Here is a 72089-nt window from a genome sequence, read left to right as displayed (position 1 = left end):
CCCAAAAAGATACATCACTGCCAATGCTTTCATAGAGTTGGCAAGTCGACAGGTTGAACCTCAGGCAATTGAAGCTCGAGCATTCAGTCTTCATCCACCAGTAGGATAACTTTCTGCGACTCAGCTTAAAATTAGTTATATAATCTGCAGTAATCAAACAGTAAGCTAAAATCTGGTTAAGACTGAAGTCCAAAACCAAAAAACAAAACCAAAGGAAATCAAGTTGCTTTAATAAAATTCAAGGACAATTCCACAATAAATAATTCCAGTAAGCACTTTCATCTGTAATAAGACTTCTTCATACTGCAAGTTAACATTCAAAAACACACATTTAAATACTTTAAAAATCACATGACCCAAATCCAAATCATGAGCTCATTTTACCATTTTTCATAGGATTTCTTTTTAAAAATATAGACAAAATTCTACAGTATGAAACCATCTTCTGCTATTGTGTTAAAGTTACATATAAGTAGAGTTTTCAAGACATGCAAAATGCATTTTCTTACAAGAATTACATCTGCACAAACAATATCATCAATGCGCAAACTTAGAATATACTACTACAAGGACATGCAATCACTGCCACAAAGCAGGTACTGCTGTAAAGCACCTGCCAAATTAAAGATCACAAAGAAATGAGATACTTAGTCTTCGGGTGAAAATTCCAGAAGAGAAGTTAAGAAAGTTGTATATGATTTATTTCAAAGACAGTCAGTAGTTTGTTCCTGTTAACTACTATTGTAAGTATCCTGAAGTCTTAGAGGAAAAGGGCACCTCTTCACAAACTTTCATAACATTGACAACATTATTGCTTCTCAACATGGCATTCCTGACATAATCACCAACGTCTTCACTTCCTCTGGAGACTACACAGAGCAAACCACCCCCACATCCTCATGACATTCTGCAGGGCCATGATCAAAAGTATACTGACTAACAACAGCACAATCTGGTATGGAAACTGCTCATATGCAGATCACAAGGCATTAGAGAAGGTTGTAAAGCAGGCCAGGAAAATCACAGGATCAAACCTTCAGTCCTTACAGGACCTTTACTCTTGCAGATGCTATTGCAGGGCTGTGAAACTGATAAGGGGACAAGTATCATCCTTCACATAGACTGTTCTACCTCCTGTCTTCAGGGAAATGATACAGAAGCATCAGGTGTAGAACATCAAGATTCAGGAATAGTTTCTTTCCACAAGTGATTAGACTGTTGAACGACTAACCTTAACAATGTCAACACTCCCTCAGTTCTTGAGAACACCATAAATGCAGTACAATTGTCTTTACTGCCATAGAATTAAACAATTCTGTTTATCAAAGTTATGCAAACTGAACTAAGTTATTACTTCCATAAGTACAGGAACTGTGAATTATGCTATGCTGTTATCCCTTCTTAAAATGGTGGTGGGTAAGTTATCTATGTTTGTATTTATAAAGGGAGAGCCCGGTGAAGCTTTGAGTTTAAAGGTGTTTCGCTTTTAAATCTTTAAGCTTGAATAAATCTTAAATCCAGAGTTTTTGGTCCTTTTCTGATTTTTTCTTTATCTATGTTTGTATTTATATCTGTATTGTCTAGAATTTCTTCCATTATATGCTTCCTTCACCATCTTAACTGTTTTTCAATGCACACTAGCCTGAAGCAACGAAATTTCATCCAGTGATACATTGCATTTGTTGATCTGAATGACAATAAAGTTTACTTTGACTTTGACAAAGATAATGGTCTATAGTTTCAAAGCCAAAAATGTTGCACTTTTCACAATCTTCTTAGTTTAAACACACCAAATGTACACATAGAAATCTTCAGTCTAATGGTCACGTTAAGAGAATTATGTATGCAATGTAAAATATCATGAAAACAGGGTCTGCTAGCTTGCTTTTCTTGAATACAGAATGATTCCACTGCAACTAATATAACATTCACTCTCACAATTATTCACAAGGTAGAGAATGGGAACAAAGTTGTCAGCATTTTCTATACTACTTCAAACAGATAAAATACCAAATGTCCAATCTGTATAGCAAGACATCCAACATAAAAAGAGCAACTGCTACAACAGATGAGTTGAGATACTTCCTACGTTGAAATTGGGATACCCATATTTTTTTACTCAGAATCCAATTTTCACACACATGGAGAAATAGAATGTTAGTATAATTTGATAGATAAACACACCATAGTTCTACATTGTCAAGAAGAGAAAAGGTTTAACCTCAAGAAGCAATAGAAAGGCCTCAGATGCTCTGATATGACCCATGAACCAGACATTCATAGGTTCATAGGTGTGTACTAGGCTAATGGCCCTGGGGCCTTTAAAAGCCTAGCCATAGCATTACCCTAGCATTGTGCCACCTGAACTTAGTTCCCAGTGCTACTGCTGAGTAGAGCCACTGGAGTTATCCCTGGGGGGTGAATTTTTTATTCTCCATCCACTCATCGAGATTTCTGTTGAAGAGGGTCAGCGAGGTGCTCTGCTTGACATGTCTCAGAAGTCTGTTCCATAGCATGGGCAGTCCCTGGGTTATGAACCTGTCACTCTAGTACGTTCTGTTGATTGTGGTAATGAGGTTGAGGTCTCTGGAGCTTGTGGTGAGGAGGGATTGGGATTTCTTTAGATGTAGCATTTCTAACAGAGCTGGGTCAGACATGGGTTTGTAAGTCAAGCAGAGATCGCCTCTAAGTAGGCGATATGAGGCAGAGAATACTTGTAGTTTTTTGAGTCTGTCCATATAGGGCAAGTGTTTAAGGCCTAGGATCCTCTTTGTGAGGTACTTTTGCAGCCTCTCCAGTTGTTGCAGGTGTCTAGTGAGGTACATGGCAAATGGGGCATTGTACTCCATGATTTGCCTAATGAGGGAAGAGTAGAGGGAGACAATGACATCTTTCTTCCTGGATGCAAAACCCTTAGTAATGAGATGTGCCACATAGAAGGACTTTCTGACCACAGTGGCAATGTGGTGATCAAAAGAGAGGTTGCTGTCAACCTTTGTTCCCAGATCTCTTATAACACCTTCTGTGTTCAGTGGACTACCATCGATGTGGTAATTCATGGGAACCACATTTTTCCCAAATGAGGTGATGACACATTTTTATGGTTTCCTGGATACGGCCACCTCTCTAACCTCGTTTGTGAACAGCTTCTAATTGCTGCTTCAGTTCTTATCATCGTTTCATACAAAACCAATTAGAAAGGGAAGTAACCAAAAGTGACATATTTTTCAATCTAAATTGAACAACTTAGAAGATATAAACTCTGAAAATAAATACAGCAAATCTATGAGCTGCAGTAAAGTAAGGTCAAAACATAATTTTATATCAATAGTTTAATGATGAATTTTTATTGTTGAAGATTGGGTATATACATAAATGTTATAACACTGATACACATTTTGTCTACTGTTTATTGCTGTTCAGAAAAAAAGACATACATTTCAGTCTTAACAGTTTAACAACAATATGTCCAGATTTTTATCTGCAGCTTGTTTGTTGCAAACAAATGTAGTTGTTGCCTTTCTATATTAATTGGTACTTATAAATCCAAACAAATTACTACAGCAGGAATATGGCATCTAATGTAGAAATTAAAAACACGTGACAGAAATTATATCTTAGCATTTATTAGTTAAAAGGCAAGCTCATCTTTATATAGGGTTTGAATAATTAGTACTGAAAATATGCAGTGAAGGTTATATGCTGTATGATGGCAAGAGCTTCTTTAAAATATATAACTAAGTTAATAGTGAAATATCCTCTGGGGGGTGATCTTTAAGTCATAGTTAATGTCACTCAAATTAAGAAGCAATTCATATGTACTAAATATGTTTTTCTGTTTATAGTATTTGGCCCTTTTGTGATGTAATGTACCTGCTGCTAAATATAAGAAATTTGAAGGTAGTTATTTTATCTGAATCACTTTCAAATATGTTAGAATTTTGTATGCATTCTGTCTTATAATAATGTAGCCATTAATGAGTACTTATCCTTCATCAGAAAGGTCTGATAGTAGAGAAAAGATAACAAGCTTAAATAACACAAAGACAACCAGTATCGTTTTTGAACAATCAGTGTAAAGTAAACCAGATGGAATGTGGGTTACATGGCGTTATAATTCTGATTGCTTATATGCAGCCTTGTCAAATTGTAACTGATAATTTGGTTTTATTATGTTCATAGTCTAACATAGTTGTAGCTTATTGAACCCAGCACAACGTTACAATGGAAGATAGTGAGTCAATCTAGGTGTCAATTACAGAATGATGTTACAATGAGTAAGTCATTTACAGATATTTAGCCCAGAACCTTAAAAGAAATGTCTACCTCATTTAACAGCTCAATTGTACTTTATTTATTTTTTTATTTATTTATTTAAGCAAAATATAGGCATCACAAAAGAAAGTGAAACCAACCGTGTTTTATAAAACTTTATAATCCTTGCTTAACTCACTCACTCCGGAGCAGCTCAGAAAAAGCTGCCTGCTTAATTCTACCATAGGAACAACAGAGCAGCCTGAGCATTTGTAATACCATACAGAAAACAAATGTTCATAACTCTTTAACTATAAGACCTAGACAAAAAATGTAAACACAAAAGTTGTTCAGCAGACACTGACCTTTCCAACAGTGTAAATGTTGATAGTACATATCAAAGTCATTATTAAATATTTGGCAAGGAATGTTGATATTGTGCATATTTTTTACCTTTTTGGAAAAGTAAAGCACAATATCTTGGTCAATGTACCATGCAGACCCATACAATTTGAATTTAATTTGTTAGTATGAATGCCAGCTTTAAAATGATACCTTAACCATTATTGTCTGACTCTCCTTTCCTGAGATATTCACAGAAATATGATTAATATATTATTTTTCATAATTGATAAATAAACAAAGCATAATATCTCATCACCTGTAACAGACAGAGCCTACATACCAGTGTAGGAATTGTGCATCTGAATGTCAGCTTCAAAATTATGCATCATTTTTGTGATCACCATGCTCCCTTGCAAAGATATGGGCATAATAATGAGAAGTATTGTAAATGTATAATTTTCATAATCGTACAAGACCAAACAAACTGTGATATCTGTACATGTGTACAGTGCACAGACACAGTTCTTTTACCATGTTGTAAGGAGTAACACTGTCTTCAAAATGAGGCATTAGTTGGCACACTGACATGCTCCCTTGCAAAGTTATTTAGCAAAATATGAAAAAAAAATCATAATTTCCATAACCTAAGTCCGAAACAAACTTTGATATCTGCACATATGTACAACATACAGGCACCATTTTTTTACCATGTTTTAACAATCAATACTGTATTCAAAATGAGGTATTACTTGGCACATTCAGATGCTTCCTTGCAAAGTTATTTACCAAAATATGAAAAAATCATAATTTCCATAACCTACGTCCGAAACAAACTTTGATATCTGTACATGTGTACAACATACATGCACCATTCTTTTACCATTTTGCAACCAGCAATACTTCAAAATGAGGTATTACTTGGCACATTCAGATGTACTCTAGTGAAACAGTTGTCCTTTCTCAGCATCCTCATCAGCTCCTTACCACAGTTATTTGCCAAACTCAGATAAATATATTTTATACAACACATTTCATAACAGAGTTTTACTTACTATACTGGTCCTACTCGGTCATGGGTGTTTTCCATTCTTCTCACAAGCTGCATGTTACCAATCCTGCATAGCTCTCCTCATGCCACTGTGGAGGTCGTTCAAGAACAACACAATGCCCTCCTCAGTCAAGTGAATGCCATCCCTTCTGAACAGGTGAACAACTTCTGTGGTGATGCTGTCATAGCAGATTGTAGATCTACCGACCCTGTGCTTCAAGCCATGCATGAACCCATTCTGTAAACGTCTAGCCCTGTGAGCTGCCCGTTGACTGTTTGCTGTTTTCCATATCTGTCGATGAATTATATCAGACCACACAAAATGACAACGTGGCCACCAAGACTACAGATGTTCAAAAATTGCAAAGTGAAAGAAAACAGATGGTCTCTCCACGATGTTGAATAATCACCCAAAGATCATTAAAATCCACACTGCATTCTTTTATTAGACATAAAAAAGATGAGCGCTTTCGTGTAGACACCTCTACACTTCATCAGATAAAATTTAATAAAAAACGCACTGTTTAAATATGAGTTAAGGCAGCAAAATTAAACAATTACAATCGCAATTAATCAATTATAGCAACATTTAAAATGAAACCAACTTTTTGACTATCCTGAAGCTGTATATTAGCCAGCCTAGCACCATTATTAAAAGACAGAATCAGCTCATTAATTTAAAATCTATGTTCAGCCTAAATACTATAGTATTGACTGAACTGAATAAAGTAGAAATAAAGAGATGTGTATTCATCCATAATAATATCTAATTTTATAACAAGTGAAACATTATTATTGCATATCACTCACTAACTCTAAAATGATGAAACACCAAACAACTACATATAAATCCCTTCCATAAAATGTTTGTTGAACAATAAACAACTGCATGTATTAATAATAATCTGATACAAATTCAAAACTGCATTCGAATAATCAGATTAGCATGCGAACCGTGGAATAATACATGTTCCCCAAAATAAAATCCTTGACAAACATACTGTTTGTATGTAAAATAATGTATCATTATAGCACAAAGGAAACACATAGTGGTCTGGAACTGATGGCTCAACAAATCAGGGCCATGAGAATATGTTTGGCTCAAAAGACTAACCACAAATATAATCCATCATATGATGAGACAATCAAGGTATAAAAAACATGAAAAAACATGAAAGTGTATAGAAATATATGAAAATAATTAATGTGCAGCCGTCATGTGAGATACATACAAAAGGCCAAATGTTAATCAATGGAAAGAAGAATGTGATGCATCATGACAGAAACAATAACGTAAAAACAAAAAGCCAAGATTATATAAAAACTGAAAACAATTCCTGTGAATTAACCATAATGGTTCTATGAGTGTCACGAATCCAAAATAGAAAATTAGGAGGATAAATGAATGTGATGACAATGTGTACTGGGGTGGAAACATGAAGATGACAGTAGCATGGGCTCCACATGGTTGTGAAGCCAATAAATGGGGTATGGGACCTGAATCAAGGTCTTCTATTCTCCAATATTGGTGTGCTCTTTTTTTGTGCTCTTTTCTTATGTTCAAAAATTGCTGTGATTTGAAGCCGTAGCTTTACGAGTGGTTGACTGATGACATCATTCCCTCCAATGTGCAGCGCAAGAATGTCAGGCTCAGGGTAGATGGAACACTTCTCTTGCAACAACTGCAGTAGTCCTCTCCAATGCATACCTGCTCTTGCAATCCAGTATACCTTCACACTGGCTGTGGGAAAGCTCAAGTTGCACCGGTTTTCAGTTACGGGCCATGAGTGGCAATGTAGGAATGGCCACATACCCACACACTCACTTGTCGTTCTCCTGGTCGTGAAGCCATGTCAGTGTCACAAGGTGGACAAACCTGCAGAGGAAAGAAAATGCAAACAGATTACTACTGATATTTGACAGATGTATTGGAAGACTACATATATATATGTATATCATATGCATTACCTGGTTAGCCCATCCAAATCCTCCATCCTATCCACAGGGGCAGTATTCTTTGCATTAGGTACATAAGTGGTTTTTACGCTTCAGAGGTACACACCTACTACCCGTGAAAACACCAAATCACACACAATGACTGACAAGGGGGCACAGAAATGGCACATGTAAAGAGAAAAAGCAGGGTAAGGATGGCCACTTCATTAATATGCCAAGGACAGGCATGGGGCTCCAGATGTTGGTTATCTGAAGTGTCCCATAACTGTGCTGGCTGCCCACTCAGACTGCTGATACCACTATTGTCTCACAACCTCCTTCAGTGTCAGCAGTCTGCCTTACCTCTGCCTTTTCTCTTCATATGTGCCCATTCAGCAATGGACCTACGGGATGAGGGACTGAAGTAACTCATCAATTGCTGCCCTGACCTTCATACATTTACTACCCTCACCTACATACATTGACTACACCTGAAGGGAGGGAGACTGAGTGGAGAGCCACATCAAGGCAATATGTCAAAAGACCATGACTGACCTAGGCTGTGTCTTTTTGCATGTGTCCTTTCCCGAAGGGAAACACTGCATCACAGTGGCACCCCCAAAGCCATGTGGACCTATGACAGCAGCACTATGGGACTGAGCTGAAGAGTCTCCAAGTTCCCAACTGCGATCCAAGTGGATCATAAGATCCATGGTGGCTGTGGAACCCCCCCCCATGATGCACCTACCAACAGAAGAGCAGTTGGCACAAATCTCTGAGGAGGCACCTTCCTGACCTTGGTGCATAAGGGCTTGGCTGGTAACTGACTAGTGGGCACAGATGCATCACCCTATCTCACAAGAGAGGCCACTGTCATACTGATATTCGTGTGTATATGTATATATGTGCAAGTACATTATGTACATACATATATATCGATATACGCATATATGCACAGACACACAGACACACAGACACACAGACACATGCACACAAACGCGCACACACACACACACACACACACACACACACACACACATATATATACATATATATATATATATTTATATATATATATATATATATATATATATATATACACACACACACACACACACACACACACACACACACACACACACACACACACACACACACACACACACACAGGAAAAAAAAACATCAGAGATTTTGGAGGACAGCTAGTTGATGAAGAATGAGGGGGTGGCTTGACTACAAGCAGAGAAAAAACAAAATCTGCCTTGTGCATTCATCAAAGCAATAATGACTTCTACTTATGTGAATAACAGTTACAGCAGCTGAGACTTTCACCAGACAAGTGATAATGACTCACTGCTATATTGCAACTGCACTTATTGCTAATGTGATAATGACCTTTCTTTCAGCACTGCAAATTTATGCTGGCTCAAACAAAGGTGATAATTGCTGCACATAACCTGTTGACTATGCATTCATTATATTACATTGGTCAGCTGTTGTGTAACACAGACTCATTATCAGTAAAGAGAACACCTGAGTAATTCAGTAAAATAGTATAACACTTACATATTACTGAGCCCTTCCTCCCACCTAAATTCCACACACGAATGACAAAGCCAGGAAAAATGCACAAAAAATATGGTAGCTCCATGCTGGCAGTAGTCAACAAGTTCATAGGTAAGTACTAGACTATTTGCCCAAGCACATTTATAAGCCTAGCCAGAATGTGTTGGCTTTCGCCACCCTCTTAGATTAGTTCCCTTTGCCTCTGTCCAGCAGAGCCATTAGTTCCCTGCACCAATGTCCAGCAGAACCACTGCAGCGATCCCTGGGATAAAATTTCTGTTTCCCATTCACCCTTCAAGGTTTCTCATGAAGTGTGTTAGTGAGGGTGATAACCTTTATCTCACTCATGCAACTACTAATCACAAATAGAATAATACAAGCAGAAGTGATTTCTTGTCTGCTTATTTTACATTATACTATTTACTCAGTGGTGTATCTGATGTCTTATAAGCTTGTATATTACACTATAATTACATTTCTGTGCTGTATTCTAAGTAATGTAACCGTATGAAATTTTCAGACTTAATTTCTGTATTTCCCCCGTAACCCATCCAGTTGTTTGCATTGTGTATGCACAAACACCAAAATGACACAATAAACTATTTTGCCAGTGGTCACTTCAGCAGTCAGACCATGTATCCACAAGCACTACCCTGATATACAATGAATTATTTCCTCAAGCAACATCCTCATTACTACGTCTGGGTATACATGCACCTCAATGAAATGTTTCCCCCAAACAACCCTTGAGTAACATTTCCTAGTACGAGCAACCACCAGCATGAACACTTCACCCAAGCAACCCCTTCAGTAGAATGTTGAGGTATGCACAATCACCAAAATTGAACACTTTCCCAAACAAAACGTGTGTAACATTTCCTAGTATGTAGTCAAAGTAGTACAGCACTTATATCTTACTGAGCATTGGATATACCATGGAACACAGTGAAGACACTCAAACAGTGGAGAAAATATGGGACAACAGTGATGTTGCAAAGAACTGGACGTCCCTCCAAAATTTAAGAAAAGACAACACGATCACTGGTCAGGGAGGCTGCCAAAAGACCTACAGCAACACTGAAGGAGCTGCAGGAATTTCTGGAAAGTATTGGTTGTGTACTACATGTGACAACTATCTCCCATATTCTCCATATGTCTGGACTATAGGGTAGGTATGGTTGGAAGATAGAAGTCATTTCTTACACAGAAAAACATCCAGGCCAGGCTAAAATTTGCAAAACAAGACATCAGGTCTCCCAAAAGCATGTGGGAAAGTGTGTGTGGTCTGGTGAGACCAGGGTTGAATTTTTTTGGGCACATTCGACAAGATACGTTTGGCACAAAACCACCATTTTGCATCAACAAAAGAACAACATCTCCATGGTGAAGCATGGTGGTGGCAGTATAATGCTTTGGGGCTGCTTTTCTTCAGCTGGAACTGGGGCTTTAGTCAAGGTGGAGGGAATTATGAACAGTTCCACATACCAGTCTCTGCAAGGAAAACTGATATCAATTTGCAACTGTAGTAGTAAAGTAGTAAAGAAGTGTAGTAAAGGAAAGGCACTGGTGTAGATTCAGGAGTTATACTATTATGGGCAGACTCCAAAAGCAAAAAAATAATCCTTTCATTCTACAGACATCTGGTTGGACTACATCTTAAATGCTGTGTACAGTTCTTGAGACAACATAAAGAAAGAGATATCAGGTACCTTGAAGATGCATGAATCGTGCCATCCCAAATAGAACCAAAATGCTCTCATCCAAAAAAAGGAAGCCAATCTGGTGGTCCCCTGCCATAAACAAACTTTACAACAAAAGGAAGAAACTTTTGCAGAAAAGAGGAAAATCCCAGGATGCAAAAAACTCCCTTACTAGCCTCAGTAAGAAACTGAGATGCCTCATACAATCCTCCAAAGCTAGTTATGAAAATAAAATTGCCAAAGATTCCAAAGACAACCACAAAGCATTCTATAATTATGTCAAGAATCTAAATGGCAATGCTCAGATCTGCTCTGAGCTAAAACAGAATGGCATTAAATATACTGATCTGAAGGATATTGCCAATATCCTGGCAGATCGATTCAGTGCCAACTTCACCCCACTCTCACCCCCTAAATGGCCCATCTCAATACCGGAAGATTGCCAAATTCCAGTAATAACGGCCACACAGGTACAAAACGCACTCTCTAAAGCCAAGAATACAGCATCCATGGGACCAGATGACATCCCGGGCTGTGTACTACATGAACTACAATATGAACTGGCACCTCACCTAAGTGTCATGTTTAATCAAAGCCTCACCTCAGGTTTCGTGCCCACTGAGTGGCAGAGCTATAGTTATCCCAATCCACAAGGGGGGATCCACCTTGGATCCCGGAAACTACCGTCCCATCAGTCTGACAAGCCTTATCTGCAAGGCCATGGAGCGTATTATCATGGAACTTATAAACAAAGACATTGGCAACCTTCAAACACTGGACCCCACCCAGTTTGGGTTTGTGAAGGGCCGATCTTGTCTCCTGAACCTGATTGACTTCTTTGAATCAGTCTCCAGAGCCATGGACAAGGGTAAGGTGGTCCACACAGCCTATCTAGACCTTGCCAAGGCCTTTGACACCATCCCCACTCTGGAATCATAGATAAACTTACTAAGTTGGGCATTAATCCCTATGTCACCCAATGGGTTGCTAAATGGCTTACTGATAGAACCCACACTGTAAAAAGTAGCCGACTCCAAATCCAGCTCCAGACAAGTGACAAGTGGAGTACCTCAGGGTTCAGTCCTGGGGCCGCTCTTGTTTGGCATCTACTTCTCTGAAGTACAGGTCAACACTAAGGGACTCTGGCTAACAAAGTTTGCAGATGACTGCAAACTGGGAGCCATTATTGAATCCCCAAATGATGTGGATACTCTACAAAAGGGCCTTACAGAAACAGATGCTTGGTGCCAGAGCCATGGGCTCAAGCTCAATGCCAAGAAATGTATTGTTATCCCTTTGGGAAAAACATGTATCCATGAATTACCATATAGGTGGCAGTACACTAAACACAGAAAGTGTGATAAGAGACTTAGGGACACAGGTGGACAGTGGTCTCACCTTCGATAACCACATCACCACAACAGTCAGGAAATCCTTCTATGTGGCACACCTCATCACGAAGGGCTTTTCATCCAGAAAAAGGAGGTCATTGTCCCACTGTACTCATCCCTCATTAGACCCATTATAGAATACAATGCCCCATTTGGTATGTACCTCTCAAGACATCTGCAACAACTGGAAAGGCCTCAGAAATACCTCACTAAAAGAATCACAGGCCTAAAGCAGATGCCCTATGCTGACCGCCTTAAAAAACTCCAGCTATACTCTGTCGCATATCGTCTACTCAGAGGCGATCTCTGCTTAACATACAAGGCCATGTCAAACCCAGAGCTGTTGGACATGCTACACTTAAAGAAATCCCAATCCCTCAGAGCTACATGCTCCAGGGATCTAAACCTTGTCATCACAATAAACAAAACATGTTGGAGGGATAGGTTCCTGACCCAGAGACTCCCCAGACTCTGGAATAGATTGCCCATACATGTCAAGCAGAGTGCCTCTTTGGACCTCTTCAAGAGGAACCTTGACGATTGGATGGGAGAAAGGAAATTCACCCCAGGGATCACGTCAGTCACCCTGCTAGACAGGGGTCTATGAAAGTAAATAATGTGGGAAGAAATATTCAGGGAATTGTTATGGCTAGGCTTGTATAGGCCCTAGGGCTGATAGCCTAGTACTAACCTATGAACCTATGAACCTATGAACCAACGAACTTATGCTCCAGCCATCTGCAATGAGGCCATCATTCTTTGGTCTTCAGGCTGCATTTATCGTCAGTCACCTGAAACAGCCCAAACAATATGCATTACAGTACAGTTTCTAACCCCGCCCCCAAAACAGAAAGAAGACAGATAAAGCACATATGCTTAATTTCCACCCACCTGAACAACCCTACTTTGCAGAAATTCACTAAGGGTTGATGTCACTGAATAATCAAACACATTTTCATACCAGACTTGCATCTTTCAAGAAATGCATGCTAACACAAAACCTGATAGTCTAGCAATGTTTTGAGCTTATAAGAGTAAAAAACAAAATGCAACCCTATTTTGTGCCTTTATATCCCCCTACCATTTTAGGCTTTGTCCTTATTTAGCAACCATCATGTCAGTTATAGCCTTTACCCTTGATTATTCATGGTTTCAGACCTCTTAACTGACCATATTTTCACAGAATGCCCAGATGTTTACCTCATATTTTAATCTGTCCCTCATAAAATTGATAGTTGTCTGGCAAACCACTTAGATGATTTGAGAACTGAAATCACTAAATACATTTTCAGACTTCTTAGTACTATATGCTTTACATCCACAACTCTTCTATGAAAAAAAAAAGATTCACGTTTGAGTGTCAGCCTCGCAGTACAAAAAAAAAACACATCAGTATTTACCACTACAGCTGTTCTTGAAATTATCCACAATTTAAGATAGTTTTGCAGAATATTCCTTTAGTCTTCCTGACCGAGTCTCAAGGCAAGAAATCTAGAGTGCATCCTATGGGTTAGTTTTTTTTTTTTTATTATGAAAATTGGAATTATTGGTGTGGCTGTTTCTCATACCGATCGTTTTGAAGTCCTGGGAAGTGTGTGTGGTTGGTGAATAATTTTACCAGTGTCTACTGAATGATTTCTCCAGTACTGTTACAACTCTGGATAGTAAAACATACAAAATAATAGCAGCAACAACAACAGTACTGCTCAAGTTATCTACCAGCAACACCTAACATTGCATTACTTCAATAGTGAACTAAACAACAATTATTAAAGAATTACAGTCATCTGACCACAGCTTCAGGTTACCCAAGCTGTAAATCTGGTGTCAGACCTGAGAAAATGTGTCATTGTTGCAGTCGGGACCTTCCAAATCCTTTGTATGGGAAACTGAAAGACTCCCATGCAAAAAGGAACACAGACAATGAAAATTTTCTTAGCTCAAGTAATGGGGCAAAAAAGTACATCCATCATCAGTCAGAAAACAACAATTCTATCCATACGCTAACCTAGAAAACTTAACCGCCTTTCAAGTATTAACAGGAACAATCTTGAAACAAGACAAGCAATTACACAATCCCAAACAAGACAAGCAACTACTCAATATTTGTCTCCACTCAGTCACCAAATTGTACACAAAATATAAACCCACCTTTTAGGGTCTGAAAATCACGGGTACACTGTGAGACAAGAGATACCGTGCAGTATGAGATGACCAGCTTTAGTATGCACATTTAAATTTAATGAAACTGACTAGATCCTAGCAGTGCATGCTTCCGCAGGTGAGCAAATTTGGGACTGGTGTCTTTTTTTCCCTTATTTGTCTTGGGAGTGGGCGGCTGCGATTAAATAGCAGTTTAACCCTGGCAAATGCTGGATGTTGTACTTTGGTAGAAGCACGACATGCCAAGTTAAATCCGATCGTTCTGATTTGTTCTCGAAGTGACATTTCTACCATATTCTGGGTTGTGCATATAGGTTTGGGGGGGTTTCCAAATTAGATTATGAAAAAGAAGCCAGACCAACATTGTGAAGAAAGTTTAGGTGAAGTGCTGTTAACTTGAAGGGTCATATTTAAATTGTAGGAATATTTGTGCATTTTCTTTGTAAAAAAACTTTCCATAAGGACTAGCTGTAGTTTGATTATTCCGGTGGTGTTTCTTTACTTTGGTTTGGAGTAAACAGATCAAGATGTCACCATTTTTTCCGTTGTAGCTTGAAACGTCTTCCCTCACCAGACATGAAGTTTCGTTCCAATAGAACATCTGTAACACCTGCTGGTTTGGATATTCCTGGTGCATTGTCTTTACACACATTCCTGCTCTTATAGGTTCATAGGTTCATACTAGGCTATCTGCCCAAGGGCATTTATAAGCCTAGCCCATAGTTATGTGGCTTTCGCCACCCCTTTAGTTTGAATAAAACTATGCCTATTATTTTGCTGTGCCTCTGTCAAGCAGTGACACTGAAGTAATCCCTGGGGTATATCTGCGATCTCCCATCCATTGGTCAAGATTCCTCTTGAACAAGGCCAGCGAGGTGCTCTGCCTCACATGTACTGGGATTTTGTTCCACAGCATAGGGAGTCTCTGGGTGATGAATTTGTCCCTCCAGCACGTTCTATTAATAACCATGTCAAGGTTTAAGTCTCCCGCTCTTGTGGTTCTGAGGGATCTAGATTTTTTGAGGTGAAGCATATTCATCAAATCTGGGTTTGACATGGCCTTATATGTCAGGCACAGGTCACCTCTGAGCAAGCGGTATGAGACTGAATAGAGCTGGAGTTCTTTCAGTCGGGCAGCATAAGACATATTTTTGAGACCCTTTATCCTTTTGGTGAGGAACTTTTGGGGCCTTTCCAGCTGCTGCAGGTGTCAGGTCAGATACATTCCGAATGGGGCATTGTACTCAATCATAGGTCTAATGAGTGATGAGTACAGGGAGACGATGACCTCCCTTGATCTAGATGTGAATCCCTTCATGATCAGGTGGGCAATGTAGAATGTTTACTAACTACTTTAGCAACATGAGTGTCAAACGAAAGGCTACTGTCAACCTGGGTCCCCAGATCCCTGATGACTTCTTCTGTGCTCAGTGGATTGCCACCTATATGGTAGCTAGGGGTAACCTTGTTTTTCCCGAAGGGTATGACTATGCATTTCTTGGCGTTTAACTTTAGGCCATGGCTCTGTCACCGGTTATCCATTTCTGTGAGGCCCTTCTGAAGGATATCTGTGTCAGATGTGTTTTCGACTATGGCGCCCAGTTTGCAGTCGTCTGCAAACTTTGTCAGCCATAACCCTCCTGTGTTTGCTTGTACTTCAGAAAAGTAGATGCCGAACAAGAGTGGACCCAGGACTGAGCCCTGTGGGACACCACTTGTGACAGGCTTTGAGTCTGACATGGCTCCAGCAACTCTGACCCTGTGGGTTCTGTCACTTAGCCAGTTTGCAACCCATCTTGTGATGTATGGGTTTACATTCAAGCTGATGAGTTTTTCGATGATACCTGAGTGGGGTATTGTGTCAAAGGCCTTTGCCAGGTCGAGGTAGGCTGTATGGACTGCCTTTCCTCATCAATGGCCTTGGTGACTGTCTCAAAAAGTCATCCAAGTTTAAAAGGCATGATCTGCCTTTGACAAAGCCAAACTGGGTTGGATCCAAAGTCTGCAAGTTCCCTATGTCTTTATTTATGAGTTCCATTATGATCCTCTCCATGGCTTTGCAGATAAGGCTTGTCAAGCTAATGGGACGGTAATTACCAGGGTCGGTGGAGGCACCGCCCTTGTGAAGTGGGACCACAGTCACCGTGCGCCACTCCTTGGGTAATGATCCTGAGGTGAGGCTAAGATTAAACAGCTGTCCTAACTGCGGGTTTAATTCCTCATTGAGTTCGTGGAGCACACAGCCAGGGACACCATCCGTCCCATGGATGCTGTGTTTTTGCCTTGGAGGGCAGTTCTCACCTGGGCGTTGGAGATGTTTGGGGGCTACAATCCTCTGGTATAGATATCTCTCCTTTTGGGGAGGGGGAGAAGTTTGCACTGAACCTGTCAGCCAGTATGTTGGCAATGTGTGTAGGTTCAGTAATCTTCACATCATTTTGAACTAATTCTGAGCATATCTGGGAGCTTCCTCCTAGGTTTCTAACATAGCTAAAGAAGGCCTTATGATTGTCTTTTGAGTCCTTGGCGATTTTTCTCTCAAAATTTGCCTTGGATGATTTTATGAGAGCTCTTAGTTTTTTACTTATAATGATCAAAGGTGTCTTACCTTTCAATGATTTTGCTCTATCTTGTAGTTGCTTCCTCCTTTTGTTGTAGAGCTTGTTTATGGCTGGGGTCCACCAGACTGGACGTTTGCCTTTGGTACAAAGAGTCTTAGTTTTGTTTGGGATTGCCTGATCCATGCAGTCCTGTAGGTGCTGGTAGAAGGCATTTGTAAGTGATTCAGCGGTTTGAGTAATGTTTACCACTGGCTCAGGGGCATTAAAGGAGACCACGCTAGTTTTTAGAAGTGTGAAGTCGGCCTTTGAGAAGTTTTTCACTGTGGTCTTTTTTATTTCAGGTGGGGGCGGGATGAGGACCTCCAGCGAGATTAGTTTATGATCTGATCTCACCAGTGAGGGGTATACTTCCAGTGTTGAACATTGTGATCCCATGCTCGTGATGATGAGATCAAGTATGTTTTCTCCTCTTGTGGGGATGGTGACTAGTTGTTCCATGGCATTTGAGTTTATGAACTCCAGGAACCTTTGGGCTAGAGTGTTTGGGCTTGAGTAGTGTTCCCAGTCTATATTAGGGTAGTTGAAATCACCTAGTATGATGGTGTTTGGAGATACATTTATCCCTTCCAATGTTTTCAGGAAGGCCATGTGAGGTTCCTGAGTTTGAGAGGGTGGCCTGTAACATGCTACAAATTGCAGAGCAGTCTTGCCTATGGTTAATTGCACCTGGATGGTCTCCGATGCATCATGCGTTGCCACCAACCTTGAGGTGTGGGTGTCCTTTATGAATATGGACACCCCCCCTCCTTTCTTGGTGTTGTCTTGTTTTTATAAGTAGCTGAGTAGAATGACTGACCTAAAATCCCTTTCAGCCATTGCTTGGGGCACATGGGGTGATCGTACAATCTCGAGAGTCCATATTTTCTCCTCATACCGTTAATGTCAAATACTGAATGACAGATTTTGAGATCTTATTTTTCATGAAATGCATAGCAGTGCAACATTATTCTAGTAGCTTTGTTTTCGCATTTATTTTTGGTTCTTGAGAATTACTGCGCTAAGCGATTAGGGGTATGAACAAGAGAGTATTTAGTTTGGACTTTTTTTTGCAGTGAGGAATTAAATTGTGTTAATCCTTCTACTGCTGTTTGGGGAATGATATGGTGTATTAAGTGTACAAATAGTGTAGGTAAGTGTAGTAGGTAAAACTTATAGGAGACACCACCTGGTAGGTTAGCCTGTGCCTCTGAAAAAAAAAAAATGTCAAATGGGTCTTAACCTCATACTAATCAGAAGATTGTCAAGAATTCCAAGAGTACTGCACTCTCATTCATAATGTAATGTGAAAAAGGCAGCTGTACCGTAAGATTACATTAAACCGATAACTAGGGGGAAACGTTCAAGATATTAAAAATAGTACTTGCAATTACATATAGAAGGACACTTCAAAAGGAAACTCTAATGAGGGTGGAGGTGTTACGCAAGTGGTGGCTTGGATTGCAGGAATCCGATTGGCTGCCACCACTTGCTTGAGCAAACACTTTTGAAAGGAGATTTTCTCCTAAAAGTTTAATGTGAGCAGCATAGGAAAACATGCTGAATCATAACTATATTAGGCAAGTAGCAAGTTCAGTTATGATTTCAGCATATTTTACACTAAGCTGATCTACAAAATTAGATTAGAGTTTCATGCGTCTGTGGCAGGCACTCAGGGGTAACAGCTTGCAATTCCTATTGTCTCATAGCGTGCTTGGATGTAAGCAGAGGTGCTATGAGACGGTAGTCGGGGTTAATGAGTTAAGATTAATGGAAGTAAAAACCTACCCACCTAATTTTAAGTATAACATATTACATGTTTTAGTAGAGGACCTTGTTATTACGTGAGTGTCACATCACAGGTATAATCCCCCCGGATTCAGCAAGCCCTGCACAGTATGCAGGACTAGTGCAGGAGCTCCAGCAGGTAATATGCCTGCTGTGCGATCCAGGAATAAGCTGTAGGGATGTGCATGAGTGCTCCTGCACTAGTCCTGCATGGACTCAGCCCCTGTATGCAAATTACCCAAATTGCAGGAGAAATCCATGCAAATGAGGTGAATTTGTGATCCAGGAAGCTAGAAACTGACCGTGCAGGACTAGTGTAATCTGCAGAAATGTACTCTGCCAGTAACGGAGTACATTTCTGCAAACTACAAAACAGAGCCATGACAGCTCCAAATAAATTGTGGATATTATGTATAAAGCATGACAATGCCCAAGTATAAGGCCACTGGCATGGAAAACAATTGCAAAAATAAAAAAAAACAACTTTTATTTTTTTAGCCGATCTCGGCTGTTTAAGTGTAGGGCAGCAGTGCGCAAACGGGACTGGGTGAAAAATAGGAAAAATCACCTAAAATAAGCATTCTAACCAAAATCCCTATTTTGCCATTATACTCAATGGCAGGCAGAAGACAACATGACCAGTGAATAGTGGTTGCTAAAGGGAGGAGGCTCAGTGTGGGACCTGTAACTATGCATCAGCAGCCAATCCTATGCAAATGAGGGGAATGATACTGAATCCCAGATTTCCCCTGCATGCTAGTCAGCTCCCAACAGTGTAAGAGCAGGAGTAGCTTGGTGCAAGCCTAGGAGTTAGCTGACATAATAGTGGGGTGTGTCAGGCATACTGTAAGCGGATTGGAGACCTGTTGCTCGTGTTTGCTCTTAGCTTAGTAGAGCTAAGCAAGGGGGTGTGAAGCTGCCTAGCATTCTTTACATTGCCTAAACAGATGTGTGCTGTGCACCGGGTTTTAAAGGGAAAAAAAAGTAAACCAGGAAATAACAGCTCTGTGCACATTTGAGCACCGTGTTTGCGTGGCGCACCCCCGGGCTTAAACAGGAAGACAATGGGAAGGGAAAACAGCAGTAGGAAGTTAATTTAGGAGAACTAGCATAGCTGGCAGGTGAAATGTATCAGAATCAGTCAATTACACAGGCAGCAGACCAGCCCAGAACACAACTATAAACTATGCAAACACCTTTAACACCTTTCCCTCTGGTTTTTCTCACATACTCTACACCACCAGTGTATACTAGTGGGGAACTGTTAATAAACAAAAATTACAGAATGATAGGGGCTGCAGCAGCTCCCAGACATCAACATGTGGAAGAGGCTGAGGGTGGTGAGGATGAGTATGCTGTCAACCAACCCACAATGAGGAGACGGAGAAGGGTGTACAGACCCAGGGTAACCTACCAGGGGCTACATGAGCTGGAGATAGTGGAGCACTATAGGGTGGACAGGGACCTCCTACAACAAATTGTTGAGCTGTGCCGATCACATCTGACATACAGAACTAACAGAGGGGAACCCATCCCAGTGGATACCAAGGTATGTGTAGGCCTAGGAATACTAGCCACAGGTACCTCTCAAAGCCCAACTGGGGATATCATGGAGATCTCACAGGCATCATTATCCAGAGTATTCCACCAGTTTCTGGATGCCATGTCAGCACATCCCAGTGAGCACATATATTTCCTCAACACCCGTGAGGTGTTGGCCAGCAATATGCATCTCTTCCACCAAATAGCAGAATACCCTGAGGTGGTGTGTGCCATAGACTGCACTCCCATGTATGCATCAAAGCACCACCCGGTGAGGGGGTAGGGGCTACATCAACTGCAAAGGCTTTCCCTCCATCAAATGCCAGGTCATATGTGATGCCCAGGGCATTATAATGAATGTGTGTGCTGGCTGCCCTGGAAACTATCGCGATTCCCACATCTGGCATCTGACGCATCTGTACCACAGATTTGCCAATGGGGATATCCCTTACGGTCACCTAGTGGGGGATGCTGGTTACGCACTGGAGCCGTGGCTGATGACACCCATCAGAAATGCACACAGCTGAACAAGAATGCCATAATGAAGCATACGCACAGACCAGAATCATAATAGAGTGTGTGTGTTTGGGATGCTCAAGTCACGACTCAGGTGTCTGAACACACCCGGTGGAGCCTTGCAGTACTCACCAGCTACATGTACCCAAATTGTTATCATATGTGCCATACTATACAATATGATCCTGCGGAAACAGCTGCAGCAGGAACAGCATGGGGCAGGGCCACACAGCCCCCACCAATGCCAAGGCCTGCACAGGCACAGAGTGACTCAGAGGAGAAACAACTTGATCCTGCCCCAGTAGGCAGATGGAGGCATGCCCAGTATGCCATGGCCTTGGCAAGGAGACAACACATAGCACATACAATGACACACTAGGGACCCAGGGAATGACAACTCTCTCTGACTTGCACATAAGGTAAAAGGGATGCCAAACATGACACTACCTGTGCTCAACCATGTATAGGGAGTGTACTATGTGCATCCAACATAGGCAGCCGCCAGCACCATCCTCAATACTGGCACACTCACAAGGTAAGTCACTCTCCTTACCAATTGCTGATTTAAGTAGTATGTGTTGTTATTTGTATCTATGGTATGGATGTGAGCATGCAAGGGAATCGGGTGGCTGAATGGGATGCCAGCATATAGCAGACACCTATAGTGGCAGCATGAGATCTGTAATAAATACTGATGTCACCATAGTAGCCATTACTACACATGGTGACAAAACCCACTGCAGGAAATGTGCTGCCATATGACACACACATGTCAGTCAGGGAGATTCATATACCCAAAAACATTCTTAGCCAGCAGGACAGGTGTAGACAAACACAAACAAAGACTGTGCCAAGGCCTCTGAATGATGCTTATGCGTAACCTTCCCACCCAGGCCTACACAGACAGAGTACATCAGGTCAGGCAGTGGGATGTTAGTTCTGAAGGGTAGGAAGTCAGAAACTGATATATAGATCAATCAAACCTAAGAGCTGTAGTACACTGCTACTCCTCTAGTCAGCATGATAGGTTAAAATACAGAATGATATGGAGTACCTGACATACCAGTACAGACATAGCAAATGTGTACAAGTATCAGGTGTGCCACCCCAATCCTATGTAGAAATGTAGACACAGTCAGTAGTGCCCCCTCCAATCCTGTGTAGAAATGTACAAATAGTCATGTGTGCCCCTCCCACTCCTGTGTAGAAATGTAGTAACAGTCATGTGTGCCCCCCTCCCCCAATCCTGTGTAGTAATGTAGAAACAGTCAGGTGTGCCCCCCAACCCTCCATTGACACATAGTAACAGTCAGGTGTGCCCCCCCAATCCTATACAGAAATCTAGCACCAGTCTGGTGTGCCCCCCAATCCGATGTACACACGTTGTAACAGTCAGGTGCGCCCCCCCCAATCTAATGTAGATATGCAGTAACAGTCAGGTGTGCACCCCCTAATCCTGTGTAGCAATGTAGAAACAATCAGGTGTGCCCCCCATATCCTATGTAGACATGTAGTAACAGTTAGGTGTGCCCCCCCCAATCCTATGTAGGAATGTAGTAACATGTATGTGTAGGTATAATACCAGTGGAGCACAGATGCCCAGAAGTGGCCAAGGTAGCAGGATAGATTGTAGCATTTGTACAATATGCAGGTGTACGTATGTGTTAGGTTGGTGTGTGTTTCATATTGTGTGAGAGTGGTCAGTATGTATGCATGTTGAGGTATGACCTAGTGGCCATTGCCCACTACTGCTGATGACAGGGCTAAGCCCTCACAACTGCAGTGCCAAAGACAATTTCCACCAGTATAGCACATGCTAGCAGCAAGCTATTGTAAATGTATGGTTGTAATATGTGGCACCATCTGAAAGACTGACGTGGCATGGCTGTTGGGCTAGATATACAAGCACTACACAGGGGAAAGTACCCCAGACATATAGTATATAATGTGTAACTGTGAAATGGACACACCGATGGTATTGTAAATACAGGTATGCATCACATTATCTGGGCCTGTAGTAGCGAATACTGGTGATGTCTGCCCGAGCACTTACAGATCACAAAGGTGGTAGGACTGATGCATTGGGAAACAGCTGATGTACCTGCACATGCCAGTATAACTGGAATGCCACATGCATATCTCTGAGTCAGATGCAAGTAGTGTCCATAGCAAACATGCAACCAGCTCACCCAAACACCACCCACAGGTACCTCTCAGGTCGTATCCCTGCTGTTGGGAATGGGTACAATATGACCCTCACCTGTATATGGCAATAGGGAAAGAATGCAGCATGATGTGCAGGTGTCCCATGCAGGTGTGTCCCTAGCTGTAGGTAGCACCCTGCCAGCATCCACACCACCTGATCAATACTGTTAGAAAGTAATGGCATGAACACCTATCACACCTACCCTGTCACCCCGGGTGAATATACTGTATGGCAGTCTGGGACTGTAGGACTGACAGAATGCAATGGCCTGTTATGCCATGGACACCCAAATAATAACATAACACACTCCACATAAGCCATATGCAAGGCCATGTGGACAAACCACAGTAACATGTCCACCATGTCCTACTGCATGAACTATGGACCAACACCAAAACACAGCTGTCGTGAGGTGATAATCTATCAGGGAATGTATGCATAATGTATGGAAGAGAATAATAGGGGGGTGGGAGCATGGGCAGCATGGAATGTGCAAGGTCTGACACACAGCTGCGTGCACACACTATCCCTGGCTGCAAATACATAAATGGGTGTGTACAAACCTGCCCATACACCACAATAGGGGTAATGTCCTGACTCATGGCCCCTGCCACTGGGTAACCTGTGTGAATCTATACAGCTGTGAGGTATTGCCACAGCGAGATAAGGCCATATTGACATGTTGATGGATGTACAAGTATGGGATCCACTGCCAGCACTGTACCAAGGTGCTGAACCAGATACACAGACCCAGCAGCAAGTATCTGCAGCTCCCCCTCCAGAATGGCATAACTTACCATGAATATGTAGGCATCTGCCAACAATACCGAACACAGCTGCATTTACCCTTGTTCCCTAGAACATCACTGTGAGCAAGAATGTCCACCTGACAGTACTTGAGGACATAAAACATCACAGTGTATAACAGTACACATGAGTGAATATCTCTGCTAACACCAGTACCATGTAGCAGAAGCAGCACAGACACAGTCACCTACAGTACACACTATCACTTACACAGTTTGTCCCCATATTGACAAATGATCTACGGATACCATGCAGAAACAGTTTGCTACCTGTAGGTATACAACACAAAGGTCTGCACTGGAGTACAAACTACCTGGAATGAATCCACACATTCAATACAGACGGGAATACTGGGCATGCTCACACACTTATAGAAATGAAGGCAATTGCAGACAACAACATACTGAAAGGTCATACTGGGCATGCTCACACACTTAAACAAATGAAGCCCATGTCTGCAAACAACAGTGGACCATACATATCTGACAGTTGGAGATGTTAGGCATACACTCTTCAGTGTGCACCAGTCATGCTTTTCACACACATTGGATAGGAATACAAACATATATCCAAGGACAACACACTATAATAAGCCAAAAGTAGGCATACAGAGATGTGTGGAAGAGAGTGAATGTGACAAAGAGCCATCCATCATGAGGCATATCCCACCCAGCATGCAGCCAAATGGCTACAACCACATGATATGTAAATGTCTCTCACTGTAGAAATTAGCCACTGGTATCCATCAGCATTACAGACTATGTGGTGCAACTGCTAGCTGTGCACATAACTGTACAAGGCAGTAGTCATCTACCAGCTGTATACACATACCTGTGGAATATAACCCTGTGTGTGCCTGCATGTGGTTTGTCAACCTCTAGGTGAATGGGTTATGGCCCATGCACACACACTGCCCTCCCCATAGGCCGACTATGACAAGCCTGCTGATGTCATCAACTTTAAAATACACCTTTGGGAATGAAATAGCCCAGTAATCTCCATGGTGCATCCTAAAACTGTGTAATGCTGTAGTATAATAAACTACTTAGATAAGAGTTCTAATCCTGGACATGGCAACTGAATGTGTTTGTGTGTCTATGTCTGTGTAGGGAGAAATGCTTTTTAGGCTAGTCACACTCACTACAATTCAAATGTCCTACTTTGGCAAGGCTGTTGATGTAATTCACTGTGAAATACACCTTTGGGAAAGGTGTAGACCAGTAAACTTCATGGTGTGTCCTATAACTGTGCAATGCTGTAGTGTGATAAACTAGTTAGGTCGAGTTCTAATCCTAGACATGGCAACTGTGTGTGTTTCTATGTCTGTGTAGGGAGCAATGCTTTTTAGGCTAGTCATACTCACTATAATTCAAATTATCTACTTTGGCAAGGCTGCTGATGTCATTCACTGTGAAATACATTGTTGGGAACAGTATAGCCTAGTAATCTCTGTGGCATGTCCTATAACTGTGTAATCCTGCAGTGTGATAAACTAGTTAGGTAAGAGTCCTAATCCCAGACATGGCAAGTGCATGTTTCTATGTCTGTGTAGGGAGCAATGCTTTTTAGGCTAGTCACACTCACTACAATTCAAATGCCCTACTTTGGCAAGGCTGCTGATGTCATTCACTGTGAAATATACCATTGGGAAAGGTGTAGACTATTAGCTCCGTGGCGCATCCTATAACTGTGTACTGCTGTAGTGTGATAAACTAGTTAGGTAGGAGTTCTAATCTCAAACATGACAACTGTGTGTTTGTGTGTCTCTGTCTGTGTAGGGAGCAATGCTTTTTAGGCTAGTCACACTTACTACAATTCAAATGTCCTACTTTGGCAAGGCTGCTGATGAAATTCACTGTGAAATACACCTTTGGGAAAAGTGGAGCCCGGTAATATTCATGGCATGTCCTATAACTGTGTAATGCTGTAGTGTGATAAACTAGTTAAGCAGGAGTTCTAATCCCAGAGATGGCAACTGTGTGTGTGTGTATTTTTATGCCTGTGTAGGGAGCTGCTGATGTCATTCACTGTGAAATACACCTTTGGGAAAGATGCAGCCCAGTAATCTCCGTGTCGTGTCCTATAACAGTGTAGTGCTGTAGTATAATAAACTAGTTAGGTAGGAGTTCTAATCCCAGACATGGCAGGTGTGTGCGTGTCTGTGTTTGTCATTCGTATCCTGTGTGGAGTTGGCTGTGAGTGTGTAACAACTGGACTCATTGTGGAGAGGGTTTTGCAAATTTCTTATATGGTGGCCCTATTATATGTCACAATGTCCACCTTGCAATGATAACAGATGTGAAATAGCCGAGAGGCTGGGGTGTCAATCCATAACCCTACATGTGACATCAAGGCCTGGTGAACAAAGCTAGAAACCCTTGTATTACCCAGAGAACACTCTCAACCCATGTCTCATACACAAACACACTTGGCTAGGCAATAACCACTATGTCGGTAGTACCCTGCATATTGCCCACATATAGTAACCATGGTGTAATTGCAGTGGACTACAGAGGGCATGGCATCTTGTCCATCAGTACAATAGGAACGTACATGCAAACAGTGCACCTTCACTATCTTCCCCACTGGACACCTGCAACACCTGTGGTGCTATCAGATGTGACCCACAAAGGACATACCATGCCTTAAACACATACCCTGTATGGACAGATGCCACTGACACCAGGGAATACCTGTATCATGCTATCAATGTAGGTGCAGGGTCAACCTGCTGTCCATTACCAGTTCCCGCCACATGATGCCAGGATTGGCACATCTGATGATAACAATCTGTGTACACAACATGGGCCAGACACCCCAGGTACAGTTCCACATGTCACTGTACATGCATGTGGGACATCTGCACATCCCAGACACCATCCATGCCATGGACCATAGAACACATACATTGCAAGCAATGCTCAATAAAGGACACACACAACAGTTACCCAGGTGACTGGATGGTGAACACAATACCCACCTGTGTGGGACAATCGAGACACTACACCCTTGAGCCACACTGCAGACCATTGTCATATGGCCTGATCCCAAAGTATACGCATCACCTAGCCGTATAGCTTTCTGGCCCAGTCAACCACTACACACCAGTGAAGCAATGCACCCATGCATGTCAGTACTGGCACCCTGTATCTGTGTGTGTGGTGTATGATGCTCTTAACCACATTCACACTCACTACAACCCCCATTGGCATACTGAAGCATGCTGTCTGATGTCAGACACCTCCACATACCCTTTGCCCATATAACCTCGGGATAATCCTTGTGGTGCATGTGATACCTGCACAGTACTGTATTGTGGCAAACTAGGGAGGTGTATTCCTGACCCTGCCAAGTGTGTCAATGTGTGTGGGTCCCTGAGAGAGTGTGGCTTTGTTGACACTGACACCTGTTCATGCAGACAGGCACGTGTACTACACCTACCATATTGCTGCCATATCACTGTTGCAGATGTCACTCACCATCACATATATGTTTGGAGAGCTCCTCAACATGGAAGCTAAGTGGCGCATCCAATAACTGCATGGACATGTGATAGCAATACATAGTCAGTCAGGGTTTTGATACCCTGTACTGGTAGGTGTGTGACACAAACATGGTTAGGTTTTTCTCTCCCACCCCTTCCATGACTTATCTTTGCCTCTGTCTGCCTCTCTCAGACCCTCTCTGGTGGATGTGGAGACTTACACCTGCTTTGCTTAGGCAGCAGCATGTGTTTTGTAAGTGATGCTCATGATCAGCTGATGACCTCTGCATGAATTGCAGCCTTCCTCTAGATGATTGCATGTGGAACAGCTGTGATAACATTCCCATAGCCAATTGCGTGGACACACACTCCAATATATAGTAACATCATGTTGGTGTTGGGCCTTTTCATTCACTGTGAGTAGGACCTAGATCTGTTGCTTGGCAAACAGAATCACATATGGGTTGGGCATTTACCTCTAAAAACATACACTGTGGAACAGAAGGCCAACACACTGGAGGGGGATGTGCCTCACATGACTACAGAATGTAAGTGCTGCTATTTTGCATTTGGAGTAATGTTGGTTTAACAGGGTGTGTGTGTGTGGATATGGCTGGTCTACATGTTTTAATTCGTGTCATGACAGTGCTATATTTCTGTGGAACCCACATCTGCAGGGTCATCTGTAGACTGGGAAGTGTGTGGTGCCTTTTGTTTTTTTGTGTTACTCACAGAGCACCTATCTGTGAACTGCAGAAGCATAGTGTGAGGATTGCAGTCAGTACATCGTGACAGACATGAGACTTAGTGACTTCATATCCCTCACAGGATATATGTCACAGCAAACCCTGTTACAGCAGTAAATGTATGAGGTTATCACAGCAACATGTCAATATTGGCCCTGTGTTTGTACCTCCAGCCACAACTCTGTCAACCTGTGTACATATGTCATGCAGTAAGAGGTGCATATGTTCACCATAGCTTATTGACATAATATCTGATAACAAGCCAGTGGTATATCAGACTGTGACACATGTTATGTATAGTAGGGGTTATCTTTGAGGACATAACCTGGGCATTCTGTGGTTATGTGTACAGTACTGAGGTCTGTGTACTTATGGTGATTGTCAACAGTGTATGTATTGTGAATATGTACCTTGGCCTGTGTACAGACTGTGGTAGATGTCATTGTTCTTGGTCCTGTTCTATCTGATGTTACATGCTGCTCCATTGTATGTTACCCCATCGGCTTACATGTTTGTAGGGCCAAACACACACATGTCCCATATCACAGACAGGCATCGGACCACACTGTGTAGTGGCCCAGTATATGTAGGGTTAGTGTGTGAGTGGCACATATGAGGATGATGTTGATCAGATAGTCCGTCTACTGTAATATTATGCTAGCTACCAGATGTGGCTGTGGCTGTCTTCACATTGGTTGTGGTTATGCACTCTCACACAGGTGTCTGTTACTCTGTGCTGTGACATGCCTGTACATCCTACTACATATGCAGGCACAGGTGTAATCCCCCATAAAAAATGTAGGCCATTGTTGTGGCAGTCTGCCTGTAGCCTGCACAGTGCTTTGTTACATACCTAGCAGCTTAGTGTACTTACGCAGTGTGATGTTATGTCCAAATACTTGCCAGATGTACTGCTGCCAGGCCCCCATAACAGTCATGTATGTCAGACAAAGCAGTGGGATGCTGTACAGTTGTATGTCACTAACTAGTGGGTAGTATGTGGCCATGGCACCTCTGTATCAGTGGTTATTATGTGTCAGGACAGACAGGGGTGTGTGAACGCATAACCTATGGGGGCAAATGTATACCAGTACTTACGTGATATACCCATCTACATGGTTGTTAACATCCACATTTTCAGGCTTAGTCCACATGTCTTGCACTAAGGGGTTCTATGTATACCTCTGGACTGACAAGAGTGTGTCGGACTGTCCACACTTATTGGCCATATCTCTGCTGTAGTCCACAGTATCATTACTGTGCTAGCAGTGGTACTGTACTATGATGTCATATATATATATATATATATATATATATATATATATATATATATATATATATATATAATGACACTACATACCTGACATCCCCTTGCACTAAGAGGTTGGGGCTACTGAGGCTGTGGTAGGGCTCCACTCCATGTTCAGGACATATGGTAGACATATATGTATATATAATTATCCATATATCTATATAGATATATACACATATACATATCGACATACATAAATGGATATGTATATGTACATATATATATATATATATATATATATATATATATATATATATACATATAAACACTCAGATATATACATATACACAGCAATATATGTCTACACATATACAAATAGAGATACATATGCACATATATGTATGGATATCTACATATATATTTACAGTAATAGGTATATCAGAATAGATATGTATGCACATATAGTTATAGATATCTACATATATATCTACATAAATAGGCATATCTGTACACATAGGATGTGCATACATATATAGCTATATATACATATATATATATATATATATATATATATATATATATATATATATATATATATATATATACACACATATATATACACATATATATATATATATATATATATATATATATATATATATATGTTGCACTATACAGATGTGTATACAGACATGTGTATGAATATACATGTGTATGCACATGTAAACATATATCAACCTACTATATGTACATATCCATATTCCTGTCATGTGTAAACCTCATGGTTTTGTATACCCTCCCAGATGTATCTCACTGTATGTAGCTGCTATGTGTACATAATGGTAAAACAACATATGTGATGCAACAGTCATATTAATAACACTTACTACACAATTGTGGAAGTAAAGGCAATTGTGCAATACTAACCAATATGTGTATTGACAGATATATTGGAAAACAACAGCTGTCTTCACAGTGGTCATGGCGTAGTGGTTAAGTGTTGTGACAATAGTGTACAGAGTCCTGGGTTCAAGACTGGCAAGGGCTATTCATTTTGTTTCTGGGCAGAACAAGGTCTGTCAGATATAAAGTGGTTAAGGCAGTTTTGAGCAGCTTTAAGCACGTTTGCATGGGTTTGCATAAAGCTAAGTGGTGCTAAGTTACGGGTAAATGTATGGGCACTTACACAGTCTATGCTTTGCTTACCAGTGCACAAATCAGCTTAGCTGTTATATTGGAACAATGTTGATACCTGCTAAGCATGGCTTAGCCCTGGTAACCAGTTCACACCACCCAGTCTGATAACATAGCAGGGTAATGACATCTGTAATAAGTGTACATAATGCCATGTACAATACATGCGCCTATGTGCTATCATTAAGGTAGCAAGGGGTGTGAGTGACATGTGTGGGACACAGATGTGTATGAGGCCTGTACAGCACTTTTATCCATGTGAATGCATTACACATAGGGGTAATAGCCCAGGGTATGTGCTGTCACACTAGCATGTAGTGTATCATGGCGGTACTACTGTTGACAGTGCTTACCCAGGCAAGAGTAGAATGCTAACTGTAGAACTGACAACAGGCACAACTGGAGGCATAGCTGGACTCAGGCCTCCCTGTTGTATCCCTGGTGTGTGAGCTGTGTCACAGTATATAACCCCTACTGGGTAATGATCCGACATGTGGAATGTAACTGTAGACTACTGTCTGTACAGCACATGTTAGTGAGGGCTTCTGACATGTAGTTATGGTATACATATTGTTGTCAAACGTCTATCTGTCAACACATTCATCCTACTGCATAGCTATTTGCCAAGCTGATGACTGTCAGTCCCTGTACAGATATGCAGATGGCAGGTATCCAGCTGGTATATGTACAGGCAATGTAAGTTTGATTGACACTGACATGTCTGCCCAGCTGTGTAAGAACTGGCACATATAGGAGATAACACCCTGTATGCACTACATGCCACGCGCACCTCCACTACACTACCATATTCAACAGACCATGCTTTGGTACAGGTCTCCATCACAGACACTAACCATGTGTTGTAATGCATGTTGCATACATGTCAACTTGATCATCTCAGTGGCCATGTGCAGGAGGCACCTGGAGGATTTGCTGATGCATGTCACACTCACCCTGAGGATCACCACAGTAGTGTCTGTCGAAAGATTGCCTGCTGCCACATTGCAGGTGGCAAGAAACCACTGTACACACAACCCCTACAAAACCCATCTCTCCTTGGACAACAGCTAGGTACACAGCTATGACCACCAACAGTGATGCACCCCAGTACTGACACATGTGTACATGTGCATGACTGAATATAGCAGTGTCTGTGTGTTAGCACACCTGTACTTGGGAATTGTATGAGGGCCTTCACAACTACTGCAAAACCCATTGCCATAGTCAGTTGTGGCTGCTGCTGTATGGGACATTACATCTACCCTGTTAAGCTCCTCTCCATACCGGCTACACAAGCCTTGCAGTACCAGCACACCAGTGCTGTACAAATGGGTTGATAGGAATGGGATACCCATTGTGTTCTGTCAAGTGTGTGTATGTGTGCATGTCCGTATATCTGTAGGGTACAGCATTCCAAGGCTACATACTCCTATTACAATACCCATTGCCATACAGTAGTACAGATAGTGTTGTTGCTGCCCATAGGTGAGGCATGACAATGCAATACCCTACTATGTGTGTGGCATGTGCATTAGATGCATATCCCTGTAGTACCACTGTTGGGATATACAATGGGTTGTATTACAGTCATGGCCAATGTGTGATGATGGGTATGTCAGAGTGTCATCATGGGTTTCAGGGAGTACAATATCCACTGGGGGATGTGGGTGCTGTGTACACTGTCATTACATCAAGGTACACCCGGTATATGTCCCATGTATCGCATTATGGTTATCACTGTCACCATCAACTATACAGGTAACTGATATCACATTTCAGCTGAGTTATGCATGTGCTGTGTGCAGCCTACTTGTAACACATTGGACACAGGGTCAAGTTAGTTAGCAGTGAAAGGTCCAGGTCTCCTGGATGTTTGTCTGCCTGTTATGTGTCTGTTAATGTATATATGAAGGTATGCCATACTATGCACTGTCCAGATACATCCATTACATCCCCCCATTAGCATACTGTACATGCCTGGGGATGTTCTGCATGTAACATGTAATCTGGAACACACCTCACCCTAAACGCTGTGTGGTGTGTGCAATGAAAGCCACACACTTCGGTATCACTACATACCTAGGTAGAGGTCTAGTCCCAGTGTTGTCAAGTAAGAGTGTGCATGTATGTGGATGGGTCTACATCAGGTTGCAGATTATACACATCTCAGCGTGTCACCTGTCCATGTGGCACAGGCAATAACTGCTATACAAACCTGTGACGTGTTCAAATGTACCCCAGATATTTCACAGCCATGGTGTCACCACAGTGCCATACCTCATTGTGGAATATGACTGCAGACCATCCTCATGCTCTCACATGTACAATACAAATGAATATCATTACACAGACCACAATCAACCAGTGTTACTAACAGCTGTAATGCATAATTGCTGGACGGCTACACTATCTGACATATATGCATTACACTTTACTCCTTACATGTTACACTGCCGTACTGTGGTACACTGTAGTACAGTCACCATGTGCATCAGAACCATATTAGCCTGTCCCTGCATTGATGGTTTGGATGACAGGGATGTGGCACAGGTATCATCATATGCCCATGGTGTGTTGTTGGTTTGCCAGAGGCCGAGGGTGGGCCATACATTTGACACCATGTGTGTGGATGAGGGATGTACTGAGATGAACTGGGTGTGGTTATGTGGTATGTGTAGGTATGGGGTTGCCATAAGTGTGTTTGTATAGTGTGTGGGTATGCATGCACACAGTTCTGCTATTTGGTTGCCCTACACAGGTGTTTACGGACAGCTGCAGACCATACCTGTCAGGGTGTGCAGTTCACTGCCTCCGGCCGTAGACACGTGGACTGTGCCTGCCAGGGCTTTCATGAGCACCTCTAGGTATGGGCCTTGATGTGCTACTCTCACCTGATGATGACAAATGCCCACTGGAACCAGCCTCCTCCTGATACTGGCCAGGACCAAGCGCTTGTGGCCTGCTGTGGTGTGGACAGCTTCCTCCACATTGCTGGGGCTGGTACTGCCCCTATGGGAGCACCTTGGTGTCCTAGCACATCCACAATGACTGCCAGCTATTGGCACTGCTGGCCTACATCCAAGCAGCCATTGCTGCACTCCCAACACACGTTAAAGCATGGACAGACCACGGGTGGCTAAAAGGGAGATGTCAAATGTTGGCACTGTTTCGGCCCCTGACAACCCCACTTGTGCCTCAACAGTACTATCATCATCTTCGGTGTCTGTATGGACACCAACATCAGATTGCATACAGGAGGGACCCTGACCCACCTCACCACCTGTGGGGGAAAACAATAAATGCACTTTAAAACCTGTACAGCATTGCATAACAGTACACACACACACACACACACACACACACACACACACACACACACACACACACACACACACACACACACACACACACACACACACACACACACACACACACACACACACACACACACACACACAGAGCACCGTAATACCTACCTGTCTGTGACTTTACAAACAGTCCAACATATATTTCCATGTGTTCCCCATCCTGCATCACACTTGGTAACATACACATATTGATACCACTCATTAATATATCAGTCCTCTAAATGCCTAGACAAATGATCACAAGACCTGTTACTACATTACCTGCCTGACCTGTGTGTAGTGGTTTTAGATGGCCTCAGTGCTGTCATTTGGTGCTCACCCTGTGTATGTCCAGACATCATGAGCATGCCTCTATATGTGTGCTCTACTATGTTCACTCCACAATATCATGCACTGGAGTGTCATGTGTATTTATTGCTTAGTACATGCCAGATATGCTGCTCAGTCAGCCTATCATGTGACAACTGTAATATATGGATATACTCCTTGGTGTTGACTAGCACTTTCCCAATGCATCTGTAGTGCTGCATACATGGGTTGTCAGTCAGTTCCCTGCTGAATGCAATATTAAGGGTATACCTGGTGTTGAACTTCCATCTCAATGTTGGTTCCATGCTACAGACCTTATTATTCTATCAGCTGTCCTGTGATTACATACATGACAAGTATTCCTGCTGTGTAATGTGGCAGTCCATGTCCATGTACAGCACGATCCCAAAGGGAGGTACTGCGGTATGAACAACCCCACAATCCCACATGTGCATACATGGCCACACACATATGTACACACACACCCAACATGCATAAACCTCCCTCCACTTCACCAGAGTGACCCTACAGACAAACTAACTACCCACCAGGATGCACACACACACACACACACACACACACACACACACACACACACACACACACACACGCACACACACGCACACACACATACAGGTGAGGTTGCACAATGATAGTACACAATGTCCTCCTATTGCCCATCTGTCAACATACATATATGGCACACAACAGCATGCAGTGCAGCTATAGTCCTGCTAGCAACAGTATACATGTGTGTGATGCATGTGCTGTGTCACTAGGTGATACCCCTTCCCCTGGATACCACTAAACCCATGTACACAGTGTTGCTGTGCACCTGTTCTGCACCCTGCCATGTACTGAGCACCACACCTCACAGGTGTACAACCCATTGCTGAGTGTGTAGTACTGTATCAGTTATGCCAGCTTTAATGCTCACAGCCCCTATGTTTTTCAGCAACATATACCTGGGATGATATGTGGACAGATGTCATTTGTGAATGCCTGATGTCTGATTTACAGTTCTCAACATCAGCGGACCATGTATGACCAATCCAATACTATTACACTGGCTATGGAGGGTGTGCACACCCTTACTGATATGACACAAACATCCTTGCTATGCCATGGGACCACATCACCGCATATCTTAACAGTACATGAGCCCGACATGTGACATATGTTGTGTAAATTCACATGCAGTGTCTACAAAATGTGTTAGGTGTGCGGAGGCTGACTGCGATGCATACACTCTGTGTGGGCATATGTGTGCACACCCTTATCATGATGGTTTGTTGCACCTATTGTTATGTGTACTACAGTGGTCACTACTCCTGGCAGGGGTATACTAGCATGGGCCATCTGCATTTGCCAGTGTATGTTCAGTCTGCCCTACACATGTCCCCCTCATCTGCATGATTGCAAGGTTTACTCATGTGCACATCCCTTGGTGTTCACACACTGCTGTCACTATTGCTGTGGGGGTAGGGTTACATCTGCCACAGTTCCTGCACCTGACTATGTGCAGATAAAACCATGCTTAGCATCCTTAGGATCCTTGCTGCAGTGCAACAGTGGGTCATGCTGACACCCCCACCACCTTCAGCCTTTTTGCAGATGCTTGACAAGTAAGGCCTACACATGTGAGTCACTTTGCAGTGTCCCATACACTGAACACCACATGTTACACCCTAGTCCCAGCTGATAATGTGGACCACAGTAATACCTTATGCCATAGTGTAACTCTGCAACAGTTGCCATTATCCTACAGGTATATACACTGATGTTACACCATATATGGGTGTTGTTCCAAATATGTCCCTACTGTAGGCCATGTCTCCCACCATTATGTTACTCCCTGTGGACACATTCCACAATGACAGGATGTTAGTTATTTTGCAGGTGTCTGACATACCCTTACAATACCCCATCATGCATTTAACAGCAACAATACGTGCACATGTACAGCATGCATTCTGAGTAGGTGTGTTAGATGTGTGCATGGTATATACCATAGCCATTACATGCCTGGTGAATTGGCAAGCATCTACATAAACCATACTCACCAGCTACATGCTGCTGCCTTGGTGGTATACCAGAGGGGCCTACATAAGAGGGTGAGAGATGCAAAGTCAGTGGCCACACCTGTGGCATTGCTACAAGGTGGGTGCAGCATTACAATACATCAACAGTACATGTCCACAATACTACCACATATGCACATCTGTTTATCACTACTCTGCAGCAACAAACAATATCTATGACATGTCAGATATGCATGATCTACCTGTACATATGCAGATGTATATGCAACAGTGGTCTACTGATGTGCCCTGTGGCCTTACCTGCATCCTCCTCAGCTGGTGTGTGGGTAGCACCCACCTCCACAAAGGTGTCCGGCGGTTGGTGGCTATGTGGATGGGCAGGTGCCATGATGCTGGCTAGGAGTTCTTCCACATGTGTCGGGGGTGGATGGCATACCCCCCTGTGACAAGGTGATCCCCCCATGATGCCGATGGGTATTGCGAAGCAGGTCAGAACAATGATGCCGGACCTGCTCATAACTGCGGTTGTGCAGTCCAACATCAATGACCCTGTGGACTAGGTCATTCCACAGGGTGGTATGCTCCTGCTGATCATGGGTGTCCCGGCCAAACAAGACAGCATAGTGTTGTATGAGGTGGTTCACCAGAATGTCATTTTAAGCTGCTGAGTATGCCAGAAGCCTTCCATCATGCCTGAAAGACATAAAGATGGACCCAGGTGTGAGCATGTCATGCAGCAAGGTTACCACAGTTCTTAATACACATCACTGTCACCCCCCCACCATATCAGTGACAACAAACTGTACACACAACTCAGTAGATATGGCTATAGCTTAACTACCAGTGGGGCAGATATTGTACTGTACCATACATTGTGCAATGTGTTTGTAGCCATGTTCTCTGTGTGGAGACTATCATTGGTGGCCCGTTACAAACTATTCTCTGTATGGACACTAGCATTGGTGGCCTGTTACGGACTATTCACCTGCATGCCATTGTCAAGGCCGCAATGGTTCCATATATGCCTGTGGTATGCTTGCTATATGGTTGCTGCAGATCTGACATTCTGTGTTATTGGGGTTATCTATGCATGCTGTTGGACATGTTCTGGGATTGTGTAGACTATTACTACTGACATATGTTCTATAACAGTGACACAATAGCATGTATATGTACTATTGGCCAGCAGAACCACCTCTCCAAACTCATCTGCCCATGTTACCAGGTCACATCACATGTGTGACCCACCCTGGGGCCTCCTCATGTAGTGGTCCAGCAATACCTTCTGGTGGAACCAACTCAGGAGATGTTGTCCCCCCCCAGGGGCACACACAGACATGTTCTTATCCCCTGAGGTCAGGTCCAGGGTCTGTTTCATAACGGGCTCCACAGACACATGTGGGATGTGCTACATCACTTTGAGGCACCCAGTACACATTCACAGGGCCCATATTCTCCTCCTGCTCAGCCTCCAGGCCAGGCATGTTTGGGACAATGACTGCTGTTGTGAGTAGCAGTGGGTAGGAGGCTTGTTCCCATTGTGTCCATATTGGGGCCCATGGGGTGTCCACGTCACAGACCACACATACCATCCAGGGTGTTTACCCACCACATGTGCCACATACCACCCCTGTAGGCTGTCCTCTATATCTACCAACTCTGACCACCTCCACAACTATACTTGCCATACTATCCCTTATTCTCATTCCATACTTCACAGACAAGGGCAATGTGGTCCCAACAAGGGGTTCACATGTGACATACCTGTCCATGCTGCACACACTGACAGCTCTAGATAGCTGTGTGTATTGCTATGTGTGCTGTTTCTATGCACATAGCATGCAGCACTGTGGTGGTAATATAGGGGACATGTATTTACATACATATGTTTGTGTGTGAATATGTAGACATGTGCATATAGGTATATATCTATAAATGTGTAGATATATATGATGTTGCATATATGAGTTCATATATATGTCTACACATGGGTATCTGTATATTTGTAGACATACATGTATATATATAGGTTCATGCTAGGCTATCTGCCGTAGGGCATTTATAAGCCTAGCCAGAGTGTGTTTGGCTTTCACCACCCATTTTAAATTAATTTTGCTATGCCCTTTTTCGAGGTTAGTATACTGTGCCTCTGTCTAACAGTGACACAGAAGTGATACCCGGGGTAAACCTACGATCTCCCATCCACTCATCAAGATTCCTCTTGAAGAGACTCAATGAGGGACTCTGCCTAACCTGGAATGGGATTTTATTCCAGAATGAAGGGAGCCTCTGGGTTATGAATCTGTCCCTCCAGCATGTCCTTTTTATTTCAGTGCTGAAGTTCAAGTCTCTCGAGCGCGAAGCTCGATGGGATTTGGATTTTCTGAGGGGCAGCATGTCCATTAATTCCAGGGTGGGAGGAAATTGGTGGGAGGGTGGCCTAATGGTTAAGGTGTTTGCCTTACAAACACAAGGTGCAGGGTTTGAGTCTCACAAGGGATAATAGGCTAGGCTTACAATGGCTCGCAAGGGCAGTTAGCCTAGTACTAACCTATGAACCATTATTATGGTCCAGGTACTGCAGTCAATTACATGCATATGTACTTCACATACCTGTTCTGGGAATGAAATCTCTTCTGGATGGTTTGCTTGACATTTTTTTTCTTTTTTTTGTGCCTTTCAAGCACTCTCTCTCTCTCTCACTCTCTCTTTTACTCTCTCTCGGTCTCTCTCCAGTAACTGGATTGAGCTGCTTTAAATAGATTGCAGCATGGATTTTGTAGGCGATGCACATGATCAGGTGATGGCCTCTGCAACAATCAGTGTCCCCCACTTGCTACCTTTATGCAGCATGCTGTGTACTACTTCCAATTACCACTGCCATGGCAATCAACTTCTATAAATCCCTACATCATGTGGGTGTGGTCCCTTTACCTTTCATGTATGGTGAACATCCTTCCTGTCTGTGGGCAGCAGTGTCACTGACAGCAGGCATCAATAATTCTTACAGGAGAACCTGCACACTCAGGCCAGCTACATATTTGTAGGAGGTTCCAGAACTACAGACAGCCTGTGAGTAGTGTTGTTGTATTCTTTGTATAGCAGTGGTGGCACAGGGTTTGTGTGTACATATTAGTTTAACTTGGAATGCAGTCTATCTGCATAGCTCTCAAATGTGGGCCTATACACTTGATGGCCAGATTTGTACCTATTATGTTTTGTCTGTCCACCGCACAGGTCTTGTGTCAGATATAAAGCCGCAGTGGTGCAGCGGTAGCATTGGTGCCTCACAGCAAGATGTTCTCCTGTTCGATTCTCGGCTGGAGCGCCTTCTGTGTGGAGTCTGCATGTCCTCCCTACAGTTGAGTGGCGTTTGAAAGACATTCATGAATGGGCATGACTTCGTTGAAGGTTGGGCATCGAGCTGGCACCTCAGCATCATAAAAATCTACTGCCAATCATTAGCGGACCGGAGTTCCACTGTGGCAACCCCTAACCGAAAAAAGCCGAAAGAAGAAAAAGTGTGTGTGTTGAGTGCTATCAGTACATGGCTACATCCATTTCTGTTTCTGACTTCATATTCCTGACTAAGTACATACACTATGTTGCAGACAATCCTGGAACACCAGCAACTTGCTTAGTGTATGACAACAGTTTCTCACATATGGGCTTGTGTTCCAGCCTCTGTCCTCCACCTACATACCAGGCTTTGTACATATGACATGCTGTCAGGGGTTGTTATGTAGTGGGATGTGAGTATGTCATGCTGCCATTCCTGCCATCAGTCCACTGCTGTTGTGGCCCCCACACATATTGTGGGGTTGGGTCCATATATGTGTGGGCTTCAACTACACAATACATGTGTGCCCTTATGCACTCCAGAGGCCAGTGTATGTAACAGTGGTATATGGCCCTGTATTATTGAGTCTATGTCGGAGTGCACCATAACTAACCTAGACTGTTACTACATGTTGGTGTATCAGGGGTAAGGCATCTTAAGGTATCTGGAAGTACATTACCATACAATTCTCCTTGGGTAAATGCAGGCCTACTGCTTCCTGCCATACAGACTGTTCTGTCTGTCAGTGTGATTGTGATGGTGTCAGTTATGCCTTGTTATGTAACAGATACATCCCATTGTGTCAACTGAGGTCTTTAACCCCTAGGGATTGTGTACAGAGTGTAGGTAGAGGCTGCTGGATTATACATCTGCATTACTTACTGTTGCTTGATTGGTATCCTGTGGCCCAGTCTTCTTTACTATTGTACTACTTGAAGGCCTCGGCCTGGACAGCAACATATGTGAACCTTTCCAGACTACTGTATTAATATAACTGTTTCACAGTTGCATTACTCTGTTTATATGTATGTCAGTGTCTAAACAGCTATATGACATGGCATATACATCTGTAATAGTACACAGATAAAGCTTACCCATGTATGTAAACCTGTGTGTGGTGTTATATTCTTTGACCTCTCTGTGGGTTTATGTTGCAGGCAGCAGTTGTCATTTGTATGGGTGGCTCATACAGTGTCCAGTTGGTAAGGTGGCAACTGTAGGCATAGTGGCTGTTCCGTATTGTGTGCACCTTCTACATATGTATCTTCCTATACATATCTCTGTCTGTATATGTGTAGTTACATAGATGTATATATATATATATATATATATATATATATATATATATATGTGTGTGTATATGCAAATATGTGTCTGTGTATATGTATCTTATGAATGTTGATTGCTTCCACATTGTACATTCCCTATGGTAGCCAGACTGTACTGCATGATATGTTACTGATACCAGCCTGACATCATACAGGTGGGATGGAGTACTGTTAACATCTTGTGCCCATGTTGCGTCAGGTCCTGGTTATGGGATATGCAACAGTTGGCATTGTATTGCAGGGCAGATGTGTTTGGCTGTAGGGGGAGGCCGATATCTATACGTACAAGACATATGTTGTTTGGGCCCCCTCACCCCCATTAACGGTGCATGTGGACATATATGTTTTTGTTATGTTCCCTTTTATATCTGTAGATATATGTCTATATATGCCTATATAGATATATATTTATGCTTACAAATATATATTGCTGTATATATATATATATATATATATATATATATATATATATATATATATATATATATATATATATATATATATATATATATATATATATATATATATATGTTAATCTATATATATATATGTTATATCCATTTAGCTATAAATATATATACAAACACACACACATACAACTACATGTTTAAATACATATCCTGTACTGTTGAATGACTGGGCTGGATGATATATTTGTGAAAACATCAGGGTTATGTTTATCTGACATGGCTTAGTGGTAAATCACTTTGGTTATGGTATTCAGGGTCCTCGGTTCAAACTTTGCAAAGGCTGTTTATTTTGTTGCTGGGCAGAACAAGGGCCATTGGATACAGAATGATTAAGGCACTTTTAAGCAGTTGTAAGTGGATTTGCATGGGTTTGCACAGAGGTAAGCACTGCTAACTTCCGGTTACTGTTTCTTATACTCAGTAAGCTTCAAAATTGCTTAACCTGTGTAGGCATTGCTTACCTCCATGCAAACAGGCTTAAACCCGGTTACTGCTGCCTAAAAGTGCTTACTCCTGCTTACCCCTCCACTAATTTCTTTAAAAGAAAAGAAAAAAGGGTTGATAGGAAAGTGGTGAAAAAGGGGCACAAAGAAGGAAAGACAGTGGGGAAAATAGCTAGTGTTGTGCAGGAGGGTATTGGGAAGTCCCATAGGTGCCCATTTCTTCTACAGCAACAACTGTGCATATACACTGAATTTGGAGGTAGATTTGGACACTCAAACCCCTGAGAGAGGGGTGAAGACAACAATAATATGTTGTGATGCCAATTAGACCAGATTACATGTGTCCAGTGGACACGTGTGCAAAATGGACAGCTATGTATGGGGTGATTTTTTTTTTTGGGGGGGAACACATTGCCTTTTTTTTTTCAGGTGAGAGTAGGATGTTGGGGAGGGATAGTAGGTATATTTGGGGAGGTAGGTTGGGTAGGTTAACAGACAAGACGAACAAGATGCATACATGGGCAGTATATGACACATGGGGGGTAAACACCTTGATGGGGAGGGGTGTTGGGAAATCAGAAGCCCATGAGCCCCCTAGTGGGAACAGTGGGACTGAGATCCCCACCCATGGGCAGTCACCATTGCAACTTCACAGCCTCCAAGGTGGCTTTGCTGGGGGCTGAGTCTGAGAGCCAGGCTGACCCTCTAGTCAAAACAGGCAGCCCTCAAGTTGGAGTAGAAGATATCCAAACTACTAATTGAGCTCTCTATGCACCATGACCCAGACCTGGCGATGGGTGACAGGTTCCTTTCCATGCCAGCTCTCGGGGGGGGGGTTGAGCCCCATCCCCTGAGGCGGTTCCACCCAAAGCGGGTGCAGGACCAAAGGATGAGGAGGTCCCGGGTTGGGTCCCAGATGTGGTGGTGCCTGGTGCCGCTGCTTGCTGAGGTGGGACAGGTGGGTCTGCTGGGACCCACATTCCCATACGTGCTATGGTGTTTATGGTGTATCCACATATGTTCATAGGTTCATAGGTTCGTACTAGGCTATCTGCCCTAAGGCATTTATAAGCCTAGCCAGAGTGTATGTGGCTTACACCACCCCTTAGGATGAGACTACTATGCCCTTTTAGGGTTTAGTTTACTATGCCTCTGTCTAGTAGTGACACAGTGATGACCCCCTGGGGTAAACCTACGATCTCCCATCCACTCGTCGAGATTTCTCTTGAATAGAGTCAGTGAGGGGCTCTGCCTAATATGGACTGGGATTCTGTTCCAGAGTGTAGGGAGCCTCTGGGTTATGAATCTGTCCCTCCAGCACGTCCTATTTATTTCTGTGTTGATGTTTAAGTCACTTGTTCTCGTGGCTCTGATGGATTTGGATTTTCTGAGGTGGAGCATGTCCATTAATTCAGGATTGGACATGGCCTTGTACGTCAGGCACAGATCACCTCTGAGTATGTGGGTTAGTAATAGTCTACACATTCCAGGATTAGGTATAACAGCATGCATAGATATTCCCATTAACCCAGACACCAGATATGGAACAGTTGCATAGCAAACGGAACACATGCATATTTGGGACCACAGTGGTAATAACAACAGCATGCAGGTACATTGATGGCACCATGCCACCAATGTTGGAGTATTTCAACATAGCACATGCATAAAACCAGATTTATATAATTATCAAACAATAGGACATATGTCTCAACATTACAGTGGAGTCATCACATACCAGTTGAGGTGGTCATTTAGTGTATTGTTGGAGATGTGGTGCTGGGGGGGGGGGGATGCCAATTAACAACTTGCATATTCCTGTAGTTCACATTACTTTCCTAGTCAGTGCTGTTATCTGTACCTTACAAGTATTACTAAACTACCCAATTGCCTTAATTTGGACAGCAATATGGCTGTCAACATCTATATACATGGACTGGTTTTACCTTCACTATACAACTCTTACCTGGTACACCTGTGGAGGAATTGTTCATTAATACTAACAGTTTCTAAACATGCTCCCAGATTCCAGGTTGATGTTATGCACATACCTGTCCATCTCTTTTTGCACACACTCTGGACATGTCTTCACCACATGCAGGTGAACCAGGATATATGTAGACTATTGCCCTCTTCAATATTTAGTGACTTACAACACTCTTATGCAGGATTTCCTACACAGTTATATTATGTATGGGTGACTGTGACCAGTGATACATTATTATTCAGAGCAACTGCAACACTTACAAGTCCATACAATACCAGAGTAAACAGTACCAGTACAGGGTATCAAGCTTTTATTTCTGGGCACAGTGTTCATATCCGATGTACCTGTGGGAGCAATGTTTGTTAGCACTACCTGACTGTTGCCACACAAAGTACCAGATTTCACATTAGTATTATGCAGATACATCTCTCTCTGTTACTGTACACACTTTGGTCACAGCTTGACAACATGGGGGTGTAGATGGGACATACGTAGCTTATTACTCTCATAACATTTTGGGGAGTTGCTAGATTGACAGGTTTGTTCTTATAGATGTGTGGCAATCAGTTGTATTTCCTGTTTTCTGCCTAAACATCTGGGATCATCTCACCGATTTTCCAGGGGGACAGAGTGACAGGCAGCAGATATGGGCTGATTTACTGGACATTCTGGACATATCTGTACAGTTGTGGGGTATGATTCCGTATGCAGTCTACTACCACTCCCAGGATTTGAACCATGGCTTTTAGTGCTAAAAATACAACAGTTCACGTCTCAGTTGTGTATGCTATTCGAATTTTGTTATCTGTCTTTTCACTGTTTTCTGTCTATGTGTCTCTCAGTTGTACTACATGACCTGTGGGGATTACACCAGCCATATACAGACATTCCTACGCATTTTATTCATGTTGCACAGTGTGGGTAACAGCTCTTAATACAACAGTACTATTAAGTAATTACAAATCTACATGCAGTCCAGCAGTTAGACCTTTATTGTCAGGCTATTATGCTTTTATTTACATACAAACTATATGAGACTCTTCCTGCCATATTCTCTAGTGTATGCAATACTTGCCTTAAACAATACAGGTTTTCTACAGGCAATTGACTTACTAATACAATTAGATTTGTTTCCTGACAGTACATGCAAGAGTATTACTAACCTGCCTCACATCTCAACCTCTCCAAGCGACAGCCATGGGCCTCCTGGTTCATGACCCACATACTTGTCACTGTGAAGGACATAAGAGGAATATTTAGCCATACCTATCCATAATATACATGAGCTGGCAATTATTAAGCAGGTAGTGGAGTGATACACACAGCTGCGACCTCCCTTGTCCTCCTAGCCTCTTGGATACACTGATCCAAGAGATCCCCTTTACACCACTTCAGGTCAGCATAGTGATGCCTGACCTGCTCAGCAGTTGGGGGTATGCAAGTGGCACTGGTGAGGTCATGAGCGAGATGGTCCCAGGCTTCCGCTTTATATTGGGAACCCTGGTACTGGCCCTGCAGCAGTCTTTGCTCATGGTGTTTGACAAGGAGTCCTGCCATGACTCTGGACTCCTGGATGCCCCAGTGCTGCACCCAAAAGCACACTCCCTCTCCCCTTCCTGACATGGTGCCTGCAAGGGGAAGCTACAACCAGTTATGAGATGTATTCCTGCCTGCTGTATTTAAGTAGGGCTGATTTCCCACACTTTGCCATGACTGGATGGTTTTGAAAAGTCTAAGCTATGGGCAAAGCTGCTTACCTAAGGGTGGCATTGTTTAAAGGGGTATACCAATGGGCAAAATGAGTTAGCTGGCCTACACATTGCTTACACCTACTAAGCTGGCCTGTGCCATGCTTAGCATTCCTTAATATTTCGTTTGCATTATATTTGCTTTTTGGCATTGATTTATTATTCATTACATGTTATATATGTGTCTGGTATCCATGATTCATATGTACGTACACTGTATGAGGACCTTGTGTTTATTAGGAGACTTCAACACATTATTACGATTACACCTCACATCTGGCCTTACTGCAAGTACTCCAGTTCACATATCTGTGTTATGTAGTAGGTTATACAACATAAGACTGTATATAGATTCCTTTCACAAGTTCATTTTGATTTTCCCATAGTGAGGATTTGTTTGGTGATACCGCCATCTTATGTATTGCTGTGATGGCTTAGTGGTAAATTTCTTTGGCTACGGTGTGCAGGGTCCTGGGTTTGAACCTTACTGAGGCTGTTTATTTTGTTGCTGGGAAGAACAAGAGCCATTGGATACAGAGTGATTAAGGCACTTTTACGCACTTGTAAGTGGGTTTGCACAGGTTTGTGCAAGGGTAAGCAATGCTGACCCTGGGTTAAATATACTTACAGAGTTAGCTTCACTATTGCTTATACTGTGTGCGCATTGCTTACCCCCGCGCAAACGGCTTAAACCCACTTACTAGTGCTTACATATGCTTAATCCCACTTACTACTGCTTAATAGTGCTTACACTTGCTTACTAGTACTTACTCCCCCTTACCTCTGCACTAATTTAAACAATAATGTCTAATGGTTCTTGGGATGGTGGGGGATTTGGAGGCTGTATGGAGTTATCAGTCATTGCACATTTTACCTTACATTTGAATCCCTGATTCCTGTGTACATATACTGTATGGGGCACATGTATTTATCTGTGGATTGCAACATTATGACACTGACACCTCACATCTGCATTTAATGCAGTACTCCAGTTCACAAATATATGTTATTTCATAGGTTATGCAACTAAATATATTGGTCATAAAATGATCTGACATGGAAAATGGAATGTGCTGCAGTGGGACTCAAACTGGGAATGACTGCTCGCAAGGTTAATGCTCTGCCCAGTACACTATTGCTATACTGTTTCATTTGCATATGTCTTCATTTTTATCCTCTTCTGCCATTTAAGCTGCATTAACTGTAGCTAAGCGATGGGCAAACCCACGCACCTACGGTTAAATGTAATCTGTTTCATAAAAAAAGTATCTTTATATTGTTTGTGTTTACTATTGCTCTTGTACATGTGGAGGGATGTTACTAGGGGTATGCAGACACCCATGAGTGGTCTCGCTCATTCTTTTCGGGCTTTTTGCTGTTCTTCATTGCAGGGGCGTGTATATGCTCTGCTCTCAGACACACCCCCTGCACTCTTACACACTCTGTGACAGATTAGGAGCTCAGGCAGTGCATCTTCATTAATATGCATGGCACGCTGCTGTCCTGCTCCTAAATGGCCACTTCCATGCAGGACTAAGCTAGTCGTGCACAAAAGAATAGCAAATCTGGGGGAATATTTTTTTTTGACAGATAACACTCACAGTAGGCATTCAGGCTTGTCAATGCAAGTAGCTGTTAAAATGTGCAGTACTGTTCAAAGAATTTTCAATGTCTTTTTTCAGAGAGTAAAGAAACAAAAGTATTAGTGTATAAAGTATTTCCATTTATGTAAAACTGCCTAGATTTGTGTCGCTTTGTCTTACTGGATGTGGGATGGAGGGTGACTTAAAAATGACACGTCTACAGATTTGATAAGAAAATATTTTCAGGCTTATCTTTAAATTACACAGGAGGTTGTGTTAGTACATTTAAAACATCTCAATGCTATATGTACTGGTATAAACAGCAAACATTATACACCAAGTCTTTATTTTGGCAATGGGATGAACAGTATTACATTTTTTTTGTTGTTAATATGGTCTGTACCTTCCTTCTCATAGCATTTATATGAAAAGGGAAGTGGAAGGAGAAGCCTGGAGAGAAGGAGAGAAGTAAATTAAAATATATGTTTATAAATGTATATGTTGCTCAATATGTCTAGGGATAATTATCTGCACTTTTATCCTATGATATATTTATTTTGCTTCAACTTAAATTTTAACTATAAAGACTAATAATTTACACGATGAATAAGGATGAATAAGATTTGTCCTTCTAATTTCTTTAAAATATTATATGCTCTAGAGAGTAAACCAATACTATGTTATTATTAACCTTTGAACTTCACAATGAGAATAATTAATGTATTGGTAGCAGAGTGATGTTGGGATTTTTTTTCTCTTTTAGATATTCCTGTATGGAAGGAAATGCTCGGCTAGTACTACTATCTGAGCAGGAAGTATTAGACTCCAGGTGGGATGGGAAAGTTAGTGTAATGTTATGTTTACAGTTAGTAAAAGTTAGTATGAGTTTTAGGGTGCCTGCAAAAATCTGCTTTATACTCTATAATTATGCAAGCTTAGTTAATATTTACATAAACACTTATAAGTCACAAACAACTACAGGAGTGATTTTAAAATTTAAATATTATATAGAATCCATAAGAAAAATAAAAAACACAGTTCTAACTTCATGCCTTGTCTAAATTGTGTATCTTTGAATATTAATGGTTTAAACAACAGTTGTAAAAGGAGAAATCTATACAGATACTTAAGAACATTCAACTCCCAGATTATATTCTTGCAAGAGACTCATTTACTGCAATCAGATATTAATAGACTAAACCCCAAAATGTTTACTGTACTATCTAGCTCACACCATACACAGAAAATAAGAGGTGTAACTACATTATGGAAAAACTCCATCCCTGTACCTAAAATAATTAATATTTATAAAGACAATAAAGGTTGAATGTGTTCAGTTACACTGGAAATAAAAAAAAAATACTACACACTTATAAACTTGTACTAGTTTCCAGGGATAGGTGTAAGAAGTGTAAAGAAACAATTGGAACAAATCATAAATCATTCAAAAGGTAATCTTTTAATAGCAGGAGATTTCAACTACATAACAAAAGAGGAAGATTCTAATTTCACAAAAAGAAGAAAACTCTGCAACAGCTAAAGAACATAAAAAAATCATTGATTTAATACAACTCAAGGACATTTAAGAATATTCAGTTTCAGATTCACTTTTTTACACACATTATTCCCACAGACGTGGAACACAAGCAAGAATTGATAGTATATATATATATATATATATATATATATATATATATATATATATTTAAGAGATAGTTTAGATGGAGTTAAGACTGTAACATGCCCGCTGTCTGATCATAATGCAATACATTTTCAGCTTATATTAAAAAAAAAATATTAGAAATCTCATAAGGCATATACCAACATCCACGGTGGTGCAGTGGTATCATTGTTGCCTCACAGCAAGAGGTTCTCCCGTTCGATTCTCAGCTGGAGTGCGGGGAGTGCCTTCTGTGTGAAGTCTGCATGTCCTCCCCATGGTTGGATGGGTGTTCGAAAGACATGCATAAATGGGCATGCCTTCATTGAAGGTTGAACGTCGAGTTGGCACCTCAGCGTTCGTGAAAATCTACTGCCAATCATTAGCGGACCGTAGTTCCACTATGGCGATCCCTAACCGGGAAAAGCCGAAAGACAACACACACACACATAAGGCATATACCAGTGTATCTAACTAATTTAAGACAGTTTAAAGAATATTTACAAAAAGAAATTGAAATGTATCTAAATTCTAACAATACTAAAGATATTTCTAAAATATATTTATGGGATGCATTGAAAGCATATATTTACAGCAGAAGCATATCTTGGTATACTTATAAAAGATAGCAGTGGGATAAAGAACTATTAAAATTACAAGAACAAATAGATAAACTACAACTTAATAGCCAAAATACAAACTCTGATAACTTAATACAGATAAACAAACTAAAAAGTAAATATTTAGAAATTTAAAATCATAAAACAAAGATACATTTAGAGAGAATAAAAATCACAAATAATACAGTTAATCCAAAGGCTATGCATAAACTAGCTATGAGAACCAAATTATACAATAAATCCAGTTATATCAAAGAAATAATATCACCTGTCAAAAATAAAAAAGTTACAGATCTAGAAGATTTAGTGAAAGAATTCAGTGACTATTTAAACCTATTTCAATTTCTAAACTAAAGTCTCATATTAAAAAGTTAAAAATAAATATGGTATTCTCCCATTCTACAAATGGCTGTCAAAAGAACCCATAAATATACTATTAAATGTTTTTAATATGGTTAAAATCATAGAAGCAGTTCCTCCATCCTGGAGGTATTCTTTCATCACCCCAATACTAAAAACAGATAAAGATCCAGTAAAATGCTCATCATATAGACCAGTCTCATTGCTGAATGTTGATTATAAATTATTTATGGCTATACATGCAGACAGAATAAAGCAGTTTCTTCCCCTCTTAATTGACAATGATCAAACATTTCATAATGAATAGAAATGTATATGATAATATTAAAAGAATAATGTCTCTGATTTGGCCAACAAAATGAAAGAAGGTTTAACATTAGTTAGTCTTGATATTAGCTGCATTTTGATTCTGTAAATTTGAAGTAGCTTTCATTAGTTCTAGAAAAAAGTAACTTTTCTCACAAATGTATACACCTCATTAACTTCTTATATATCAGTTCCCAAGCTTATATTAAAATAGGCCCATTTACATCACTCAATAAAAATTACAAAAGTTACTAAATAAGGATGCCCTCTTTTACCTCTGTTATTTACTGTAGCTATTGAACCATTTGCTAACTTTATAAAATCACATAATGACATTAAGGAAGTTTTAAAAAGTAAAGACAATAATTAAGACTCAGTTATTTGCCAATGATATTTTACTAACTTTAAAAGATTATAACAAATCCCTCATAACTCTTTTACCCTAATAGAGAATAAAATCAGGTCTTATTTTTAATGAAAATACAATCAAAATTTTACCTATAAACTTTACCAGTGAAGACATGTGAGAGGATTTCAGTAAATATTTAGAAAAGAGCCCCAATTAAAATATTTAGGAATAGTTATTGCTGAAAATATTAAAGAGATGACAGAAATTAATTTTGAAACTAGCCTACAAAATATTGAACATCTTATGAATAAATTGAATAAATACTTCTTCACTATGGATAAAGACTATCAATTATCAAAATGATTATTCTGCCAAAAATGTATATGTAATACAATCCCTTTTTTACCTCCACCCAAAACCATTATAAAGAAATGTAACCAATTAATCCAAACATTTTTATGTTTTCCCAATAAACATAGAACAGCACTAAATAACCATATCAGAGACTGGTCAAATGAAGGCATTAGTTTACCAGACTTGGAACTCTATTCCACTGCTTCAGTCACTAAAACAATCATATCATGGTCCAACCCATATTACATGGCCAAATGGAAAGACGTTTATGGATATTTTTAATGCAAACTACTTTCTTGAATCTCTGTAATAATTTCCTATCATCTCACAATTCCATGTACTGGCTATTAAAAGAAGAATTTATAAATAACTCTATTAATAAAATTAATTTGGGCATTATTAATCTAATAATAAGAACATTGAGAACCTTCTTTCTCAAAAATCCATCATATGAAGAGTGGCTATTTCTTATTTTTCCAATAGCTTATACACAAAATAATTTCACATTTTCTAATGTGATGGTCATGAAAAGTTTTAAAGAAAATAATCTTGTTTATTGGTCCCAACTGTTACATAAAGAGAATGCCTTATCAGCTCAATATATCCCAGATAAGTTTAATTTAAGTAAAGAACTATGGCTGCACATTTTAAACTGTGCACAACATGTGGAAAAGAAAGAGAGATTATGCAACCAGCAGTTAAAAAATATATCCCAAAGCTTGTTGATTTTTTAATGATACAAATGCAACAAAAAACTATAAGGAAACAACATTTTATCTAAAATATCTAAAATAATAAGAATAGAAGCACAATGTGTAAAAGAACCTTACTGAAACTATTTTACAAATATAAATAATAAATCCCCAAGTGTAGAAGACAAGCAGTTAATTTTAAAATCATCTAAATTAACTACATCATCACTTAAATGGAAATTGTTCTTATGGAAATGTATACATAGGTCATTTTACACACCACGTAAAATGGAAATCGTATCCAAAACCAAAATCACTTGCTGGAGATGTAAATTTGAAGGGAAAACTGAGTGGGAACATATATTTTTGAATGTGTTGAAATTAAATCACACTGGCATAAAATTAATAACTTTTATAGGCTTTATTTTCTGATAAATTTATATTGTCTAAATCCTTGGTTCTTTTTAGTACTCCAATTCCTGAGTGTGTAGCAAATGTGAAATATCCAATTCTGTGGAGCCTCCTGTCAATTGCAAGGAAAGTAATAACAAGGAACTGGAGAAATGACAAAATCCCCTCTTTTCATGAATTTAGAAATATCGCTTCTGAAGTTAGCCGAGAACCACAAGAATTACATCCTCATACAATTCTTGGAAAGGACTAAGTGAACATTTATACAAACAATGTATGTTTAATAGAATGATCTGTAAATAGTATATATATTTAATTGTAGCGCAGCAGATACCCTTTGTAAATAGTTGTTTTTTTAGTTACTTATATGTTTTTTTCTTTTTTGTTAACAAGAAAGTTAATTTGTGCTCTATTTTATCTGATATTAACATAGTTATTTCATTGTTATTGAGTTTTTTAAATATTAAAAATAAATATGAAATTTTAATAAAAAAGTAAAAGGAAGAAGGAATAGAAAGCAACTATACTGTGCTGGTCTGATCTCCTCCCAGTTCAATGAAATGACAGAGAAGCTATGAATAAATACCATTTCAAGCCAGGACAGGTCTCTGGTGCTCCATACAGAAGCTGTTTCAGGATGTGATTCACAGTTAATTAGCAATAGTAACAATGTAGTGGCCAGTTCCTCAGTTGTCAGACCTAATGATTGAGTAATGGATGCATCTATAGAGTCTGCTATAACTAAGTTGCCACTTACTAGCAACTATTAAATGTCTAGATATGGCAAAATTATTGGCATATGCCTAGATATGGTAACATTATTGGCATATCTTCAAGATGGAATGACTTTGTTTCATTTTTTGATAGCAGGTCCTGAATAATAACACTGTTGTTAAATTGGAATAAAATTTTCAAATGCAGTTATATGTTGTTGTGTCTTTCGGCTTTTTCCCGGTTAGGGGTCGCCACAGCGGAACTCCGGTCCGCTAATGATTGGTTGTTGATTTTTACATGCTGAATTACCAGCCCTGATGCACAACCTTCAATGCAGTTATATGTTTGTATATATTTTCTGCATGGACTTGCCATACAATGATATGTGTAAGCCATATAATGGCATTAGTCTACTGTACAGTCTAATATAGCCTATATATTTCCTGCTTGTTAATATAAGCATTAGGCTTAAGGGAATAGTGTAATGTATAGTGCACTCTGTCTTTAAGAATCCCATAAGGCTAGTGTATGTGAGATATCATGTGACTTTGTATTGCTTATGGAGTGACTGTCATTTAGACCAAAGGGTATGATTGCTTACAACTCCTGCTTCTTCTTCTGCATATCTGCGTCATTCTGTTCTCTCTATAAGGTATCTATGACGTAATTCATCCACATCAAATAAACAGCAGATAAATTAGGCTACTTTATAACCATTATTCTTAAACTTGGTAGAAAAAGTCACTTTGGTGGTTGTACTTACAGATGACACACTCTTTTGGGGATTACTGATTATGACCAAATCAAACAGACAGAGTTAATGTGGTCTGAGGTGGCCTGTAACCATATCTGTAAGATTATTAAGGCAATCTGAATAGCCAGTTGTTAGCAGCCAGTCATGTTCACATTTTAGTTGCCAACACCTGAATACTTTCTATATATCTAACAGAAGTTTAAACTCACCACTAAGTACACAACTCAGCCAGTAAGGAAATGGAGGCACACAAAGTTAATGGATAACATTACACTTCCTTCTTATACAGCTTCATCTACAGGCCAGGTTTGACTCATATTCATCAAACAATGATGAGCAGATGGTGTGTGCAGTATTTCGGTGTGATCCATAGAGCAAAATCATATTACTTCCCACTCACAATCACGGTTTCTTGCCTTTAATGTAGCTATATTTGTCAAGTAGATGAATGACAAATACTGCATATAACCTTATATTGATTGCAGTTCATTTGGTCAACTGTTCAGGATATCAAATGTTAGTTTTGCCATTTGGGTATTGCCAGTTTTTCTGTGTTTGAGGTCATGGAGCAGTTGGCAGTAGAAATTTGCCCTCTCCCCTCTGTTGTGCAATCTCAGAGGTTATATATACAATTGGAAGGGGGTGAGAGGGTAGAGCTTCATTGGGGCTTGCTCCCACACAAAATATATTTAATGTTTGTTTTTGTTTTTCATTGTTTTGTGTTTCAAACTCTTGTATTAGATTTTTTTTTATTTGAATATTGGAGTTTTCAAGCTTAAGGAATACATTCCTTGTATCAGGTAATATTTATAAATACAATGTCTAGGTAATTATTTATGTGTTTACATATATATATATATATATATATATATATATATATATATATATATATTGCACCATCCTCCCCGACCATCGTCTTTTTCTCCAAGATGCCTCACTGACCCATTTGCACTCCTTTGGCAAAAGGTTCATGGCTCATTTTCTCCTTTGTGGCAAGGAACAGGGTAGCCAGAATGGGGTCATTATGCAAATGAAGGAATGGAGTTTTATGTCCATTTCTCTTATTGCACATACTCAGCCCAGAATATGCTCAAGGGGTTGGAATGCAATGGGATCTGTAATTGTCATATAATCAAAGTTCAGCCCTTCCCCCCCCTTGTAAGCTGTACCTCAGTGCATGTCTCAGCCCCCACTAGGACTTCAAACACTGGAATTGTAAATGAGCACATGCTCCAGCTTCTGTAAACTAAAGTTAAACTCATATTCATTAGACAGGGATGAGCAGACTGTGTGTGCAATAGTTATGTGTGATCTGTAAAGTACAATCATACCCTTTCCCACTCTAACTAATTTTGTCAACATGGCTATATCTGGGCAATAGATGAGTGATGAATATTACATATTTCTTTTGTCAGGTTCTTCTCTACATAAAATCCCTTGCCCACTGGTAAGAATCCCATGGTTTATTCATTAGTTTATGATGAGGAGTGAATGAACCTATGTGGGGCCATCTTTCATGAGGAGGAGAATAATTTTTTACTTTATGCCTTAACCTTCAAATAGAACATGTTCAAGAGCTTGGCATGCAATGGGCTATGCAACTGCTTTTGGATATGATATAATAAAAGCCCAGACATCCTTTTGAACTCCACCTTAGTGCAAACCCCAGGTGCTATCAAAACTTTAACCACTAGATGTGTGCATGGGCATGTGCTTCCTCACACACTGTCCCAATTGACATAAGCAAATGTTCTCCAGTTCTTCATTCTTCTCTCATTCTGACTATCTCTTCCAAAGCCAGAATCTCTAAATGGTCACAGTAAGTGCTCTGTCCCTCTAAACCATGGTTAGATTATTTGGATCATCTTCTAAGAATCAAACATGAAATTCTTCTGATTTGTTGCAGTTACTGCCAATGCTTGTTAAAACAAATTTCAGACAATGAAATACTGTTCTGTTCTTCTCTGTAGTCAGATATCAGAGAAATCATAGGTACTCTACATCTTGTGTGTATCATGTCAAGGTCTGTTTTCACCATTAGATAAGAACAGATTAATGGTAGTTATTTGCTTTTATGAGTCAAATGTCAAAGTTAGTCCTCCATAATATGTCATTGAGGCAGAAATTCAATGCCAGTCATTTGGAGTTGTTCAGTCCTAGGGAAAAGGAGTAATGGAACAATCAAGGTAAATGTTACAAGAGCAGTGTAGCAAGACAATCTGTGAATAACTTGAGAAGAACCAAAGCAACGCTTACAAAGATGTATTTGTGCAGGCCATGGTATAACCAGTTGAAAGTTTAACAGGTAAAACTGAAATCAATATAAGTAGGAACATGTTTTGTGTAAGAAATGCACAAGTGACATAATTCCTAAGGAAAAGATAGTCAGTGGCAGATACAAAACTTGGCAAAGGGGAGGGAGGGTGCAGTATGAAAAGCTGACTTGTGTGGTCAAACTGTTGGGGTGATGTGAAGTGATCACCTTATGTGTAAAATACAGCAATATACACTCAAATGCACATCACAGGGGGTGTGTGATGTAGTGGAAGTAATTCCTGTCCAGCACACAGCACATTTACAGGCACTGCTGATTGTTTTGATGCAAGCCTGAAAGGGAAGTTCGGCTTCCCATGCTCAGTCACTGTTCTTTTCCACTGCATAGTGATAACCTAGCAAACAATCCCATCCCATTGAAGGAAACATCACCACAGCAAATACCATAGTACATTTTAAAAAATGTTGGTAACTATATAATAGTTATCGCTGTGCAATGGAACCCCCACCCCCACTTTTGTGATCTCACACCACTATAGCCAGCTGCCATAGGTCCAGAATATCTTGATATACTAATGTTTTGCTTCACATCACATGCAGGGGCTTGTTAAGGTTTTCCAAAATTCTACGTAGAACTTTTTTTTATGAATTTTAGTTACAACAGCAGATATCATGCCTTGAATTATGCAAAGGATGTCTCCTTTCGTCTTTGTAACAATCTGACATACCTGCATTGTCTGTTAAGAAAATCTGTACAATATGAAGTCCAATGGGATAAGGAGTCTATATTAGAAGACTGAATGGTCAGGTGATCAAACACCTAAACATCGATTTTCTAATATCGAAAGCAAAAAATGACGAGTGGACGATTTAACGAAGGGAAAGATTTCCCTTGGCCGTTCGCCAGAGTTTGCTATTTCCATACTGTTGAGCGATCTCAAAGTTGGTATATTTAGTTAGGGAGGGGTGTGGGGGGCAAAGCCCCCCACTTAATTTAGATTTAAAATAATGTTTTTTGTGCTGTGGCCGAGGGACGTGTTTCCCTGGGACGTTCGACATTGTGCGGTCCGATATTAGCAGATCAATGTTTAGGTGTTCGGTCACCTAAACAGTCGGTCTTCTAATATAGACCGAGGATAAGAATAGGAAGACTGAGTTAATGATGTTCATTCTCCTTTGCTCATAAAAGGAAGAAACTTTCATTTCTAAACATCTAAAATACTGACCAAATACATCAAGACACACAAAAAGACAAGCTGCTGAGCATTAAATATGATAAGCTTATTACCACTTTGCCTTTACTTAAAGCACTGTGTAGACCTGACACCTACATATAAAGGAAAAGAAGGGAGCCAGTTACAGCATAGCATGACATCTGGGATTATTTAGACCCTGTATGACAGGCACCTACAAAAACAGCTTGTCACTCACAAATTATTGCACATACTTAAGTGCAAATGAGGAGTGAAATGTGCAAAGCAAAGCACTTTTAAAGTGAATTAAAATACAAGCTCCATCAGAAGACCACAAATGAAACCAGCAAATGGAAAAAGGATAACTTCCTAGTAGTGATTTGCCCTAGCTGAAGATGGGATGAAATAAGATGCTAAAAAGTGACTGGAGTCAGACCAGAGAGATTCGGGTCTATATTATAACATCGAAATCTACAAAGATCGAATGTTATACTGTAGAACCCTAAACATCGAAATCCGCAAACATTGAACAGTCAGAATAGCGATTTTTTTCCCAGGGAAAAAAATCGTTATTCCGAGAAACATACACACAACACAAACACACACAAAAAACAGCAATCCACATACATACACTTAAAATCCTACACCTTAACCTTAACTAAACTTTACATACACTACTAGCTATCCACTTACCTTAACCCGACCCTAACCCTAAGCTCCATCACTATCGCACACTCACCTCAACCGCGCCCTAACCCTAACTCACCTAACCCGCACCCTAACCCTAACTTGCACACAACCGCACACTTACCTGACCCACTCCCTAACCCTAACTCACCTAACCCGCCCACTAACCCTAACCTATACATAATTGCACACTTACCTGAACCCGACCCATAATGCTCCAACATATCAAATGCTGAAAGCAGTGAAGCCACAGCAACGGCCCACCAAATTCTTTCCCTGGGAAATAATTCGGTGTCTTGCACCTTTGCTGTTTTCAGCATTCAACAAAACTGGTTCAATATTATAACATTCGAACTTTATAAAATTCGATGTTATAATATAGACCCAGAGATTCAATCACTGCCAGGTCATAGTAGAGAAAAGATCCATGTATATTAGTTGTCTTAATGGGTTAAGAGAAAACAAACCCACCTTAAATATTTACAAGTTAGCCCAACTTGGGTCTCAGACAGACAGTCAGCCTATGCCATCAAGTAACAAAAAACCTATAAACAATTTTTAATAAGGCTATGAAGATTGCATTTGTAAATTTTTTCAGGGCTACTGTATGTGGGCAAGTACAAATAAAATGGAGTCAAAAACTTTCATTACCTGTTAAACTATCACATACCAGACTGTTTTGTAACCTATGCAGCAGTGTCTTACTTGACCTGCTGTAATAAAGGCACTGCAACTGCTTCTACATTTATTTTTACAAGTGTAGATAAATCCTAAAATAATATGGCTATGTAATATGCATTAAAACCAAACATCAGCAGGTCCAGCTGTCACAAGTGCCCTGCAGTCCTTAAATGCCACTGAACCACCTTCAGCAGCATTCTTAATAGATTGTCTGTGCTTTTTATATCAGTTTATTATTTTTTTTTTATTTATGTAATGACTTTTGTTGACCAGGTTAGTCTTACTAGGCATGTGTTATTTTCATGGGAGTCCAGATGGTAGTTATACTGGCTACTGGAAAATTAGTAAGGACACCAGTAATTCACATGGGATCTACATGACCCTACCACCACGTTAGGCAGGTAGAACCTCGGTTTAATTCTCATCTAAAAGGACAGCATCTCAGGAGAGCAACATCTGCCTTATACAGTACTAAAGTGCTGCCAGTACTGGAAAAAATACACCTAAACACCTGGTCTCAGAAGAGAACCCTTATCTCTCTGAATGTTAAAGGTCAGCATGCTATCTGCCGATCCACTAACAGCTAAATTATACATCTTTTATCCCCCAACTGGTTTCCTCTCAATCCAGACTTTCTGGCTAAGGTGGTGAAATTCAGGTACTCTGTTGGTAAGCATGCATTTCTGCTCATTTGCAGGCACATCCAGGGTGAAATCATTTCACAAGATACATACAGGAAGTCGGCAGCTATTAGTAGTAAAAACTTGCATCTGCAGTAGGAATCATTAAAGTTGTCATATGCATTTCAAGCAAACAAAATAAGAATTAACAACAGTGATGTTAAGAGTAGTTACAGTACTTGTATGTGAACAGTAAGAAGTAGGATTTACAGTGTTAGTAAATAAATGTGCATTTTACAGTATTTGCAGAAAGACTGACTCAAAGTATTTGTGCTGCACTTTTGTTTGAGGAAGCACACTGATCCAACATTACCATTAGCACAGCTCAGGTGAGACATCTGCAGAAAAGTAGTTAGTAAGCTTAAGCAAATATTGATATAGGTAAATATAGTATAAACAATGAGTCATAAATAAGACAATTGTATTTGAAATTAGATTAACCAGAGACTGATGTAGAAATGGCAGTGAGTATTCAGTACAGGAATAAGAGGAAGGGATAATACAGAATTGAGTAGACATTATTTGATTGATCCCTTCGGGAAGCAAGTTATTTGGCTTGTTGAAGTAGGTGAATTTTTAAGTCCTTTCTGAAAGTGTGAAAGTTGGGGGGGGTGGAATTGTCAATATGAAGAAGATATGTTTAGTGAACTGCGGGTTTGATCACAGAGTGGCGATTCAGGGAGTAGACTGAGTATATTGACTGAAAGGATGAAGCTGTTCTGGAAGTTTCTGTAGCATGATTCAGGAACAGAGAACAAAGAATGTGTCCTTAGTTTAAAGAAAATTATGTAAGGGAAGACTTACTTGATTTAAGAGAGATGGATAGCTATACTAAGATGAGTGAAAGAAATATATAACAGAAAATGAATAAGACTCAAAATGTTAAAAGTCTGATAAAACAAATGAACACTGTAATCAAGAAAATCAAGACTATTCACAAAACTTTGTGTGATATAACAGAAGTAAACAGGATATATTACTGTGCATCTAAATTAATAACAGATGAAGTCTTACCACAAGAACACAAGGCAATAAGGGAAGGGAAGGAATAAACCAAATGCCACAATGGAAGTATCAAATAGAGAAAACTGTAAAGCAATTAAGACAACAAGTGTCACTGTTAGAAGAGTACAGAAGAGGGAACAGATCAACAAAAGTACTTAGAAAGATAGACAAGATAAAAGCAACGTGCAGTATCAGAGCACACGAGTCTCTATTGGACACTACTGCAAATAATAAACTAAAGATATTAGCACAGGCAGAAAAACTTAGAAGATATACAAATAAATATAAAGGAAAAGTTAAAAATAAGCAATTCATTGTTGACCTAAAAAAAGTTTTGTAGAGAGCTGGGAATCAAGGCAAAGGGTACAGAAATATCAATAAAAAGGAAGAACAAACACATTTTGGAAAATATTTGTTAAGACACTGTGGAACATAACAAACATGCTATATGGACAGAAGAAGTAAAAGAAACAGTAAGAAGTTCAAATGTACCAGATATGAAACGGGATGAAGAAACAGACAGAGAAATTGAAGCAACATTAAGAAAAGCTTCTGAATGGAAAAACCTAGGCCCAGATGCAGTACCTAACTTCCTTACACAAAATATTTAGCCCCGAAAAAGAACTATTTATGTGCGCATCTTGAACAAACACCAACCTGGTTAACAACAGGAAAAACAATACTCCTCAAGACTGAAGCTACAAGCCTGCCTAAAGCTATACACCAATATCTTGCTTTCCAAAGAAGTATAAACTATTTGCTGGAATTGATGCCAATACAGATTTTAGTCGTTTAGAAGAAAACTCAATCATGGCATTAGAACAAAATGGTAATAAAAGAAGGTCAAATAGAGCAAAGGATCATTTTTTGTTAAATAAAGTTATAATGGAGAATTGTAAAAAGGGGAGGAATCTAAGTATGGTATGGATAGACTACAAAAAGCATTTGACAGCATCCCACATTCATGGATAAAGGAATGCTTACAGATGTATAAGATACAATACACCCCTACATCTATTGATCTATTACATTATGATGACTATAAAACTGACAAACCAATCTGCAGCTAAGCCATGATAAAGGACAAACTATTATCCCAGGATAAACATTCAAACGGGTATAGTCCAAGATGACACTGCCACCGCTCCTCTTTTGTCTTGCCCTCAACCCGTTGACTTGTCTACTTAACAGATTAGGTCATGGTTACACTTTGGCTCCCAAACAATAACAAAGTATAAAGACTTCTCATCTTCATTTTGTGGATGAGTTAAAACTGTATAGTTCATGAGATAAGGATCTGAAAGCACAATTGGAAGTGGTCAAAACTTTCTCAGATAATAGGAATGTCATTTCGTCTCGATAAGTGTGTAAAAGCAGCACCAAGAAAACATCAGTCTAGGACAGGAATGACACAAAGGAACCTGAGCAGGAGGAAGTGTATAAATAGCTGTGAACTGATGAAGGATCAGCAGTGAAACATCAACAAAAGAAAAGAAAACAGAGTAAAGAATATTTTAAAATACTAAAATTAATAGTGAAAACCAAGCTATACATCCAAGCCAAAAGTCCAAAGTCCAAGCTATAAATCAATTTGCTCTTCTGATTCTAGCTAATAGTTTTCAGATGATTGACTGTCTCCAAAAGGTATGGGATCAATTGGACAGGAAAACAAGGAGAATGCTTAACATTTATCAAATGATATATAAAAATCAGTGTATATCAAGATTATATAGTCCTTGTTCTGAAGGAGTTTGTGGCTCCTCAAAATTGAATAGATGTATAGATCTGCAATTGTAGGACTCTATACATATCTGCTGACCTCATCAGATCCACATGTAATGAAAGTTTTGAAATATGAAGGAGAACAAATCTAAGCTGACTTCGCTGCTTAGATTAGCAGAAGCATATAAATGCCAAGCTGGAATGGAAACCAAACCAGAAGTAGACAAAAACAGGCAGCAACTGAATGTGCCAAAAAAAGAAAGAATATAAGAAGGATCAGATGAGAAAGGGTAAAAAGGGCATAAATATATTTGCAAGTACAGAAAACTCTTGCAACAACCTCATATCAATTAGGATCTGATAGTTAAGGAATAGTTAAGAAGAGGTGACTTTTAAACCAAACAATGAAAGGTAATTATATTAATGGTCTAGGATAGTAGAGTACATACACATTGGTTTACAAAGTTCATTGAACATGTAGAAGCAGACAAATGCAAGTTCTGTAAAACAGAATGGGAAACAGTCGCCCATCTTTGCTGGGTGTGATACACTAATGGCAGTGGGCCTGTATACTGAAAGGCCTAATAATGTGGCAAGACTGTTGCACTAGAGATTGTGCAAACATTGCAATATTGAAGTAACTGATAAGCATTTGAAATCTGAGCCACAAAGCGTTATAGAGAATGATGACATTTATTTTACATGGGATCACCCATTACCAGCAATTCAAAACTAGATGAGAGAAAACCAGATATAGCAGTCCATGAAAAGAAGACAAAAGTAGCACTGATCATTGAAATTGCTACATCCAGTGATTACAGTGTCTTAGCCGCTGGTATAGATTCACTACTGCTCAAACAGTAAGGCTGCACATTCATCCCCCGCCCTTTCTATGAAAAAAATCCTTTTCCCTCACTGAGACTTCCACAGGACTAGTGACACTTTTTTCAATATAATAGTTAATGTGGGTATCATCTTAAAATACAGTCATGAACTGCTAATTTTGCTGATTAAACAAACTGAAAAAAAAAAACAAATAATTTTAGTACCAAATGAATTTCATGAAAGGTATAAGATTATGACAAAAATATTTTTTGCTTACATGGGGTTCAAGTACACTACAACTTAACAACATTTCAACAGAAAGTAAAAAGCAATATTTTTCAAGACTGACCTTTATTTGGGTATTTGGTTGTATATGTAGTGACACTGTACAGCCTGACTATTGTTTAGTACTCTGGTAGTGAATATAGTGATACTGTACAGTTCAACTTTTGTTTAGTACTCTGGTACATACCTGACTTCTGTCTTTGTCGCTCTCTCTCTCTTTCTCCATTGTAACAGCTAACCTCTGTAGTATGCCTTAATTACTTCATATAGGCCCCCTTAATCTACCGAAATTCCCCGTAACTAATGTTTGCTGTACTGCATTTGATATCTAAAACATATTTTATATTTTTACTGTTTGGTGGTTCTCCAAGGATTTTGCTTGATAAAACGTTTCAGTGCTAGAAGGGTCTACTGATTATCGAAAAAAGAGGCAAATACAGAATAAACATTTAAACTAGCAAACATTTAGTCTCTTTACATCTTAAGAATGCCCCTTACCCAGCAATTATAACTACTTTTGTTGACTGCTTAACTCTCAAACATTTGACAAAACTAAAAGTGAACCCAATAATTTTAGCGCTGTACTACCCATAAAAAAAGTTGCAACCATAAACCACTTGGAACTTAAACAAGAATCAAGGATATAGCCAAGAAAAAAGGGAGGGCCCCAAAATCAAGAAAACAGTATATTCATTTTCATAAAGTTGCTGGAATAACACATTTTGCATAACAATTTTCTGAATGAAATGAAAGCTTGAAACTCAAACTTTTGTATTATTTTTAGTCACTGCAGTCCTCAGTGATTTATCAGAAAAAAATACATATATATTTTTTAAGGAACACAACAAAAATATGAGGCAAACAAAAATCATGGAAATTCTGCAAAATCAGGAACAGGTAAGATGAGAAACAGAACATCATATATTAGGCCTTCAAATTCTTAACCCTGTTCCTTATATCTGGTTCCCTGCTAGGATTAATTAAAAAAAAATATATATATATATACATATATATATATATATATATATATATATATATGTATCTATATATATATATATATATATATATATATATATATATATATGTATATATATATATATATATATATATATATATATATACTTGCTTATACTTGCTACATTCCAGACCAGTCTCTAGTCTGGAACTACATAAAATAATCAGCATGACCTTGCCAACCTGGGATGAAGGTGGTTTTGCCTCCAAATTCAGACAGTTGCCTAGCCAAGCCCTTGCATTAATTAATTTTCGTGGGCTTGGTTTCTCAGCATTGCTTACCTCTGAATGTCTGTCTTTCAGTTTTTCAAGTTGACTAGCAGACTCGCCCTCCAATCAGCAATGGTTAAGGTTGATAGTAAGCAGGACAGCAGCTTTCTCTGTGTGGCAATACACTGATGTCGCATACGCGCATTACTGACCTCGAGAAAAGAAACAAAAGCACTAATGAACGACTGCTTCTAAAAAAACAAACCACAAGGTCCAAAAACTGGAGACCCAGACAAGAAGCCCAATTTCAGGATAATCCAGAAAAAAATGGACAGGTGGCAAGCCTATCAAGCTTCAGATGATAAAAGCTTTAACGTCTGAAAGTACTTTCTCAGTATTTAAGGAGGTGGTGGCAGCCCTTCAAAGAATAAATGTTTCTGATTATAAAATACCAAAAGTCTCTTGCTCAAACTAGCTACACTATCACTCTGCAGACTAATCATGCATATAAAACTTAAGCGCACTCAAATTGTCTGTTCTCAGCAGTTAATGCATAGCTGCAAATAGATCATTTCTTCTATGAAGAACTTATTACTTTTCCCCGTGCTGCCGGTAACTGCCAAACAAGACTTGGCAGTGTGAATCCTGCAACACAATTAGACTGCAAGACTAAGATGACTGATCTTGATGATAAGAGCTCCCATAGCCCCCCTGGTAAGTCTGCCACTGCCACCCTGTGACCCACAAACTGGGATCATCTCCAATTTTTAGCAGAAAATGTAACTGAAGCAGAATACAGTTGAGATAGTACTCTGGCAATATTTTCTCTTTTAACCCACATAAATTTTTTTAAGTTTTAAAAAAATTAAGCAAAACAATGTCCACTCTCAACTGTGTGCAGCTTTGGAGGCACTGATCAAAGGGAGTGAACGGTACTGAAGCAGTGATGCAAACAAAAAGCTATCTCACATTTTCAGTAGTTACTGCTATTTACACATTTGCAGGGCCTAAAATCTGTTTATGTCAGTTGGAATGGGCTCCTGGAAGAAGCACTACTAATTAGTAATAAGACTGCTAATTTAAACTCCCCCCCCATACAGGATACCTTCCTTTTCAAATAGGATTGGAGACGCACTTGGAGAAGTCATTCAGGAACTTAGATTCGGGTCATCAGACTGACACCTCCAATAGCATCTCCAATCAAGATTTATTGACTATGGCACATGACAAAGGGGGAAAAATGAATAAGTGCAGGGGGATCCAAAAAAGTGCCTCTTTGGTAGTGTATTTTCTGGTGTCAACAAAACGTTGCTTATTTGTATGCCAGGTTATATTGTAGTTTTTAAAAGGGGAGGGTACGCGCCCCTGTGCCAAGCCCTAAATCCGCCTCTGATAGTTGTATGAGGAAGAAGAGATAGTTGGCAAATGATGAAGAATTTGCAAGAAAGGGAGGGTAAATAAATCTCAGTAAAAGGGAATGAGGGGATCAAAAATAACTGACAGAGATGAGGGATCAGTGTGTGAAGTGACTAGACTGACTGAAGTGAGAAGGAGGGAGAGACACTTACCAACCCCAATACTCCCAAGAAGACTGCTAATAGTGAGCTGTAGCAGGCTGATATGCAAGGTCATTCGACACAGAGCACATATCTAATTCCACTTCTGTAGTGCAGCTAGTTTGGTGAGTTCAACTTAGGGGCTGACATTGCTGTTTAATATATAGAATACTTAGAAATGATTCACTGTAATGCATTATTTTTCTGAGACACATCTATGAATACTTATTTTATTTAGGTTTATTTTATTTCCCAATAAGTTTCAGAACCAGCAGTGTATAAGACTGTAGGAATTCAACAGTTCTTGCACATTGTTGTATTTAATAAATATATATCTTAAGAAAACCATGTTATTTATTTACAATTATTTAACCACACAAGTAGACTGGATAAATGACCCATTTCAACAACAAACTGGAGCAAAGATAAAGAATAAGTGCATTGCATACATTTATTAACAATTTAGTTGCATATTTTCCAGAGATAGAAAGAAGCCTTCATGCTTGCAGCAAACCCACACAGACACAGTGGCAATATACAAACTTCACATAGAGTTTGATCAGAAGTCAAGACTGAGCCCCACATTCTAGAGTTGTGATTAGGATATCTGAAAATCTGAACACCGAAAATCATACTGTACAGCTTGCTAGCAAACTGTTTAGGTAAACTACAGAAAATAAAATCAGCCCCATATATGTCATCAAGAAAGAGATTTATAAAACAGAAACTCATGTAATAAAGACTGACATCAAGGCATTATTAATGTACCAAGGCATTTAAAAATACAAGGATGACCTGCAGGATGTCTTGAAGAAGAGAAAATTAAGATGCCCATTATAATTAGAGAAGCCAAGCTTATAAAAACAAACAAAAGGGCAAGAACAAATCTGAGTTTTAAGCTTTGTTGCAGCAGTAGAAAAATGACTGTGAAACTTGAAAGGATATTCAAATTACAAACTAGAACCATCAGAGTGCTAAAGACATAAATATTTGTTACTGCCTGGAGACAGAACATGTTCAGCATAGTACATTCAGCACTTTCTAAAGCATACCAACAACTTCTATTACACCTGCTCAAAGTAATAAAAAATGTATTTGTTTCAAAAATAGTATCAGAACACTTTGTCAGAGAATATTATGTGTCTGTGTAAAATGAGAAATACTCATGCTGCCGTTTAAAGCCTAAATCATCAGTTGGAGTTAAAGCACGTTATTATTTTGCTGAACTGGCAATTATGTAATGTATTTTACTTTGGTTGATCTTGGCTTCTAAGAGTATACAGAACTGTAGAACTAGAGGTCAAATTTAAGCACAAGCACTATATTAATGCAAATGGTATTCTTAAACACACTAAAGAAAGTGATCAAATAAATTAATTGCAGAATGTTTTATGTTATAAAGATATCAAACAATGTAGTAACTACTGCAGCACATTCACACTCAAATCAAAATTTATCTAATTAGTGTGCAGACTTTAAGGAGTAACTTTCTTCTATAATCTGTAGTACATTTTTACTTCTATTCGAACTATTAGAGATGTAAACATATTGGCGGGACTCAAATTTGGAAGCATTTGTGAGGAACTACTAGTATTTATTTTTGGTTAATAGCTTCCTGAGGAACAACTCTCAGATGGAATCAGCCAAACTGGGAAGAGGTAGGTCATAAACAGAAACTCCTTCAACCTAGAAAAGTAGTCAACCAAACCCCCAGGATGTTCTCAAATTCAGTGTTAGCCCACCCTTAGGGGAATAAGTAAGGCAGTTGGTAGTCCTGTAGGTAAAATGCTAAAGAATGCTGTAGTAAGGAGGAGAAGGAAAATATTACTGGCAATCATTCAAGCATTTTACATGAATTGAAGACATCAACCCTTATATAATGTGAACAGGATTGACATAGAGAGAAACCCATGTCACAATGATTGGCAAAGTATTAACAAAAAGCATTACTGAATTAGTTTTTCATTAGAACAAGCAGCAGTGTACATCTACTAAATAAACAAGCTCCTAATGCAACTGAAAAAGATTTAAATCTGCTGTAATAGTTAAGGAACAACTTAATAACAGTTTTCTATCCTTGAAAAAAAGTAAAAATCAAGGTATGTACTTTGTCTGATGAGCAAGTGCATTAATGTCCTTAGTTCTACTGACAGAAATAGTCCATTCTAATTTTTAAGTTTAAAATGTAATGCGCATTTGAGAGGTTTTACTCCTGCTGTTGCCAAGCTTACCTTGAAAAATGAGTTGATAACACAAAGATTTGCAATAAAACTTGTTAATGTTTAAGGTATAAAAATGTAAAATACAGAGGGTCAGGTTCTATATAAAGAATGTCATTTGCATGTAAAATGTAAGAGCAACAGCAAGGCTTATTGAGGTATACTTTCCATTTATATGTGGACTTCTGTTCAAAAACAGTCTTCAGTGCTGCTTTACAGACAAATGTGGTACCTTTAACACTTAGCTGCTCCTCAAGTGTCGTAACAAAACCGCCAGATCTGTGCTTTCACAAATCTGAAGAAATTCAAGCATTTTAAAGCAAAAACTCCATTTACGTATCAGCTACAATTTTAAAGCATAGTTCTTAGTGATATAGCAATTTATAGAAAAATCAGTAATCTTGCCAAGTAGTAATGTTAAATAAGGGCTGTCATCCATATTATCAAAATATCATTGTGCAATTCTACTTAGCTGCTTTCTGCCTACTTTCACAAGCTTTCCTTTAATAAAAAGTACACATTTTATTTGCAAATCAGTAACACACACACACGCACACACACACACACACACACACACACACACACACACACACACACACACACACACACACACATACACAAACACACACACACACACACACACACACACACACACACACTCACACACACACACACACACACACACACACACACACACACACACACACACACACACACACACACACACACACACACACACACACACACACACACTCAACAGCCATCTAGCATTCCTACAAATAAATTAATTAAATATTTTTAGCTCCATTTGCTAAAACAACATTTAAAGCAACATTAATTCCCAGAATCACTTCTTGAAACATAGCTAATTGACTTAACTGCAAAAAAGAAAAGTTGCAGAATAAACAAGCATTTGCCAGCGCTGAATGATGGCTTGTAATGGAACCATGCAGATATGTAGTCAATAACATAGGAAGCTGCGGTGGTGCAGCGGTAGCATTGTTGCCTCACAGCAAGAGGTTCTCCCATTTGATTCTCGGCTGGAGCGCCTTCTATGTGGAGTCTGCATGGCCTCCTCACAGTCGAGTGGCATTTGAAAGACATGCGTAGAATGAGCGTGCCTTTGTTGAAGGTTGGGCATCAAGCTGGCACCTCAGCACCCATAAAAAAATCTACTGCCAATCATTAGTGGTCCGGAGTTCCACTGTGGCGATTCCCTAACCGGGAAAAGCCAAAAGAAGAAGTCAATAACATAAGAAAGCACATGTCAGTCAACATGTAAAAATTAAGGCAATAATCCTTCATTGCATTCAGAAAGTTATATCATATAAAGTTTTTGAATGGCAGGCAATAGATATTTTGTATGATAATACAGGTTTTCACATTCCTGCCTCTGAGTAATATTAACTGAGCTGCTGATGAAAGCTAGACACTAAACAGTGCAAAGAAACATATTGAACTTGCAGATGTACTGGGAAAGCATCTTCTTTTTGAGAGTGTTTTACAGAACTACATTTTATTTATATAATTAAGTATTGCAATCAGATTTGATTGTTTAGTTCCAAAATCTTTTCCAAAGTATGTATAAGCACGGAAATAGAAAAGAAAACAAGGAATGAAAGCTCTGCATTTAACAGTCAGCTGACAATCACACAAAACCATCTTTGGATATAATTGTAACTCACATCTGGTGGAGGACTTGTGCATTAAAGAGTGCCCTTGCATTCAGCTACAGATCAGTGCATCAAACAGCAATCGTACATATTATCACAATGCTCTGCACTTGTGTGGCAAGTAGGTGCATATGCAAATAGAAACACTAAATGTATACAGACTCACTAAAACAAAGAACATTGCACCTTCTCAGACACTACGACAGTGAGGAACCACACAGCTATTTCCCTGATGTTCAGTCTCACCTACAAAAAGACTTACTGTCACATTTGCTCAAGCACCTTTACAAAGAAAAGCAACACTTAACTCCAACTAGTGAACAAAATGAACCATAAAACAACATTAATTAATAATTGTACTTTAACCAGAACCTGCAGCATTATTTTGGTAACTAGAAATGATACACAAAAAGGATGATTTTAGTGACGACATCAGAAACAATTACTGAGACTTTGCTGATATACAAAACCTAACTAAAAGTGCAACTGTGCATAAGTTCTATAATATATCAAAAAATGCTTCTATGAAGATCAATTTACCTGTGTTCAAAGGGACAGATAATACAAAACAAGCTAAATGCAGTATTTGATATTTCCATTAAAAAATCATTTAATTTTTATCTGCATAGATTAATCCAAGAAAATGTTTCATGAGAAAACCTGTTCAGGAAATAGTTTTATATATCATTTGATGTTGAGATATTAACTGAAACATACACGTTTCAGCAACAAACAATCACCAATACTGCCCTATTTTAAGCAGCAAAAACGAAAAACAACTGTCAGTACTTTCTATGCAGAATAAGTTTGCAGAAAATCAGGCAGGTACTTATTTGCTAATAAAAAAAATCATCAGGAATTTTAACACCATTAATGCATAAAGCAGTACTTAGCTGTAAAATGCAAATGGTGATGTAATGTTATTCAAAATACTGATTTGAGAAAGAAACATTAGTTTCAGCAAGGTAATTTATCAGTTTTTCATCAGTCACAGGTTTCCATTCTGACATTTGTTTTATACTACACAAAAAGGCACTGGAACGTGTGAAGACGTTTAGTCTAAGATGTGCAAACCCAAATCAACATCCGAGGTTTTTCTTCATAATAAAATATCTTAAAAATGTAACTGGCATTTGACTATATCAGATCTGAGTTCAAGGAATATGTTAGCTAATTTTTACATATCTTATCAAAGGGAGGGAATGGGAAAAGTATGTTCGGTACAAATAGTTTGACTCATTTGTGATCAACCATCAAATATGATCATAAAAGAGTAAACTCACTTAAATGTCAACAGCACTGGAAGTGAAATAACTAAGAGAAATAAATAACTGGATATGGGGGATTATACCCTGCCACCCCTACTACTTAAATATACCATCATCTCTGTGTATGAAGAAATCTCTAAAAAAATGGAACTTGAACCTGGCTGCCTCATATCCTTGTCAGGAATCACATGATATATATATATATATATATATATATATATATATATATATATATATATATTATTGTTTAGAATAGCTAATCAATTAGTATGGTTTGGATGGGAAGAGGAACAAGAAGTACTTGGAGAAACACATTCAAACATGGAGAAGAAAATTCAAATTTCATGAGAGGAGGACAGAATTAAACAACAGCCCTAAAGCTAAGACAAAGACATGACACAGCTTTATTTATAATACTACCTTGGAGGCTGCTGATGAACTCTTTATTGTTGTTGTTTATCTTATATAAATATTGTCTCAAGACAGCTGTCAGTAGCTCTGTTGTGATCAGTCTTTCTATCAGGTTGTGATCAGATGATTAGAAAATGTGAAAAGTTCAGTTTGTTTACACAACAACTGACTACTGTATTGTTATTGGCAATATATATATATATATATATATATATATATATATATTTTCTTTTTTTTTTTCCCCTAGGCTAATCACAAATAATTGAAACTTTGTGTCCCTGGCCCATTCAGAAAGAATTTACAACTTGACAAAATTTTATTATTTATGCATACAGAAAACAATTTACTGTGTTAGCATTTGTTATGAAATAAATTCTACAAATTGTTTGTAATATTTTTCTCTTGTATTTATATACAAATGTTTGATGTTCTTTAGAGTTTTTCTCTCCAGTCTTCTGCTGTAAATGGGTTATTTGATGCCCAGTTGGACTTTCCTAGTCAAGAAATGGAAATTAATTAACTAGTTAATAAACTGCAATTGACCTATTTATGTATCATAGAAGAAGCACTCTTTATTTGTTAGTAAACATCTCTTAATAGCATTGTATATAATACAAGGTAAGTTTATAGATATGGCTCACAAATTCTGTGCAAGTCTGTTACCGTTATTACTGTGGATGAAAGTTGAAGGTCAGTGCACATTTACATAGTTAGATCACCTGATTACACCCAACTTGCATAGATGATCATTCATCTAGTATGGTAAATGATTACGATTGGGTTTCCAATCATAACCTACTCCTTGTGTCTTCAAGACATGGGTGTCAAGAAATTCACCTCCAAAACAAAGCTCAAGAGGGAAATATTGGCATTCCTGTCAAGAGCACATAATAAAAGGTTATGATTGCTAACCTGATAATTTTTTTGTAGTGCATGGAGCTTTACCTACTCCATGTACTGCAAGTTAAAGTGTAGGAATATGAAGCAGTTTACCATATGGGCTTAATACTATCA

The sequence above is a fragment of the Protopterus annectens genome, chromosome 8.part0 (genome assembly GCF_019279795.1).
Source record: "Protopterus annectens isolate FY-2018-M chromosome 8.part0, PAN1.0, whole genome shotgun sequence".
Lineage (NCBI taxonomy): Eukaryota > Metazoa > Chordata > Ceratodontiformes > Protopteridae > Protopterus > Protopterus annectens.
Note: the sequence above shows the minus strand (reverse complement) of the source record.